The sequence below is a fragment of the Pseudophryne corroboree genome (genome assembly GCF_028390025.1).
Source record: "Pseudophryne corroboree isolate aPseCor3 chromosome 3 unlocalized genomic scaffold, aPseCor3.hap2 SUPER_3_unloc_102, whole genome shotgun sequence".
Lineage (NCBI taxonomy): Eukaryota > Metazoa > Chordata > Amphibia > Anura > Myobatrachidae > Pseudophryne > Pseudophryne corroboree.
In genome coordinates, this window is record NW_026967497.1 from 13141 (window position 1) to 85229 (window position 72089).

Consider the following 72089-nt stretch of genomic DNA (forward strand, 5'->3'; position numbering starts at 1 on the left):
CAGACGCCGGGGGCGGGGCCTATGACGCGGCGAGCGCCGATTGGCTCGCCGCGTCTCTCTACGATTGGCTGCCGCTCCGGGAGCCGCGATTGGCTCCCGGAGGGCGCCAAGATTCAAACGCCGCGGGCGGCGCTTCTGATTGGCGGCCCGAACGGCGCCAAGTTTAAAGCGCCGCCGCGCCGCTCCCCGCAGTCTCTGGACCGGTGCAGGGGAAAGGGTAATCCCTGCACCGGACACCCGCCGCCACACACTGACAGGCGCTGGGGACAGACAAGCTGTCCCCGCGCTGTCAGAGACCTTGTCCCGCAGGGGACACAGGCGCTCTGGCTGCTGCAGCTGGAATGTGTCCTGTAAAACAGGACACATTCCCACAATAACACTACATAATAATCAGATAATACGGAGATCTTAGTTGCGTATATCTGCACATATAGGGTTAAGCCCCCAGGCCGATCGGCAAGGCGTCTCTGTCACTGGGGGTCCCTAATACTAGGTATGGGTCCGGGGTGCCGGACCCCATCACGTCGGCACAGGTCGGCTACCCCAGGTCAGCACACAAGTGAATAGTACTAGGGGTTAATAAGAAACACATTAGTGCTATGTAGGTGAACTGTGATTTAAATCATACAAACATATATACAAAGTGATAGGGAAAATCATAAGTGGTAATAAAGTGTTAGGGTGTGCCAACCTGAAGCCGCCTGGCCATACCAACATAGGGGCCACCGCACCCCACACCCACCCCATGAACAATTACACATACAGTATGTCTGGGTCTAGTTGCCCGGTGTAAGGTCACATGATAACGGCTCCTGCAGCATCTGTGAGCAAGCTACCCTGGGGACACCCCTAACTTCTCTAATGGCACTCTGGAGTCAGCAGTCCCTCATAATGCTGACCCCCCCATGGGCCTCTGTCCCTAACCCCCCCATGGGCCTCTGTCACTACATCCCCCCCCATGAGCCTCTGTCACTACATCCCCCCCCCATGGGCCTCTGTCACTACATTCCCCCATGGCCCCTATCACTACATTCCGCCCATGGGCCCCGGTCACTACATTCCCCCCATGGGCCCCGGTCACTACATTCCCCCCATGGGCCCCTGTCACTACAACCCCCAACTGGCACCTATCACTACATTCCCCCCATGGGCCCCTGTCACTACATTCCCCCCAATGGCCCCTATCACTACATCCCCCATGGGCCCCTATCACTACATCCCCCCATGGGCCCCTGTCACTACAACCCCCCATGGGCCTGTCACTACATCCCCCCATGGACCCCTGTCACTACATTCCCCCCAAGGGCCCCTGTCACTACATTCCCCCCATGGGCCCCTGTCACTACATTCCCCCCATGGGCCCCGGTCACTACATTCCCCCCATGGGCCCCTGTCACTACATCCCCCCATGGGCCCCTGTCACTACATTCCCCCCATGGGCCCCTGTCACTACATTCCCCCCAATGGCCCCTATCACTACATCCCAACATGGGCCCCTGTCACTACACCCCCCCATGGGCCTGTCACTACATCCCACGATGGACCCCTGTCACTACATTCCCCCCAATGGCCCCTGTCACTACATGCCCCCATGGGCCCCTGTCACTACATGCCCCCATGGGCCCCTGTCACTACATCCCCCCATGGGCCTCTGTCACTACATCCCCCCATGGGCCTCTGTCACTACATTCCCTCTATGGTCCCCGGTCAGTACATTTTCCCCATGGGCCCCTGTCAGTACATTCCCCCCCATGAGCCCCTATCACTACATTTTCCCCATGGGCCCCTATCACTACATTTTCCCCATGGGCCCGTCACTACACCCCCCTCCCAAGGGCCACTGTCAATACATCCGCCCATGGGCCCCTGTCACTACAGTTCCACCCATGGGCCTCTATCACTACATTCCCCCCATGGGCCCCTGTCACTACATTCCTCCCCATGGGCCCCTGTCACTACATTCCCCCCATGGGCCCCTGTCACTACATTCCCCCCATGGGCCCATCACCCCCCAGTCCCACACTGGCTCTCCACCATGGCTGGCACTGTGTGTGCTGGGATATGAAGCCTAGGTGGCTGCAGCCCGGACAGTAACACAGCAGATGTGACCATACATCACTCATTATTATTATTATACACACATCACAGCATCAGGATGCAAGCGCCATGTTCCCGGCTCCCTATGGGCGCCGCCATGTTGGCTAAGTCTGAACTAGCGCTGATTATGACGTAACAGGGAGCCGGGGCTAGAGAGTAGGCGGGGCTAATGATGGCTGAGTGACGGGAGGCTGCGTGCTGTGGGCGGAGCTGGAGCTAGTTGAGTGACGGGACATTGCGGCCTATGAGAGGGGGAGAGGGCGGGGCTGAGTGTGACAATGACTGGTAGCTGAGGCCTATGAACAGGAAAGTGGGCGTGGCCGCGGCCAAAGGGCAGGAGAGTGATAGGATACGGCGGCCAATGGGCGGGATAGTGGGCGGGGCAGGCGGTTGTTGTCTGACGAGACGTTGCATCCTATGGACAGTGAGCGGGCGGGGCTGGAGGTAAATGAGTGACGGAGCCTAGCGGCCTATGAGAGGGAGAGAGGGCGGGGCTGCTCCTGGATGCTTAGTTGTCACACTCACTACCCATAATCCAGTGCGCTATACTGACGATTACGTGAAATACATTCCTCCGTCCAGGTGTAACCTCCTGCCGCCTCCTCCTCCAGGTAATGTCCCCTCATCCCACCTGTCTCCTGCCCCAACCTCTCCTAATACCCCCTCTCCTGCCCCCATCCTCTCCTAATACCCCCTCTCCTGCCCCCACCTCTCCTAATACCCCCTCTCCTGCCCCCATCCTCTCCTAATACCCCCTCTCCTGCCCCCACCTCTCCTAATACCCCCTCTCCTGCCCCCAACCTCTCCTAATACCCCCTCTCCTGCCCCAACCTCTCCTAATACCCCCTCTCCTGCCCCAACCTCTCCTAATACCCCCTCTCCTGCCCCCATCCTCTCCTAATACCCCCTCCTGCCCCCATCCTCTCCTAATACCCCCTCTCTTGCCCCCAACCTCTCCTAATACCCCCTCTCCTGCCCCCATCCTCTCCTAATACCCCCTCTCCTGCCCCAACCTCTCCTAATACCCCCTCTCCTGCCCCAACCTCTCCTAATACCCCCTCTCCTGCCCCAACCTCTCCTAATACCCCCTCTCCTGCCCCCATCCTCTCCTATTACCCCCTCTCCTGCCCCCATCCTCTCCTAATACCCCCTCTCTTGCCCTCACCTCTCCTAATACCCCCTCTCCTGCCCCAACCTCTCCTAATACCCCCTCTCCTGCCCCAACCTCTCCTAATACCCCCTCCTGCCCCCCCATTCTCTTCTAACCCCCATCCTCTCCTAATACCCTCTTCTAACCCCCATCCTCTCCTAATACCCCCTCTCCTGCCCCAACCTCTCCTAATACCCCCTCCTGCCCCCATTCTCTTCTAACCCCCATCCTCCCCTAATACCCCCTCTCCTGCCCCAACCTCTCCTAATACCCCCTCCTGCCCCAACCTCTCCTATTACCCCCTCTCCTGCCCCCATCCTCTCCTAATACCCCCTCTCCTGCCCCAACCTCTCCTCTCCTAATACCCCCTCTCCTGCCCCCATCCTCTCCTGCCCCCATCCTCTCCTAATACCCCTCTCCTGCCCCAACCTCTCCTAATACCCCCTCTCCTGCCCCAACCTCTCCTAATACCCCCTCTCCTGCCCCCATCCTCTCCTATTACCCCCTCTCCTGCCCCCATCCTCTCCTAATACCCCCTCTCTTGCCCTCACCTCTCCTAATACCCCCTCTCTTGCCCTCACCTCTCCTAATACCCCCGCTCCTGCCCCAACCTCTCCTAATACCCCCTCTCCTGCCCCAACCTCTCCTAATACCCCCTCCTGCCCCCCCATTCTCTTCTAACCCCCATCCTCTCCTAATACCCTCTCTTCTAACCCCCATCCTCTCCTAATACCCCCTCTCTTGCCCCAACCTCTCCTAATACCCCCTCTCCTGCCCCAACCTCTCCTAATACCCCCTCCTGCCCCCATTCTCTTCTAACCCCCATCCTCCCCTAATACCCCCTCTCCTGCCCCAACCTCTCCTAATACCCCCTCCTGCCCCAACCTCTCCTATTACCCCCTCCTGCCCCCCATTCTCTTCTAACCCCCATTCTCCCCTAATACTCCCTCTCCTGCCCCCAACCTCTCCTAATACCCTCCCTTCTGACCCCAACCTCTCCTAATACCCGCTCTCCTGCCCCCAAACTCTGCTAATACCCGCTCTCCTGCCCCCAAACTCTGCTAATACCCGCTCTCCTGCCCCCAACCTCTCCTAATACCCGCTCTCCTGCCCCCAACCTCTCCTAATACCCGCTCTCCTGCCCCCAACCTCTCCTAATACCCTCCCTTCTGCCCCCAACCTCTCCTAATACCCTCCCTTCTGCCCCCAACCTCTCCTAATACCCTCCCTTCTGCCCCCAACCTCTCCTAATACCCGCTCTCCTGCCCCCAACCTCTCCTAATACCCCCTCTCCTGCCCCCAACCTCTCCTAAAACCCCCTCTCCTGCCCCATCCTCTCCTAATACCCCCTCTCGTGCCCTCATCCTCTCCTAATACCCCCTCTCCTGCCCCAACATCTCCTCTAATACCCTCCCTTCTGCCCCATCCTCCCCTATTACCCCCTCTTCTGCCCCTACATTCTCCTAATACCCCCTCTCCTGCCCCTACATTCTCCTAATACCCCCTCTCCTGCCCCTACATTCTCCTAATACCCCCTCTCCTGCCCTCAACCTCTCCTAACACCCCCTCACCTGCTGCCTCTGACATTCTCCTAATGCCCCCTCACCTGCTTCCCCATACATTCTCCTAATGCCCCTCACCTGCTGCCTCTGACATTCTCCTAATGCCCCCTCACCTGCTTCCCCATACATTCTCCTAATGCCCCTCACCTGCTGCCTCTGACATTCTCCTAATGCCCCCTCACCTGCTGCCTCTGACATTCTCCTAATGCCCCCTCACCTGCTGCCTCTGACATTCTCCTAATGCCCCCTCACCTGCTGCCTCTGACATTCTCCTAATGCCCCCTCACCTGCTGCCTCTGACATTCTCCTAATGCCCCCTCACCTGCTGCCTCTGACATTCTCCTAATGCCCCCTCACCTGCTGCCTCTGACATTCTCCTAATGCCCCCTCACCTGCTGCCTCTGACATTCTCCCAATGCCCCCTCAGCTGCTGCCCCTGACATTCTCCCAATGCCCCCTCAGCTGCTGCCCCTGTCTGTAACCTACTGCCCCTACATTCTCCTAATACCCCTCACCTGCTGCCCCTACATTTTAATTCCCCCCTCACCTGCTGCCTCTGACATTCTCCTAATGCCCCCTCACCTGCTGCCTCTTACATTCTCCTAATGCCCCCTCACCTGCTGCTCTTAGTCTCCCAATGCCCCCTCAGCTGCTGCCCCTGTCTGTAACCTACTGCCCCTACATTCTCCTAATACCCCTCATCTGCTGCCCCTACATTTTAATTCCCCCTCACCTGCTGCCTCTGACATTCTCCTAATGCCCCCTCACCTGCTGCCTCTGACATTCTCCTAATGCCCCCTCACCTGCTGCCTCTGACATTCTCCTAATGCCCCCTCACCTGCTGCCTCTGACATTCTCCTAATGCCCCCTCACCTGCTGCCCCTGACATTCTCCTAATGCCCCCTCACCTGCTGCCCCTGACATTCTCCTAATGCCCCCTCACCTGCTGCCCCTGACATTCTCCTAATGCCCCCTCACCTGCTGCCCCTGACATTCTCCTAATGCCCCCTCACCTGCTGCCCCTGACATTCTCCTAATGCCCCCTCACCTGCTGCCCCTGACATTCTCCTAATGCCCCCTCACCTGCTGCCCCTGACATTCTCCTAATGCCCCCTCACCTGCTGCCCCTGACATTCTCCTAATGCCCCCTCACCTGCTGCCCCTGACATTCTCCTAATGCCCCCTCACCTGCTGCCCCTGACATTCTCCTAATGCCCCCTCACCTGCTGCCCCTGACATTCTCCTAATGCCCCCTCACCTGCTGCCCCTGACATTCTCCTAATGCCCCCTCACCTGCTGCCCCTGACATTCTCCTAATGCCCCCTCACCTGCTGCCCCTGACATTCTCCTAATGCCCCCTCACCTGCTGCCCCTGACATTCTCCTAATGCCCCCTCACCTGCTGCCCCTGACATTCTCCTAATGCCCCCTCACCTGCTGCCCCTGACATTCTCCTAATGCCCCCTCACCTGCTGCCCCTGACATTCTCCTAATGCCCCCTCACCTGCTGCCCCTGACATTCTCCTGCTGCCCCCTCACCTGCTGCCCCTGACATTCTCCTGCTGCCCCCTCACCTGCTGCCCCTGACATTCTCCTGCTGCCCCCTCACCTGCTGCCCCTGACATTCTCCTGCTGCCCCCTCACCTGCTGCCCCTGACATTCTCCTAATGCCCCCTCACCTGCTTCCCCTGACATTCTCCTAATGCCCCCTCACCTGCTTCCCCTGACATTCTCCTAATGCCCCCTCACCTGCTTCCCCTGACATTCTCCTAATGCCCCCTCACCTGCTTCCCCTGACATTCTCCTAATGCCCCCTCACCTGCTGCCCCTGACATTCTCCTAATGCCCCCTCACCTGCTGCCCCTGACATTCTCCTAATGCCCCCTCACCTGCTGCTCCTGACATTCTCCTAATGCCCCCTCACCTGCTGCTCCTGACATTCTCCTAATGCCCCCTCACCTGCTGCCCCTGTCTGTAACCTACTGCCCCTACATTCTCCTAATACGCCTCACCTGCTGTCCCTACATTTTAATACTCCCTCACCTGCTGCCCCTGACATTCTCCTAATGCCCCCTCACCTGCTGTCGGTCTGTCATCTGCTGCCTCTGACATTCTCCTAATGCCTCTGACATTCTCCTAATGCCCCCTCACCTGCTGCCCCTGACATTCTCCTAATGCCCCCTCACCTGCTGCCCCTGACATTCTCCTAATGCCCCCTCACCTGCTGCCCCTGACTTTTTCCTAATGCCCCCTCACCTGCTGCCCCTGACTTTTTCCTAATGCCCCCTCACCTGCTGCCCCTGACTTTTTCCTAATGCCCCCTCACCTGCTGCCCCTGACTTTTTCCTAATGCCCCCTCACCTGCTGCCCCTGACTTTTTCCTAATGCCCCCTCACCTGCTGCCCCTGACTTTTTCCTAATGCCCCCTCACCTGCTGCCCCTGACTTTTTCCTAATGCCCCCTCACCTGCTGCCCCTGACTTTTTCCTAATGCCCCCTCACCTGCTGCCCCTGACTTTTTCCTAATGCCCCCTCACCTGCTGCCCCTGACTTTTTCCTAATGCCCCCTCACCTGCTGCCCCTGACTTTTTCCTAATGCCCCCTCACCTGCTGCCCCTGACTTTTTCCTAATGCCCCCTCACCTGCTGCCCCTGACTTTTTCCTAATGCCCCCTCACCTGCTGCCCCTGACATTCTCTTAATGCCCCCTCACCTGCTGCTCCTGACATTCTCCTAATGCCCCTACATTCTCCTAATACGCCTCACCTGCTGTCCCTACATTTTAATACCCCCTCACCTGCTGCCCCTGACATTCTCCTAATGCCCCCTCACCTGCTGTCGGTCTGTCATCTGCTGCCTCTGACATTCTCCTAATGCCCCCTCACCTGCTGCCCCTGACATTCTCCTAATGCCCCCTCACCTGCTGCCCCTGACATTCTCCTAATGCCCCCTCACCTGCTGCCCCTGACATTCTCCTAATGCCCCCTCACCTGCTGCCCCTGACATTCTCCTAATGCCCCCTCACCTGCTGCCCCTGACATTCTCCTAATGCCCCCTCACCTGCTGCCCCTGACATTCTCCTAATGCCCCCTCACCTGCTGCCCCTGACATTCTCCTAATGCCCCCTCACCTGCTTCCCCTGACATTCTCCTAATGCCCCCTCACCTGCTTCCCCTGACATTCTCCTAATGCCCCCTCACCTGCTGCCCCTGACATTCTCCTAATGCCCCCTCACCTGCTGCCCCTGACATTCTCCTAATGCCCCCTCACCTGCTGCTCCTGACATTCTCCTAATGCCCCCTCACCTGCTGCTCCTGACATTCTCCTAATGCCCCCTCACCTGCTGCCCCTGTCTGTAACCTACTGCCCCTACATTCTCCTAATACGCCTCACCTGCTGTCCCTACATTTTAATACCCCCTCACCTGCTGCCCCTGACATTCTCCTAATGCCCCCTCACCTGCTGTCGGTCTGTCATCTGCTGCCTCTGACATTCTCCTAATGCCTCTGACATTCTCCTAATGCCCCCTCACCTGCTGCCCCTGACATTCTCCTAATGCCCCCTCACCTGCTGCCCCTGACATTCTCCTAATGCCCCCTCACCTGCTGCCCCTGACTTTTTCCTAATGCCCCCTCACCTGCTGCCCCTGACTTTTTCCTAATGCCCCCTCACCTGCTGCCCCTGACTTTTTCCTAATGCCCCCTCACCTGCTGCCCCTGACTTTTTCCTAATGCCCCCTCACCTGCTGCCCCTGACTTTTTCCTAATGCCCCCTCACCTGCTGCCCCTGACTTTTTCCTAATGCCCCCTCACCTGCTGCCCCTGACTTTTTCCTAATGCCCCCTCACCTGCTGCCCCTGACTTTTTCCTAATGCCCCCTCACCTGCTGCCCCTGACTTTTTCCTAATGCCCCCTCACCTGCTGCCCCTGACTTTTTCCTAATGCCCCCTCACCTGCTGCCCCTGACTTTTTCCTAATGCCCCCTCACCTGCTGCCCCTGACTTTTTCCTAATGCCCCCTCACCTGCTGCCCCTGACTTTTTCCTAATGCCCCCTCACCTGCTGCCCCTGACTTTTTCCTAATGCCCCCTCACCTGCTGCCCCTGACTTTTTCCTAATGCCCCCTCACCTGCTGCCCCTGACTTTTTCCTAATGCCCCCTCACCTGCTGCCCCTGACATTCTCTTAATGCCCCCTCACCTGCTGCCCCTGACATTCTCTTAATGCCCCCTCACCTGCTGCCTCTTACATTCTCCTAATGCCCCCTCACCTGCTGCCCCTGACATTCTCCTAATGCCCCCTCACCTGCTGCCCCTGACATTCTCCTAATGCCCCCTCACCTGCTGCCCCTGACATTCTCTTAATGCCCCCTCACCTGCTGCCCCTGACATTCTCTTAATGTCCCCTCACCTGCTGCCCCTGACATTCTCTTAATGCCCCCTCACCTGCTGCCTCTTACATTCTCCTAATGCCCCCTCACCTGCTGCCCCTGACATTCTCCTAATGCCCCCTCACCTGCTGCCCCTGACATTCTCCTAATGCCCCCTCACCTGCTGCCCCTGACATTCTCTTAATGCCCCCTCACCTGCTGCCCCTGACATTCTCTTAATGCCTCCTCACCTGCTGCCTCTTACATTCTCTTAATGCTCCCTCACCTGCTGCCTCTTACATTCTCCTAATGCCCCCTCACCTGCTGCCCCTGACATTCTCCTAATGCCCCCTCACCTGCTGCCCCTGACATTCTCTTAATGCCTCCTCACCTGCTGCCTCTTACATTCTCTTAATGCCTCCTCACCTGCTGCCTCTTACATTCTCCTAATGCCCCCTCACCTGCTGCCCCTGACATTCTCCTAATGCCCCCTCACCTGCTGCCCCTGACATTCTCCTAATGCCCCCTCACCTGCTGCCTCTTACATTCTCTTAATGCTCCCTCACCTGCTGTCGGTCTGTCATCTGCTGCCCCTGACATTCTCTTAAGGCCTCTGACATTCTCCTAATGCCATCTTGCCTGCTGCCTCTGACATTCTCCTAATGCCTCTGACATTCTCTTAATGCTCCCTCACCTGCTGCCCTATCTGTCCCTCACCTGCTGCCCAATGTCTGTCCCTGCTGCCCTTCTAACCTACCGCTCCCTGTCATTCTCCTGTTGCCCTTCACCTATCTCCTGCCGCACCCCAGTCTTCTGCCATCAGAGCCATTTCTAGGGTTAGGTGATCTGTGCAATCACACGGGGCGCATGCGGCCGCGGTCTCTTTGAGACAGTATTCCATGTCTGGCTTTCCGCATGGAATAATGTTGAAAGTGTCTCACCCAAAATGGCCACCGCCTCAGATGAGACACTTCAGACTGTTTCTAGAGGAGATGGCGACCATTTTTTGGAGGGACATTTATAAGACTGGCAGATGCGAACAGCATCCCCACCCTCCTCCATTTCCTGCCGCTCTCATTCTCCAGATAATGGCTGCCGTATCCCATCTCACCCTGCAACCCCCCTTACCTTTGGCCCCCTGCCACCACTTTCTGCTGCCCCTTACCTGCCCCTTCCCAGTCTCCAGCCGCTCCCCACCTGTCTCCTGTTGACCCCCTCACCTACTCCCTTCCTCACCTGCTGACCATTGTCTCCTCCCCCCCCCCCCCCACATTCAGCCCCCTGCCTGCCATTACCCGTCTCTACTGCAACCCCTCCTCACCTACCGCCTCCCCCCATCCTACCACCTAACTTGCTGCTGCCTGTCTTCTACTACCACCCTTTCCTGCTGCCCCCAGTGTGTTTCCTGACGACCCTTAACATGCCACCCCATCTGCCCCTGCTGCCACCTCACCTTCTGACAGCCTGTCTTCTGCTGCCCACCTTCTTGAGTTGAGGGGATCTGGGAGTGTCACAGTGACATCACTTATATCTATAGTAATAATACAGGGACATGACTGGGGAGGTGATGAGATCTGGGAGTGTATACAATGATATTTGGTGTCTCCCGCATTTCACAGGAAGACACAGTAGTGAAGAAGACGCCCAGCTATCCCCATGTATCAGGAGGACGTAGCAGGACCAAGAGCCCCATCCCGGTGCCTCCACCTCACTCACTGATACATGAGAGAGACAGTGACCAGAAGATCCTGGAACTCGCCAACAAGACCATTCAGCTGCTGACTGGAGAGGTGACTGCTGGGAATGGGACAGTATACAGTAACACCGGGGGATGTGTCTGGGTGATGACTGGAGAGGTGACTGCTGGGAATGGGACATTATACAGTAACACCAGGGGATGTGTCTGGATGATGACTGGAGAGGTGACTGCTGGGAATGGGACATTATACAGTAACACCGGGGGATGTGTCTGGGTGATGACTGGAGAGGTGACTGCTGGGAATGGGACATTATACAGTAACACCAGGGATGTGTCTGGGTGATGACTGGAGAGGTGACTGCCGGGAATCGGACATTATACAGTAACACCAGGGGATGTGTCTGGGTGATGACTGGAGAGGTGACTGCTGGGAATGGGGCATTATACAGTAACACCCTGGTACGTGTCTGGGTGATGACTGGAGAGGTGACTGCTGGGAATGGGACATTATACAGTAACACCAGGGGATGTGTCTGGGTGATGACTGGAGAGGAGACTGCTGGGAATGGGGCATTATACAGTAACACCGGGGGACGTGTCTGGGTGATGACTGTATAACTGTGTGTGTCAGGTGCCTATAAGGTGTCAGGATGTCACTGTCTATGTCTCAATGCAGGAGGAGGAGTATGTAGAGGGACACAGGGGTCTGTACAAGGACGTGATGATGGAGAATCACCGGCCCCTCACATCACTGGGTAAGAGGAGACTGTCATGTATTGTACAGGGGAGAGCAGGTATGGGGGCCTCTATATACACACATCATCTGATAATCACATATATACACTGTACTCAGTCACTGTGTCCCCTACAGATGGGCCCAGTAACAGAGATACCCCAGAGAGATGTCCCCGTCCTCTGTATTCCCAGGATTGTACAGAGGAGAATCACAGGATCCCACAGGAGGATCAGGTAGGTGGGATTTAGAGTCTCCCCAATATACCAAAGTGACTGTCACTATATGATCTGTAGAGGAGCTTTGTGTCTTATACACTGATATTATACTGTTTCACCTCAGTTTGATCTGACTGTATGCAAATGTCATTATAGTGTTTTTTGGGTTATTTAGGAAGAACGTCTGTCTGATATAAAGGCAGAAGATATAGAGGGAGAAGAAGAGACGTATGTGACTGATATGAAGGCAGAAGATACAGAGGGAGAAGAAGAGACGTATGTGACTGATATAAAGGCAGAAGATATAGAGGGAGAAGAAGAGACGTATGTGACTGATATGAAGGAAGAAGATACAGAGGGAGAAGAAGAGACGTATGTGAGGGGTGATCAGCAGTGTAAGGAGGAGGAGATCCCTACAGATATCAGCACAGGTGAGTAATAAACACTTATTACAGAAGTCACATATTCTCATTGCTCAGTCACTACAGCAATCTCTTATCCTACACCCTCCTCTGCCATCAGCCCTGTTCTCAGTTGGGTGTTTCAAACACAAGGCTATCCATGACAAATATCACATGTAGAGAGTTTTCTCTGACGTCCTAGTGGATGCTGGGGACTCCGTAAGGACCATGGGGAATAGCGGCTCCGCAGGAGTCTGGGCACATCTAAAGAAAGCTTTAGGACCACCTGGTGTGCACTGGCTCCTCCCCCTATGACCCTCCTCCAAGCCCCAGTTAGATCTCTGTGCCCGAACGAGAAGGGTGCACACTAGGGGCTCTCCTGAGCTGCTTAGAGTAAAAGTTTAAATTAGGTTTTTTTATTTTCAGTGAGTCCTGCTGGCAACAGGCTCACTGCATCGAGGGACTAAGGGGAGAAGAAGCGAACTCACCTGCGTGCAGAGTGGATTGGGCTTCTTGGCTACTGGACATTAGCTCCAGAGGGACGATCACAGGTCCAGCCTGGATGGGTCCCGGAGCCGCGCCGCCGGCCCCCTTACAGAGCCAGAAGAGCGAAGAGGTCCGGAAAATCGGCGGCAGAAGACTGTCCTGTCTTCAGATAAGGTAGCGCACAGCACCGCAGCTGTGCGCCATTGCTCTCAGCACACTTCACACTCCGGTCACTGAGGGTGCAGGGCGCTGGGGGGGCAGCGCCCTGAGACGCAATAAATCGATAAAAACCTTATATGGCTAAAATAAATGCATCACATATAGCTCCTGGGCTATATAGATGCATTTAACCCCTGCCAGAACATACAGAAAAACGGATGATAAGGACGCCGAGAAGGGGGCGGAGCCTATCTCCTCAGCACACTGGCGCCATTTTCCCTCACAGCTCCGTTGGAGGGAAGCTCCCTGGCTCTCCCCTGATGTCACTACACTACAGAAAGGGGTTAAAAAAGAGAGGGGGGCACTAATTAGGCGCAGTATAAATAATACAGCAGCTATAAAGGGGAAAACACTTATATAAGGTTATCCCTGTATATATATAGCGCTCTGGTGTGTGCTGGCAAACTCTCCCTCTGTCTCCCCAAAGGGCTAGTGGGGTCCTGTCCTCTATCAGAGCATTCCCTGTGTGTGTGCTGTGTGTCGGTACGTTTGTGTCGACATGTATGAGGAGAAAAATTATGTGGAGACGGAGCAGAGTGTCTGTAATAGTGATGTCACCCCCTAGGGAGTCGACCCCTGAGTGGATGAACTGTTGGAAGAATTACGTGACAGTGTCAGCTCTGTATAAAAGACAGTGGTTGACATGAGACAGCCGGCTACTCAGCTTGTGCATGTCCAGACGTCTCATGGGCCGTCAGGGGCTCTAAAGCGCCCGTTACCTCAGATGGCAGATACAGACGCCGACACGGATACTGACTCCTGTGTCGACGGTGAAGAGACAACCGTGTTTTCCAATAGGGCCACACGTTACATGATTGAGGCAAAGGAAAATGTTTACACATTTCTGATAATATGAGTACCACCAAAAGGTATTATGTTGGTGAGGAAAAACTACCTGTAGTTTTCCTGAATCTGAGAAATAAAATGAGGTGTGTGATGATGCGTGGGTTTCCCCCCGATAACAATTGATATTTTCTAAAAAGTTATTGGCAGTATACCTTTTCCCGCCAGAGGTTAGGGTGCGTTGGGAAACACCCCCTAGGGGGGATAAGGCGCTCACACGCTTGTAAGAACAAGGGCTCTACCCTCTCCTGAGATGGCCGCCCTTAAGGATCCTGCTGATAAAAGCAGGAGGGTATCCTAAAATGTATTTACACACATAATGGTGTTATACTGCGACCAGCAATCGCCTCAGCCTGGATGTGCAGTGCTGGGTTGGCGTGGTCGGATTCCCTGACTGGAAATATTGATATCCTAGATAAGGACAGTATATTATTGCCTATAGAGCATTTAAAAGATGCATTTCTATATATGCATGATGCACAGCGGAATATTTGCCGACTGGCATCAAGTATAAGTGCGTTGTCCAATTCTACCAGTAAAGTGGTCAGGTGATGCGGATTCCAAACGGCATTTGGAAGTATTGCCTTAAAAAGGGGACATTTGGGGTCGGTCTTTCAGACCTGGTGGCCACGGCAACAGCTGGGATATCCACGTTTGTACCCCAGGTTGCCTCTCAAAATAAGACGCCGTATTATCAGGCGCAGTCCTTTGTTGGCAAGCGGACAAAAGGGTTCCTCTTTTCTGCTCGTGACAGAGGGAGAGGAAAATGGCTGCAGAGATCAGCCAGTTCCCAGGAACAGAAACCCTTTTCCGCCTCTGCCAAGCCCTCAGTATGACGCTAGGGCTTTACAAGTTCAGGCACGGTGGGGGCCCGTTCTCAATGAATTTCAGTGGGCTCACTCGCAAGTAGACCCCTGGATCCTTCAGGTAATATTTCAGGGGTACAAATTGGAATTCGAGACGTATTCCCCTCGCCGTTTCCAAAAGTCTGTTTTACCGATGTCTCCCGCTGACAGGGAGGCAGTTTTGGAAGCCATTCACAAGCTGTATTCCCAGCAGGTGATAATTAAGGTACCCCTCCTGCAACAGGGAACGGGGTATTATTCCACACTATTGTGGTACCGAAGCCAGACGGCTCGGTGAGACCGATTTTAAAATCTAAAATCTTTGAACACTTACATACAGAGGTTCAAATTCAAAATTGAGTCACTCAGAGCAGTGATTGCAAACCTGGAAGAAGGGGACTACATGATGTCTCGGGACATCAAGGATGCTTACCTTCATGTCAAAATTTACCCTTCTCACCAAGGGTATCTCAGGTTATGGTACAGAACTGTCACTATCAGTTCAGACGCTGCCGTAGGGATGGTCCACGGCACCCCGGGTCTTTACTGAAGTAATGACCGAAATGATGATATTCCTTCGAAGGAAGGGAATTTTAGTTATCCTTTACTTGGACGATTCCCTGATATAGGGTAAGATCCAGGGAACAGTTGGAGGTCGGTGTAGCACTATCTCAGGTAGTGTTGCGGCAGCACGATTGGATTCTCAATATTCCAAAATCGCAGCTGGTTCCGACAACTTGTATTCTGTTCCTAGGAATGATCCTGGACACAGTCCAGAAAGAAGGTGTTTCTCCCGGAGGAGAAAGCCAGGGAGTTATCCGAGCTAGTCAGGAACCTCCTAAAACCGAACCAAGTCTCAGTGCATCAATGCACAAGGGTTCTGGGTAAAAAATGGTGGCTTCCTACGAAGCAATCCCATTCGGCAGATTCCACGCAAGACTTTCCAATGGGATCTGCTGGACAAATGGTCCGGGTCGCATCTTCAGATGCATCAGCGGATAACCCTGTCACCAGGGACAAGGGTATCCCTCCTGTGGTGGTTGCAGAGTGCTCATCTTCTAGAGGGCCGCAGATTCGGCATTCAGGACTGGGTCCTGGTGACCACGGATGCCAGCCTGCGAGGCTGGGGAGCAGTCACACAGGGAAGGAATATCCAGGGCTTATGGTCAAGCCTGGAGACATCACTTCACATAAATATCCTGAAGCTAAGGGCCATTTACAATGCTCTAAGCTTAGCAAGACCTCTGCTTCAAGGTCAGCCGGTGTTGATCCAGTCAGACAACATTACGGCAGTCACCCACGTAAACAGACAGGGTGCCACAAGAAGCAGGAGGGCAATGGCAGAAGCTGCAAGGATTCTTTGCTGGGCGAAAAACCATGTGATAGCACTGTCAGCAGTTTTCATTCCGGGAGTGGACAACTGGGAAGCAGATTTCCTCAGCACGACCTCCACCCGGGAGAGTGGGGACTTCACCCAGAAGTCTTCCACATGATTATAAACCGTTGGTAAAAACTCGACAGGTATTGCGCCAGGTCAAGGGACCCTCAGGCAATAGCTGTAGATGCTCTGGTAACACCGTGGGTGTACCAATCAGTGTATGGGTTCCCTCCTCTGCCTCTCATACCCAAGGTACTGAGATTGATAAGATGGAGAGGAGTAAGCACTATATTCGTGGCTCCGGATTGGCCAAGAAGGACTTGGTAACCGGAACTTCAAGAGATGCTCACGGAGGATCCGTGGCCTCTACCTCTCTAAGAAGGGAGCTGCTCCAGCAAGGACCTTGTCTGTTCCAAGACTTACCGCGGCTGCGTTGACGGCATGGCGGTTGAACGCCGGATCCTGAAGGGAAAAGGCATTCCGGATGAAGTCATCCCTATCCTGATCAAAGCCAGGAAGGATGTAACCGCAAAACCTTATCACCGCATTTGGCGAAAATATGTTGCGTGGTGCGAGGCCAGTAAGGCTCGACGGAGGAAATTCAACTGGGTCGATTCCTACATTTCCTGCAAACAGGAGTATCTATGGGCCTGAAATTGGGGTCCATTAAGGTTCAAATTTCGGCTCTGTCAATTTTCTTCCAAAAAAGAACTAGCTTCAGTCCCTGAGGTTCAGACGTTTGTTAAAGGGGTACTGCATATACAGCCTCCTTTTGTGCCTTCAGTGGCACTTTGGGATCTCAAGGGGGTTTTTGGGTTCCAAAAGTCACATTGGTTTGACCCACTTAAATCTGTGGAGTTAAAATATCTCACAGAAAAAGTGGTCATGCTGTTGGCTCTGGCCTGGGCCAGGCGCGTGTCAGAATTGGCGGCTTTATCCTGTAAAAGCCCTTATCTGATTTTCCATTCGGACAGGGCGGAATTGAGGACTCGTCCTCAGTTTCTCCCTAAGGTGGTTTCAGCGTTCACCTGAACCAAACCTATTGTGGTGCCTGCGGCTACTAGGGACTTGGAGGACTCCAAGTTGCTAGACGTTGTCAGGACCCGGAAAATATATGTTTCCAGGACTGCTGGAGTCAGGAAATCTGACTCGCTGTTTATCCTGTATGCACCCAACTAGCTGGGTGCTCCTGCTTCTAAGCAGACTATTGCTCGTTGGATTTGTAGTACAATTCAGCTTGCACATTCTGTGGCAGGCCTGCCACAGCCAAAAATCTGTAAATGCCCACTCCACAAGGAAGGTGGGCTCATCTTGGGCAGCTGCCCGAGGGGTCTCGGCTTTACAACTTTGCCGAGCAGTTACTTGGTCAGGAACAAATACGTTTGTAAAATTCTACAAATTTGATACCCTGGCTGAGGAGGACCGGGAGTTCTCTCATGGGGTGCTGCAGAGTCATCCGCACTCTCCCGCCCGTTTGGGAGCTTTGGTATAATCCCCATGGTCCTTACGGAGTTCCCAGCATCCACTAGGACGTCAGAGAAAATAAGAATTTACTTACCGATAATTCTATTTCTCGTAGTCCGTAGTGGATGCTGGGCGCCCATCCCAAGTGCGGATTGTCTGCAATACTGGTACATAATTATTGTTACCAAAAAAATTTGGGTTATTGCTGTAGTGAGCCATCTTTTCTAGAGGCTCCTCTATTATCATGCTGTTAACTGGGTTCAGATCACAAGTTGTACAGTGTGATTGGTGTGGCTGGTATGAGTCTTACCCGGGATTCAAAATCCTTCCTTATTGTGTACGCTCGTCCGGGCACAGTATCCTAACTGAGGCTTGGAGGAGGGTCATAGGGGGAGGAGCCAGTGCACACCAGGTGATCCTAAAGCTTTCTTTAGATGTGCCCAGACTCCTGCGGAGCCGCTATTCCCCATGGTCCTTACGGAGTTCCCAGCATCCACTACGGACTACGAGAAATAGAATTATCGGTAAGTAAATTCTTATTTTTTCAGGGCCCTGACAACGTCTAGCAACTTGGAGTCCTCCAAGTCCCTAGTAGCCGCAGGCACCACAATAGACTGGTTCAGGTGAAACGCTGACACCACCTTTGGGAGAAACTGGGGACGAGTCCTCAATTCTGCCCTATCCATATGGAAAATCAAATAAGGGCTTTTACAAGACAAAGCCGCCAATTCTGATACTCGCCTGGCAGAAGCCAAGACCAATAACATAACCACCTTCCACGTGAGATATTTCAGATCCACGGTTTTTAGTGGTTCAAACCAATGTGATTTTGAGAAACTCAACACCACGTTGAGATCCCAAGTTGCCACAGGAGGCACAAACGGGGGCTGAATATGCAGCACTCCCTTTACAAATGTCTGAACTTCAGGTACTGAAGCTAGTTCTTTCTGAAAGAAAATCGACAGAGCCGAGATCTGTACCTTAATGGAGCCCAGTTTTAGGCCCATATTCACTCCTGCTTGCAGGAAATGCAGAAATCGACCTAGTTGAAATTCCTCTGTTGGGGCCTTTTTGGCCTCACACCATGCAACATATTTCTGCCATATGCGGTGATAATGGTTTGCTGTAACCTCCTTCCTAGCTTTAATAAGCGTAGGAATGACTTCCTCCGGAATGCCCTTTTCCTTCAGGATCCAACGTTCAACCGACATGCCGTCAAACGCAGCCGCGGTAAGTCTTGGAACAGACAGGGCCCCTGCTGTAGCAGGTCTTGTCTGAGCGGCAGAGGCCACGGGTCCTCTGAGATCATCTCTTGAAGTTCCGGATACCACGCTCTTCTTGGCCAATCCGGAACCACGAGAATTGTGTTTACTCCTCGCTTTCTTATTATTCTCAATACCTTTGGTATGAGAGGTAGAGGAGGGAACACATAAACTGACCGGTACACCCACGGTGTCACTAGAGCGTCCACAGCTATCGCCTGAGGGTCTCTTGACCTGGCGCAATACCTCTCTAGTTTTTTGTTTAGGCGGGACGCCATCATGTCCACCTGTGGACGACCCTATTGATTTACAATCATTTGGAAGACTTCTGGATGAAGTCCCCACTCTCCCGGGTGGAGGTCGTGCCTGCTGAGAAAGTCTGCTTCCCAGTTGTCTACTCCCGGGATGAACACTGCTGACAGTGCTAGTACATGATTCTCCGCCCATCGGAGAATTTTTGTGGCTTCTGCCATCGCCATCCTGCTTCTTGTGCCGCCCTGTCGATTCACATGGGCGACTGCCGTGATGTTGTCTGACTGGATCAGCACCGGCTGGTGTAGGAGCAGGGATTTTGCTTGACTTAGGGCATTGTAAATGGCCCTTAGTTCCAGAATATTTATGTGAAGGGCAGTCTCCTGACTTGACCATAGTCCCTGGAAGTTTCTTCCCTTTGTGACTGCCCCCCAGCCTCGTAGGCTGGCATCCGTGGTGACCAGGACCCAGTCCTGTATGCCGAATCTGCGGCCCTCCAGAAGATGAGCACTGTGCAGCCACCACAGAAGAGACACCCTGGTTCGCGGAGACAGGGTTATTAAACGATGCATCTGAAGATGCGATCCGGACCACTTGTCCAACAGGTCCCACTGAAAAATTCTGGCATGGAACCTGCCGAATGGAATTGCTTCGTAAGAAGCTACCATCTTTCCCAGGACCCGCGTGCAGTGATGCACCGATACCTGTTTTGGTTTTAGGAGGTCTCTGACTAGAGAAGACAACTCCTTGGCTTTCTCCTCCGGGAGAAACACTCTCTTTTCTGGGCCGTGTCCAGAATCATTCCCAGGAACATTAGACGTGTCGTGGGGACCAGCTGTGACTTTGGGATATTCAGAATCCAGCCGTGCTGGCTCAGCACTTCCTGAGATAGTGCTACTCCCACTAACAACTGTTCCTTGGATCGTGCCTTTATTAGGAGATCGTCCAAGTATGGGATAATTAAAACTCCCTTTTTTCGAAGGAGTATCATCATTTCCGCCATAACCTTGGTAAATACCCTCGGTGCCGTGGAGAGTCCAAACGGCAGCGTCTGGAATTGGTAATGGCAATCCTGTACCACAAATCTGAGGTACTCCTGGTGAGAATTGTAAATGGGGACATGCAGGTAAGCATCCTTGATGTCCAGGGATACCATGTAATCCCCCTCGTCCAGGGTTGCAATAACCGCCCTGAGCGATTCCATCTTGAACTTGAATTTTTTTATGTATGTGTTCAAGGATTTCAAATTTAAAATGGGTCTCACCGAACCGTCCGGTTTCGGCACCACAAATAGTGTGGAATAGTAACCCCGGCCTTGTTGAAGTAGGGGTACCTTGATTATCACCTGCTGGGAATACAGCTTGTGAATCGCTGCTAGCACCGCCTCCCTGTCTGAGGGAGCAATCGGCAAGGCGGATTTTAGGAAACGGCGGGGTGGAGTCGCCTCGAATTCCAGCCTGTATCCCTGAGATACTATTTGAAGGATCCAGGGATCCACCTGTGAGCGAGCCCACTGATCGCTGAAATTCCTGAGGCGGGCCCCCACTGTACCTGGCTCCGCCTGTGGAGCCCCACCGTCATGCGGCGGACTTGGAAGAGGAAGCGGGGGAGGACTTTTGTTCCTGGGAACCTGCTGTTTGCTGCAGCCTTTTTCCCCTGCCTCTGCCTCTTGACAGAAAAGACCCTCCTTTTCCCCGCTTGTTTTTCTGGGACCGAAAGGACTGAACCTGATAAAATGGCGCCTTCTTAGGCTGTGAGGGGACATGGGGTAAAAATGCTGACTTCCCAGACGTTGCTGTGGAAACTAGGTCGGAGAGACCATCCCCAAATAATTCCTCCCCCTTATAAGGCAAAACTTCCATGTGCCTTTTGGAATCTGCATCTCCAGTCCACTGGCGAGTCCATAAGCATCTCCTAGCAGAAATGGATATTGCACTTACTTTAGATGCCAGCCGGCAGATTTCCCTCTGTGCATCTCTCATGTATAAGACTGAGTCTTTGATATGGTCTATGGTTAGCAGAATCGTGTCTCTGTCTAATGTGTCAATATTTTCTGACAGTTTATCTGACCACGCAGCGGCAGCACTGCACATCCATGCTGACGCAATAGCTGGTCTAAGTATAATGCCTGAGTGTGTATATACAGACTTCAGGATCGCCTCCTGCTTTCTATCAGCAGGTTCCTTAAGGGCGGCCGTATCCTGGGACGGTAGTGCCACCTTTTTAGACAAACGTGTGAGCGCTTTATCCACCCTCGGGGGTGTTTCCCAACGTAACCTATCCTCTGGCGGGAAAGGGAACGCCATTAGTAGCTTCTTAGGAATTACCAATTTCTTATCAGGGGAAGCCCACGCTTTTCTAAGACTATAACTTTCTAAGAGCTCAGGAGAGCCCCTAGTGTGCATCCAACCTCGGCCGGGCACGAAATCTAATTGAGGCTTGGAGGAGGGTCATAGTGGGAGGAGCCAGTGCACACCAGGTAGTCTAAGATCTTTCTAGAGTGCCCAGCCTCCTTCGGAGCCCGCTATTCCCCATGGTCCTTACGGAGTTCCCAGCATCCACTAGGACGTCAGAGAAATTAACATGCTGTAACTAACCTGTATATATATGTATATGTATATGTATGGTACTGTTCCATGGGCCTGTACCTCGAGCACAGACATGGTATTATTTGTGGGGGAGTGTTGTTAAAATTATATACGTATACTTCCCTCGGACCCCTCAGGGGTCACAAGAATGTTATTTTGCCTGGTTTCTTCTCCCTGCTGTCGACGATTGCTAGGTTTTCTGTCGACCATAAGGTTTCCTGTCAGATCCACAACTGGGGCATTCAGTACATGGTCATACACATTCAGAACACATTGATGTCACTAGGGACCCAATGGTTCCGGACAATCCACTTATATGTATGGTGTGTGTGTGTGTGTATGTATGTATATATATATATATATATATATATATATATATATATATATATATATATATATATATATATATATATATCTATATCATTATGTATATTCATATTATGATTTCTAATGAGTGCTGAAGTAAAAGTATTCCTTCTCATGTGCTGGTCGCTCTGTTGATAAAGCTCTAGGTCGGCCGTGACGAGTTGGTCTCAGATCCTCACAAGGAGTCCGAATGTTTATTATTTTCCCGCTGCGGATTGAATACTGTAAAAGTCAACTCCTGGTCGACACGAGCCCTGTCTCATAGGATCGTATACAGGAAGCTAAGTGATATTTTATTCTATACTTTGGAGTTATTTGCATTACATGCACATGGGGGAGTGTTTGTATTCGGAAAGGCATCCAATAGAATTACCCTATAGAGAGAGGGGGTGTGTCTTATGTTGATTCTTCTCTATAACATGGCGGCTGGCTGCCGTGCGACTGTAGGAGGTGTGGCCGGGGGAATGCTGAGGCTGACTCCGAGAGATACTGCAGTGTTTCCCTGGGACGGTGTACCGCTGTTTGGGGAGGCCTCAGTTCAGTCAATCTCGGCGGATACCACTGGTAAGTGTAACTTCGTGAGTTAGATTCCCTCACAACGGTTGGTGACGCATTCTGCTGTGGGATGCAGTCATTTTAACCGGTTCGATACCGTTCTTTTTTCCCTTTCTGTGCAGATAGTGGACGGTGAAAAAGTAAGAGTTCTGCAGCCTTGTTAGGTTCACAGAAGCGGATGTCGTTTTCTGTGTCTACCACATCCACCGCATGTCGCTGGGTCTATCTGGCTGGAGGCCACTCCGGTGGGAACTCGTCTACTACTCTTCAGTCAGTCCGGGAATGGACTTGGACCTGTGAGTTAATTATAGAATCCAAAGCGGGACATACTGGCGTTTACAGATGGTTTCCCTCACTGATTTATAAAATAGATCTTGCCGATTCCCCTCTGGAAGGGGAGGTAGTACGCGACGCCATACCAGAGTTGCTTCAAGGTCAGGGCATTGTCCTGCAGTTCCTGGTAAAAAAAAAAAAAGGGGGAAAACAGAGATTTCTCCTTACGAAGTTGAGCTACAGGATGGAATCTCTCAGGCCAGGGAGCTCCAGTACGTAAAGGTAGAAAGGGGTTAAATGCGTTTTTCTCCGCATTCAGCTTACCTGGGTTGATATCCAGGACTGTCTTTGCCATTTCACCGGAGTGATGGCAGTAGGATGGTATTCTTTCACTAGTAAGAGCCATTGTTATTCTGTACTCAGACGCTCTCCTGATTAAGGCGAGGTCAAGACACAAGTGCAGATCGTTGTTTCTCTCTGAGTGTTCTTCAACACAGGGAATGGCTGTTGTTCCCAACGACGTAGACGTCGGAGGTGGGTATCAGAGTAGATACTGAACGGTTGAGGTTCTGTGTGTTCCTGTGGAAAGAGGTCTGCGGATCCGGAGTCGGATCAGATTTGCAGTGACAATCCATCATTATGTTCCGTTGATGAAGAAGATGGGTGCGGCCTAAGAGGCCTTTTCGGTGAGCAGGTCAAATGCCAGAGTGGTTTTCATGGGGCCAGTTGGAAATGTGGTCTGAATCTCACCTGCACAGGTGCCGGAATATAATCCTAATGGCCAGGATATCGCTCCTGTGGTGTCTGCTCAGTTCTCACCTCCTAGAGGGACGAAGGTTCAGAATCCAGGATGAGATCCTGGTGTCCATGCATGCAGATCTCCGATACTGGGGAGCAGTCCTTGCAAGGGAAGTATTTCCAGAGGAAAAGGTCAAGCTGGGAAGCTTGTCTGCAATAAGCTTTCTTGAATTAAGAGCTATTTTCAGTGAACATATGCTTAGTGATCTGCACGTGTTAATTCTGTTGGGCGACTTGACAGCAGTGGTGTTAGTAAGCCGCTAGGGCGGAACAAGGAGCAAAGCAGCAATGGCAGATGCCGTAAAAGTTTTCTGCTGGGTGGAAAGACTGGTAAACGCTATATTAGCAGTCTTAGTTCCGGATGTGAGACCTCAGGTATATTGTTCCAGGTCAGAGGACAATCAAACTGTAGCAGTGGACGTCCTCGGGACACCTTGGGTTTTTTCAGTCGGTCTATGTGTCCCGTCCGTTATCACTCTTCTGAAGGTGATAAACGTAATAAGAACAAAGGTTCAGGCGATCCTCATCGTTACAGTCTAAACAAGGAGGGCTTGGTATCCAGTTCTTCAAGATTTACTCATAGAAGATCCCTGGCCTCTTCCTCTACGTGAGGAACTGTTACAGCAAGATCCGGGCGTGTATCAAGACTTACAGTGGCTGCGTTTGACGGCGTGGCGATTCAATGCCATATCCTTGCCAGAAAGGGGATTCCCAGTGACGTCATTGCCAATCTTCTTCAGGCTAGAAAAGAAGCAAAGCCTTACCACCGTGTTTGGAGAAAATATGTGTCTTGGTGTGAATCCAAGAAAGCTACTACGGAAGCTTCAGCTGGGTCGTTCTTCTCCATTCTTTGCAAGCAGGTGTGGGTGCAGGCCTAGAGTTAGGCTCCATTCAAGTGCGGCTTTGACCTTATGCATTTTCTTTCAAGAAAGAACTGGCGACCTTTCTGGAAGTTCGGACGTTCGTGGAAGGAGTACTGCACATCCAACCTCCATTTGTGCCCCCATTGGCACCGTGGGACCTTGACGTGGTGTTGCATTTTCTTGTGTCACAATGATTGGAACGTTTATGAAAGGTTGTGTTAAAATTTATTTCTTGGAGAGTGGTCATGCTTTTGGCTTTGGCGTCCGCAAGGCGGGTGTCGGAAGTAGCGGCTGGGTCTCACAAGAGCCCCTGTTTGATCTTCCAGGTGGATAGAGCAGAATTGAGAACTCTGATAATAGTTCTGCCAAAAGTGGTTTCGGTGTTTCGCAGAAACCAGCCTATTTGATGCCTGTGGTTACTTAAGCATTGGCTGATTCAAGGTCTCTCGATGTAGTCAGGGCTTTGAATATTTATGTCACCAATTTGGCTCAGATTGGGGAAACAGAGGCTCTGTTTGTCCGGTATGCTCCCAGCGTGATTGGGGCGCCTGCGTCTCTGCAGTCGGTTACACACTAGATCTGTGATCCGATTCGGCGTGCTCGTTCTATGGCTGGATTGCCGTTACCGAATTCGGTGGTGACCCATTCTACTAGGAAGGTGGGCTCTTCTTGGGCGGATGCCCGAGGAGTCTCGGCGGTTCAACTTTGCCGAGCGGATACTTGGTCGGGTTCAAACACTTTTGCTAAGCTCTATAAGTTTGATACCCTGGCTGATGGGGACCTCATGTGTGCTCAATCGGTGCTGCAGAGTCGTCCGCACTATCCCGCCCGGTCTGGAGCTTTAGTATAAACCCCATGGCCCTTACGGAGTCCCCAGCATCCTCCAGGATGTATGAGAAAATAGGATTTTAATACCTACCGGTAAATCCTTTTCTCTTAGTCCATAGAGGATGCTGGGCGCCCGTCCCAGTGCGTACTGTATCTGCAGTTATTGGTTATGGTTACACTCTTGTGGTGTTTCTTTTCTGTCAGGCTGTTGCTGACGTTGTGCATGCCATGGCATGCGGTGTCTTATTATTGGTTGTGTTGAGACACAGGTTGTGTTACATATTCTCTCAGCATGTGGCTGTGTATTTTCCATGCCGTTGGCTGGTGTTCTATTGAATGCCACGTTCTGCGGTATGTTCATGGTGTGAGCTGGTATGACACTCACCGTGTTTAAACAATAAATTATTTCCTCGAAATGTCCGTCTCCCTGGGCATAGTTTCTAACTGAGGTCTGGAGGAGGGGCATAAAGGGAGGAGCCAGTTCACACCCATTCAAAGTCTTATAGTGTACCCATGTCTCCTGCGGATCCCGTCTATACCCCATGGTCCTTACGGAGTCCCCAGCATCCTTTACGGACTAAGAGAAAAGGATTTACCGGTAGGTATTAAAATCCTATTATTATTATTATTATAATACAGAGGGAGCAGCCTGTGGTGTCCTGTTAATAATAATAATAATAACGGGACTGCTCCCTCTGTATAGTAATAACAACAACAGGACACTACAGACTGCTCCCCTTGTATAATAATAATAATAACGGGACTGCTCCCTCTGTATAGTAATAACAACAGGACACTACAGACTGCTCCCCTTGTATAATAATAATAATAATAATAATATTATACAAGGGGAGCAGCCTGTAGTGTCCTGTTGTTGTTATTACTATACAGAGGGAGCAGCCTGTGGTGTCCTGTTGTTGTTGTTGTTGTAGTAATAATAATAATACAGGGGAGCAGCCTATAGTGTCCTGTTGTTGTTGTTGTTGTTGTTGTTGTTGTTGTTGTTGTTGTTGTTGTTGTTATTATTATTATACAGGGGAGCAGTCTCTGGTGTTCTATATTATTATTATAATACAGGAGTAGCAGCCTGTGGTGTCCTGTAATTATTATTATTATTATACAGGGTGAGCAGCCTGTGGTGTCCTGATATTATTATTATTATTATTATTATTATTATTATTATACAGGAGTAGCAGCCTGTGGTGTCTTGTTGTTGTTGTTGTTGTTGTTGTTGTTGTTGTTGTTGTTGTTGTTATTATTATTATACAGGGGAGCAGTCTCTGGTGTTCTATATTATTATTATAATACAGGAGTAGCAGCCTGTGGTGTCCTGTAATTATTATTATTATTATACAGGGTGAGCAGCCTGTGGTGTCCTGATATTATTATTATTATTATTATTATTATTATTATTATTATACAGGAGTAGCAGCCTGTGGTGTCTTGTTGTTGTTGTTGTTGTTGTTGTTGTTGTTGTTGTTATTATTATTATACAGGGTGAGCAGCCTGTGGTGTCCTGTTGTTATTATTATACAGGGTGAGCAGCCTGTGGTGTCCTGTAATTATTATTATTATTATTATTATACAGGGTGAGCAGCCTGTGGTGTCCTGTTATTATTATACAGGAGTAGCAGCCTGTGGTGTCCTGTTATTATTATACAGGGAGAGCAGCCTGTGGTGTCCTGTTATTATTATACAGGGTGAGCAGCCTGTGGTGTCCTGTTATTATTATACAGGGTGAGCAGCCTGTGGTGTCCTGTTATTATTATAATACAGGAGTAGCAGCCTGTGGTGTCCTGTTGTTGTTGTTGTTGTTGTTGTTGTTGTTTATTATTATTATTATTATTATTATTATTATTATTATTATTATTATACAGGGTGAGCAGCCTGTGGTGTCCTGTAATTATTATTATTATTATTATACAGGAGTAGCAGCCTGTGGTGTCCTGTTATTATTATACAGATGGAGCAGCCTGTGGTGTCCTGTTGTTATTATTATACAGGAGTAGCAGCCTGTGGTGTCCTGTTATTATTATACAGGGAGAGCAGCCTGTGGTGTCCTGTTATTATTATACAGGGTGAGCAGCCTGTGGTGTCCTGTTATTATTATACAGGGTGAGCAGCCTGTGGTGTCCTGTTATTATTATAATACAGGAGTAGCAGCCTGTGGTGTCCTGTTGTTGTTGTTGTTGTTGTTGTTGTTGTTGTTGTTGTTGTTGTTGTTGTTATTATTGTTATTATTATTATTATTATTATTATTATTATTATTATACAGGGTGAGCAGCCTGTGGTGTCCTGTTATTATTATTATTATTATTATTATACAGGAGTAGCAGCCTGTGGTGTCCTGTTATTATTATACAGATGGAGCAGCCTGTGGTGTCCTGTTATTATTATACAGGGTGAGCAGCCTGTGGTGTCCTATTATTATTATTATTATTATTATTATTATTATTATTATTATTATTATTATACAGGATGAGCAGCCTGTGGTGTCCTGTAATTATTATTATTATTATACAGGATGAGCAGCCTGTGGTATCCTGTAATTATTATTATTATTATACAGGAGTAGCAGCCTGTGGTGTCCTGTTGTTGTTGTTGTTGTTGTTGTTGTTGTTGTTGTTGTTGTTGTTGTTGTTGTTGTTGTTGTTATTATTATTATAATTATTATTATTATTATTATTATTATTATTATTCAGGGTGAGCAGCCTGTGGTGTCCTGTAATTATTATTATTATACAGGGTGAGCAGCCTGTGGTGTCCTGTTATTATTATACAGGGTGAGCAGCCTGTGGTGTCCTGTTATTATTATACAGGGTGAGCAGCCTGTGGTGTCCTGTTATTATTATACAGGGTGAGCGGCCTGTGGTGTCCTGTTATTATTATACAGGGTGAGCAGCCTGCAGTGTCCTGTTATTATTATACAGATGGAGCAGCCTGTGGTGTCCTGTTATTATAGTGTTCCTTCTAGGCTGTCTCAGCAGGGTGCGGCCCCCTGCCCTGTCTCGGTGCACCCTGCAGGACCATAAATCGCCCCCTTGTATACAGAATGCAGCAGGCAGAGTGCAGGTTACAATGTTGTCGTCTACTCCTTGCCCACCTCTGAAATTGGAACACAATTTCTATCCTTAGTGAACTGGATGGCAGAGGAGGCACTGTAATAACACAGCACACTGATAAAGAGGAAAAGAACAGGGAAAGCAGTGAGCATGTTCTGCTTACAGTATTTCCCGAGTAGAACAGACTTATTTTTTTCCTATATATTTTAACCCATTGTTTAATTTTTCTGTTTTATAACACATAGAAGACTGGACATATACAGTATGTTTCTCAGTATAGATGTTAGGGGTCTTATATGTATGTATGTATGTATAGGTATATGATTTACTAAAGGCAAAATGTATGTACAAAAACTATAAACATATACGCTATGCTTTGTGTGCAAAGTGTCACATCAATAATGTGCCCTTCAAAACAAAAATGTGCCCTCTTCACTGCTCAGCACCCTGCCCTAAAAATATCCTAGAGTGAACACTATATTATAATACAGGGGGAGTAGCCTGTGGTGTCCTTTTACTATTATTATTATTATTATTATTATTATTATACAGGAGGAGCAACCTGTGGTGTCCTGTTAATAAAGACATGTTATTATTTTTATACTGGGGTGCAGCCTTTAGTGTCGTTATTATTATTATTATTATTATTATTATTATTATTATTAATTTTATTATATGTAATTGTGGGGATTGAAAATATTGCTCAAATTCTAGGATATATTAAAGCAAGGACCATAATATCCCTGGCATGTGTAACTGATGATAATTAGAGCAGTATGAAGCAAATGTATATCACACTCCTGGAAGTGTCACTGTGACATCACTTATCTATAGTAATAATACAGGGAGGTGAGAAGGTCTGGGATAGTCACTCTGATGTCACATATATATATATATATAAATAATACAGGGACATGACTGCGGAGGTTATGAGGTCTGGGATAGTCACTCTGACGTCACTTATATATATAGAAATAAGACAGGGACATGACTGCGGAGGTGAGGGGATCTGGGAGCGTCACTTTGACATCACTTATATCTGTAGTAATACTGGGACATGACTGGGGAGGTGAGGGGGTCTGGGAGTGTCACTTTAACATCACTTATATATATATATATATATAGTAATAATACAGGGATATGACTGGGCAGGTGAGGGAATCTGGGAGCATCACTGTGGCATCACTTATATCTATAGTAATAAAGGGACATGACTGGGAAGGTAAGGGGATCTGGGAATGTCACAGTGACATCATTAATATCTATAGTAATAATAGAGGGACATCATTGGGGAGGTGAGGGGGACCTGGGAGTGCCACAGTGACAAGAGAAAGAAAGTAGACTTCATTGTGGGCGCACTCTTGTGAAGAAATAATGAGATATTCTCAAAAAATAAAACGTAACTTTTATTACAAATGATTAAGAAATTATGCAATCTCCTGAGAACAAATAATGTCTGCCACCTTCCCCCTGGCTGTCTCCTGCCGCCTTTCCCCTGCCTGTCTCTTGCCGCCTTTGCCCTGCCTGTCTCTTGCCGCCTTTTCCCTGCCTGTCTCCTGCCACCTCCACCCTGCAGCCCACCTGCCTGTCTCCTGCAACCTTTCCCCTGCCTGTCACCTGCAACTTTTTCCCTGCCTGTCGCCTGCAACCTTTCCCTTGCCTGTCTCCTGCAGCCTTTCCCATGCCTGTCTCCTGCCACTTTTCCCCTGCCGGTCTTCTGCCACCCCCTTGCCTGTCTCCTGCCACCTCTGCTACACCATCGGCTGGATCTGTGAATTCTGAGGTTACGGAGACTGTACGCTGCAGCTCCATGAATGAGGCCATGAAATTTCCCTCAGGAGACCCTGTCCCTTCACAACCAATTCTCACCCTTACACCACTTCATGGCTGCAGCCATACTCGTCTGACAACTCAGGACACATAGAGCACATGCTCCGTATGGGTCGTGCACATGAGCGGTGTACCGAACATCAGCTCATTGTGACTCCACCCACAATAGCGCTACACTCTAGATCAGGCCCACTATGCAGTACAGCCTTATGGGGCTGGGTCACAGGAACCTCGCAGACACTGACCAGGACTCTATGGCTGTGGGGAAATAGGAGACTTAATGACCACTCTATTCCATATTTACTATGTTACATGTGCAATATGTTTTATGTATTATATTTATTCCAAGGAACTCCAGCTGTGGGGAACGGACACTTTATTACACATCACACGTTCTGTATTCTCTCTGATTCACCGAGGATGGACAAGGACAGGAGTCACAGGACTGAGAGGATAATAAATATCACCCTGGAGATCATCTACCTGCTGACTGGGGAGGTGAGTGGATCTGGGAGCATCACATTGACCTTATATCTATAGTAATAATACAGGGATATGACTGGGGAGGTGAGGGGATCTGGGAGGATCACTGTGACTACTTATATCTATAGTAATAATACAAGGACATGACTGGGGAGGTGAAGGGATATGGGAGCGTCACAGTGACCTTATATCTATAGTGATAATACAGGGACATGACTGGGAAGGTGAGGGGATCTGGGAGCATCACTGTGGCCTTATATCTATAGTAATAATACAGGGACATGACTGGGGAGGTGAGGAGATCTGGGAGCATCACTGTGACCTTATATCTATAGTAATAATACAGGAACATGACTGGGGAGGTGAGGGGATCTAGGAGTGTCACCGTGACATCACTTATATCTATAGTAATTATACAGGGACATGACTGGGGAGGTGATAGGATCTGGAAGCATCAATGTGACCTTATATCTATAGTAATATAGGGACATGACTGGGGAGGTGAGGGGATCTGAGTGCGTCACTGTGACATCTCTAATATCTATAGTCATAATACAGGGATATGACTGGGGAGGTGAGGGAATCAGAGCATCACAGTGAGGTCACATGTCTATAGTAATAATACAGGGATGTCACTGGGGAGGTGAGGGGATCTGGGAGCATCACAGTGACATCACGTATATCTATAGTAATAATACAGGGACTTGACTTGGGAGGCGATGGAATCTTGGAGCTTCATAGTGACGTCACTCATCTATAGTAATAATACAGGGACATGACTGGGGAGGTGAGAGGATTTTGAAGCGTTACTGATAAGTAACTTATATCTATAGTAAATACAGGGACTTGACAACGGAGGTGGGGGGATCTGGGAGTGGCGCAGTGATGTCACATATCTATAGCAATAACACAGGGGCATGACTGGGGAGGTAAGGGGATCTGGGATCGTCACAGTGGCATCACATATCTATAGTAAATACAGGGACATGACTGGGGAGGGAAGGGGATCTGGTAGCGACGCAGTGATGTCACATATCTATAGTAATAACACATGGACATGACAGGGGAGGTGATCTGGGAGTGTCACAGTGACATCACTTATATCTATAGTAATAATACAAGGACATGACTGGGGAGGTGAAGGGATCTGGGAGCATCACTTTGACGTCACATATATCTATAGTATTAATACAGGGACATAACTGTGGAGGTGAGGGGTTTGGGAGCGTCACAGTGATGTTACTTTTGTCTATAGTAATAAAACAGGGACATGACTGGGGAAGTGAGTGAATCTGGGAGTGTCACAGTGACATCACTTATATCTTTAGTAATAATTCAGTGACATGACTGGGGAGGTGAATTGATCTGGGATCATCACAGTGACATCACTTACATCTATAGTAATAATACAGTGATGTGACTGGGGAGGTGAGGGGGTCTTGGAGCCTCACAGTGACATCACTTATATCTAAAGTAATTATACAAGGACATGACTGGGGAGGTGAGGGAATCGGAGCGTCATAGTGAGGTCACTTATATCTATATTAATGATACAGTAATGTGACTGGGCAGGTGAGGGGGTCTTGGAGCCTCACAGTGACATCACTTATATCTATAGTAATAATACAGGGACACGACTGAGGAGGTTAAGGGATCTTGGAGCTTCATAGTGACGTCACTTATATCTATAGTAATAATACAGGGACATGACTGGGGAGGTGAGGGGATCTGGGAGTGTATATATTGATATTTGATGTCTCCACCTTTACACAGGATTACACAATCGTGAAGAAGACATCCAATGGGTGTGAGACACCCAGCAGCCATCCCCATGTATCAGGAGGACTGAGAAGAACCCAGAGCCCAATCACGGTGCCTCCACCTCACTCACTGACACATGAGAGACACAATGACAAGAAGATCCTGGAACTCACCAACAAGATCATTCAGCTGCTGACTGGAGAGGTGACTGCTGGGAATGGGGCATTATACAGTAACAACGGGGGACGTGTCTGGGTGATGACTGGAGAGGTGACTGCTGGGAAAGGGGCATTATACAGTAACACCAGGGGACGTGTCTGGGTGATGACTGGAGAGGTGACTGCTGGGAATGTAACATTATACAGTAACATCGGGGGATGTGTCTGGGTGATGCCTGGAGAGGTAACTGCTTGGAATGGGGCATTATACAGTAACACCAGTGGATGTGTATGGGTGATGACTGGAGAGGTGACTGCTGGGAATGGGACATTATACAGTAACACCAGGGGACGTGTCTGGGTGATGACTGGAGAGGTGACTGCTGGGAATGGGGCATTATACAGTAACACCCTGGTATGTGTCTGGGTGATGACTGGAGAGGTGCCTGCTGGGAATGGGACATTATACAGTAACACCAGGGGATGTGTCTGGGTGATGACTGGAGAGGTGACTGCTGGGAATGGGGCATTATACAGTAACACCAGGGGACGTGTATGGATGATGACTGGAGAGGTGACTTCTGGGAATGGGGCATTATACAGTAACACCAGGTGATGTGTCTGGGTGATGACTGGAGAGATGACTGCTGGGAATGGGACATTATACAGTAACACCAGGGGATGTGTCTGGGTGGTGATTGGAGAGGTGACTGGTGGGAATGGGGTATTATACAGTAACACCAGGGGATGTGTCTGGGTGATGACTGGAGAGGTGACTGCTTGGAATGGGACTTTATACAGTAACACAAGGGGACGTGTCTGGGTGATGACTGGAGAGGTGACTGCTGGGAATGGGACATTATACAATAACACCAGGGGATGTGTCTGGGTGATGACTGGAGAGGTGACTGCTGGGAATGGGGCATTATACAATAACACCAGGGAATGTGTCTGGGTAATGACTGGAGAGGTGACTGCTGGGAATGGGACATTATACAGTAACACCAGGGGATGTGTCTGGGTGATGACTGGAGAGGTGACTGCTGGGAATGGGACATTATACAGTAACACCAGGGGACGTGTCTGGGTGATGACTGGAGAGGTAACTGCTGGGAATGGGGCATTATACAGTAACACCAGGGGATGTGTCTGGGTGATGACTGGAGAGGTGACTGCTGGGAATGGGACATTATACAGTAACACCGGGGGACGTGTCTGGGTGATGACTGTATCACTGTGTGTGTCAGGTTCCTATAAGGTATCAGGATGTCACTGTCTGTCTCCATGCAGGAGGGGGAGTATATAGAGGAACACAGGGGTCTGTACAAGGACGTGATGATGGAGAATCACCGGCCCCTCACATCACTGGGTAAGAGGAGACTGTCATCTATTGTACAGGGGAGAGCAGGTATGGGGGCCCCTATATACACACATCATCTGATAATCACTTATATACACTGTACTCAGTCACTGTGTGTCTCCTACAGATGGGCCCAGTAACAGAGATACCCCAGAGAGATGTCCCCGTCCTCTGTATTCCCAGGATTGTACAGAGGAGAATCACAGGACCCCACAGGAGGATCAGGTAGGTGGGATTTAGGGTCTCCCCAATATACCAAAGTGACTGTCACTATATGATCTGTAGAGGAGCTGTGTGTCTTATACACTGACATTATACTGATTCACCTCAGTCTAATCTGACTGTATGCAAATGTCATTGTATTTCTCTTTCATCCACTAGGGGACACTGGAGTCTTATACAGTAGGGGTCTAAAGCTTGCAACCGGAGGTGTGGCACAATGTAAAATTAGCATTGTCTGCACAGCCGGCTCCTCCCCCTTCACATCCCGCCTCCCTCAGTTTGAAAAATTGTGCCTAGGAGGTAACATTACAGAAAACTCAGGCTGCGTCAACCTAATGAAAAGGGGGACAAAAGCCTTTGAATTAGAGAGACAATGATCCCATATAAAGGGATCTGCATCTCTCTATGGAAAATCCGGAGCACAGAGTCAGCATTTCCATGGGCAGTGAGTACTGGTGGGTAATATGGGCCTTAGATAGAAAGGCAGAGGCTATTAGCAGACTCCTTCCAATTCCCACAACTTAAGGTTTAAAAAATGATTATTATTATTATCTGGCCAGTGTGCACGCTGCTGCCTCCAGGCTTCCTGTAACTTAAGTCCTGGCAGACTAGCAGCGCAGCTCCCCCGCCGCCCGACTTCTTTTATACACACAGCGAATGCTCAAACACTCCCTGGCTGGCTTCTACTCCCGCTGCATGTCAGCTCCCACGCCGCCCCCTCTACATCGGAGGGAGACGCATCGCGGCTGTCAGCGGCGGCATCCTCACATACAGCGGGGACGCGCACTGACCTCCCGCCACACGCTGAAATGGTCTCTCGCCCTCTCCCACCGCCAGCGGAGGGAGACACAGCGCGCCTGTCAGTAGCAGCATCACACACACTACGGGCGCTTGGGAAGTGCGTCCACCGCCCGGTTAGATGATCTCTCGTCCCTTCCCGCCGCCAGCGGAGGGCTGAGTGTGACGACAAAGGGGGAAATTAATAGAAACTGATCCTCTTGCTAGTAAGTCCGGCCTGGGGCAGCCGTTAAGGGGGTAGAGTGACCCTAGGAAGGACCCAGAGAGCCTTAGTAATAAATATTTATTAAATAAATGGCGGCCATTTTTAAATGAATAGAGGCGCCAAAAGGACTCTCTCAGGCGTTATTACCTTTAGAATAGACGGGCTTCCTGGCCGGTCAGAGCAGAGGGACGGGTTATTATAATAGAGCAACTGCTCCCTCTACTGGACATTTGTATTTAGGACTCTCTCAGGCGTTATTACCTTTAGAATAGACGGGCTCCCTGGGCGGTCAGAGCAGAGGGACGGGTTATTATAATAGAGCAACTGCTCCCTCTACTGGACATTTGTATTTAGGACTCTCTCAGGCGTTATTACCTTTAGAATAGACGGGCTTCCTGGCCGGTCAGAGCAGAGGGACGGGTTATTATAATAGAGCAACTGCTCCCTCTACTGGACATTTGTATTTAGGACTCTGCTGCAATGGATTTTCAATGGATTCTGACAGGCATTTTTATGCTTTAGATTTTCAAGGGACTTCTAAACAAAAGATCCCTATGAAATGATGGGAACGACTGGATCACAACCCCGACCTCAGAACTGAAATACAGTTGGGTGTGTGAGGGTTGCAACGAGGCTGGTGATATTATTATTATAAATTGTTATTTTTTGTTTTGTGTGTAGTGTTTAGAAAGATCCAGCTAGGGGGATCCAGTGTACCTTTACTCCCAGCACCCGTTACCGTCTTTCTGTTCCTATTATAAAGGGGGGAAGCACTGAGGAGCGCTCTATGGGGTACGGCTTCAAATGTCAAAAGCACTTACCACCAACACTAAGACTTATTATGTTTCCACAAAATGTAGTAAGATGAGCAAGGGTGAGCGGCTCCTGGGTATGCGTTGCCTGTCTAGTTAAGGGCGTCCAGCACGGGGGAAGGCTCCGCCAAGGTCATGGGAGCAAGCCCTAACAGGTATTTCAAAGGAAATGTCAGAATCCCGCAAACAGCAGTCGGAAAGGACTGAGGGATTCTCAAAGACTATGGAGGAATTTCTGATTTAAATTAATCCCTCCTGCGCAAGCATAAAGAAATGCGAACAAGTCGATTAAGAGAACCATCCTCATCTTACACGAAGGAGGAAGAAGGTCTTATTATAGATAAAGAGGCAAGATACTGAAGTCTGCCTTAGATCAGGAGTTTAGATTCCCTTATAGAAGCGGTTATAGAGACCCTTGCAGCAGGCAAGAATTTGGAATTTATAATAATTTGGATTATAGGATTCTCATAACAAATGCCAGTCTCAGAGGTTGGGGAAGCTGTCCTAGAGTCCCACCACTTTCAGGGCAAATGGACTTTACTGGAGAGAGGGTTACCAATAACCATTCTCGAACTGAGAAGCAGTTTACAATTCGCTTCTCTTAGCCGAAGATATAGTCAATGGTCAACAGTGAACCGGAAAGCAGATTATCACAGTCGCCAGGACTGCATCCAGGCGAGCGGTGCTTACACAGATCTTCGACATGATGGTGAGTAGATGGTGTCTACCTCAGGTGGACCTGATGGCATCTCGACAAAATCATTAGCTGCCCAGGTATGTGTCCAGAAGAAGAGATCCAGCAGCAGAGGAAGTGGACACGCTGACACTTCCTTGGTGTTACAGAAGGGTTTACATTTTTCCGCCTTTCACACTCATACCCCGAATTCTCCAAAAAGGGGTAATACGAGAGCGAGTATGGGCAATTCTCATAGCACCAAGTTGGCCCCGTAGAGGTTGGTACTCGGACTTACGGGGGATACTAGCGGAGGACCCTTGGCAGTTACCTCGAAGGGAGGACCGGCTATATCAGGGGCCGTTCCTCCACTCAGACCTGAACAGGCTACGTTTAATGGCGTGGCTGTTGAGACCCGGATCTTAAGAGTGAGAGGTATACCAAGAATGGCTATTCCTAAAGATGATCGCTGCTCAAAAGCCGGTGACACCCATGTACGACTGCAGACATTAGAAGAAGTACATGGACTGGTGTTAGGAACATGGGTAGAATTAGACGAACGTCCACTTACCCAGACTTCTACTTTTCACTCCAGCTGGTCTAGATGAAGGACTAAGACTAGGTTCCTTGAAGGTTCAAGTTTCGGCTCTCTCCATCCTATTTCAACAGCGGTTAGCGTCCTTACAAGAGGTTCAAACCTTTTTACAGGGGGTTCTGAGGATACAACCTCCTTTCCGTCCTCCCACTGCGCAGTGGGACTTAGATTTGTAGTTGGAATTTTTGAGATCACCATCTTTTGAGCCGTTGGAAAGAACAGACCTGCAATATCTCTCTTGGAAGGTCACGTTATTACTTGCCTTGGCTTCGGCTGGAAGGGTTTCGGTGTAAGGAGCCCTATCAGGTTAGAGTCCTTTGTTAATTTTCCAGAAGGATAAGGCCAAACTCCGTACATGAGCGGATTTCCTTCCTAAGGTTGTTTCGGGGTTTCAGGTAAACCAACCGATTGTGGTCCCATCCTTTCAGGGATTCGCAGAAGGGGACGTGTCTTTGGATGTTGTCCGAGCTTACGAATATACTACAAGTTACGTCGTCCTTTAGAAGGTCGGACCATTTTGTTTGGTCCAAAGAATGGTTGGCCAGCATCTAGGCAGTCTTTGTTTAGATGGAATAGCTTTGCCAATCGGCAAGCTAATATTTCCTGTGGTAAGCAGTTTCCGGTTCAGACTGGTGCTCATAATACCAGATCAGTGGGTGCCTCATGGGCGGCTATTCGAGGTGCTTCCACTACTCAATTTTGCAGAGCGAGAACGTGGTCTTAGCCCACACATTCGCAAACTTTTACAGGTTTGATACCTTGGCGTCCGGAAATTCTAAGTTCGGACGTTTAGTTTTGCAGGCCATCGACAGCACTCCCTCCCTTGGGGATAACTTTGGGACGTCCCCTACTGTATAAGACTCCAGTGTCCCCTAGTGGATGAAAGATAAAAGATGATTTTGGTACTTACCGATAAATCCATTTCTCTGAATCCTCTAGGGGACACTGGATGCCCGCCTCAGTGCTGTCAACCTGCTGTGTTCAAAGTTCTTGTTCAAACAGTTCGTGCAAACAGCGTTGGTTTTTCTGTTAAGAGTTTCTTGGATGCTGTTGCTTTGTTGTACGGTTCGGTTCCTCGCCAAGTGCTATAGTATCATGTCCTATTCTCTCAGTCACGTTTTCCAAACTGAGGGAGGAGGGATGTGAAGGGGGAGGAGCCGGCTGTGCAGACAATGCTAATTTTAGATTGTGCCACACCTCCGGTTGCAAGCTTCACACACCTACTGTATAAGACTCCAGTGTCCCCTAGAGGATTCAGAGAAATGGATTTATCGGTAAGTACCAAAATCATCTTTTTTTGGGTTATTTAGGTAGAACGTCTTTCTTGTATAAAGGCAGAAGATATAAGGAGAGAAGAAGAGACATATGTGACTGATATAAAGGCAGAAGATATAGAGGAAGAAGAAGAGACATATGTGACTGATATAAAGGCAAAAGATATAGAGGGAGAAGAAGAGATGTATGTGACTGATATAAAGGCAGGAGATATAGAGGGAGAAGAGGAGACATATGCGACTGATATGAAGGCAGAAGATATAGAGGGAGAAGAAGAGACGTATGTGACTGATATAAAGGCAGAAGATATAGAGGAAGAAGAAGACACGTATGTGACTGATATAAAGGAAGAAGATATAGAGGGAGAAGAAGAGAAGTATGTGACTGATATAAAGGCAAAAGATACAGAGGAAGAAGAAGAGACGTATGTGACTGATATAAAGGCAGAAGATACAGAGGGAGAAGAAGAGACGTATGCGACTGATATGATGACAGAAGATACAGAGGGAGAAGAAGAAACGTATGTGAGGGGTGATCAGCAGTGTAAGGAGGAGGAGATCCCTACAGATATCAGCACAGGTGAGTAATAAACACTTATTACAGAAGTAACATATTCTCATTGCTCAGTCACTACAGCAATCTCTTATTCTACACCATCCTCTGCCATCATCCCAGTTCTCAGTTGGGTGTTTATAACACAAGGTTATCCATGACAAACATCAGATGAATAGAGTTATTACACACAACACTATAATGTTATTAAAAGTAACAAGCAGAAGTTTTTAGGGATCATATATAAGTAGTAGTGTGTAATTTGTATGGGATCTAAATTTCTCAGTTTAGCAACCATTTATTAAATAACCTTCATTTTGTTAGATGATGCAGGTATTAAATAACTCCTTGTATATAGTAGACCTATTTGGCCATTTGTGGTCATGTTTACTATATCTTTTCATTTAGTGAGGTGTAGTCGTGGTGTAAAGGACAGTTTGTGATTCCTGATTAGTTAAAAAAACAAATACCAAATACTGAACAACATCACCAAACAGGTAATTTCAACTTTAAACTTGTCATTTATTTTGTACTGTCTGGACATGGCTACTAATAACAGATGCACAGACATAATTCTTAAAGCTATGTGTGCAAATGCTAGGAGATTAGGAGACAAAATTCCAGAGCTAATTGTGATAATGACCAGGGATAACCTGGATATTGTGGCAATTACAGAGTCATAGTGCAATGAGAATCATGACTGGGACATAGCTATACCAGGATACAATTTATTTAGGAAGGATAGAATGGTCAGTGTAGGAGGAAGCGTAGCAATGTATGTGGGAAAAAAGCATAAATGCTACTTCAATTAATACAAAATATTGAAGACAAATCTGAGGCCCCTTTGGTCACCACAGAAACCGGGAAAAAGGACATTATTCATATTGGGGTGATCTCTAGACCACGTGGCCTGGGGCAGGATTTGGACAGGAATCTATTGTTGGACATCACTAAAATGGCTTTAAAGGGAGAAGTCATAATCATAGGAGACATTAATTTACCTGATGCAAGGGGTGGGGTCTTTTGCAATTTCAGCTGCAAGTGGTAAATTCCTTACAGGGAGCATCTCTCAATAAACAGCAGATATTTCCCTTCTGCATAGAAGAGCGGTCCGGAAAGAAAGAAGTAAACTTCCTTTTTGGGAGCACTCTTGTTAACTTAATTGCAATTAAAATATAACCTTTAATAACTATTCACTAAAAATTCATATATATGGATCTTACTTACTTAAAAGAAAGATTACTATTGACTGAATTGTCTTACTATCAGTATTATATCAATCAGGGTGAAAAATATTTTATTTAGAAGAAATATATTCATATGTGTAATACTTAACCATCTAGAACACTGCCAGACAGCCGTGGGCTCTCCCTATTGTTTCCTGTAAATAGAATCAGTTACATGTGCATGGTATCCACACATACACCTTATTCATTATCATTTTCAGAAGGGAGAGGCTGAGGCTTATATATACTGTCTATGTATGGTAGGTCTCCCTTCCATACCTACCATACATAGACAGGAAAACTATGTATATAGGAAACTATAGGTCTGTAAGACAATACAGAAGGAAACTATAGGTCAGTAAGACAATACAGAAGAAACTATAGGTCAGTAAGACATTACAGAAGAAACTATAGGTCAGCAAGACAATAAATAAGGAAACTATAGACCAGTAAGACTACAGTAAGCCATGATACGTCAGTAAGACCATACAGTAAAAAACTATAGGTCAGTAAGACAATACAGTAGGAAACTATAGGTCAGTAAGACAATACAGTCAGAAACTATAGGTCAGTAAGACAATACAGTCAGAAACTATAGGTCAGTAAAGGGCCCTACACACTTAAAGATTATCTGTCCAATCTGGCTGATTGGAAAGAAAATCTGGCGATGTCTGGGAGCAAATGACAATCAACCATTTGCTCCCAAAATCAAGAAAATGGACAAACACAGTTCAGATAAATTGGTTTAATGAAACAAATGTAACCAATTTGTCTGAAAGTCCATTTTTGTCTGTTTTCCAATCTTTGAGAGCAAATAGTAAATTGCCATTTGCTCCCAGACATTGCCAGATTGGACAGATAATCTTTTAGTGTGTAGGGCCCTAAGACAATACAGTAAGAAACTATAGGTCAGTAAGACAATACAGAAGAAACAATAGGTCAGTAAGACAATACAGTAGGAAACTATAGGTCAGTAAGACAATACAGAAGAAACTTTAGGTCAGTAAGACAATACAGTAGGAAACTATAGGTCAGTAAGACAGGAAACTATAGGTCAGTAAGACAATGTAGAAGGCAACGAGATGAGTAAGACAATACAGAAGAAACTATAGGTCAGTAAGAATAGAGAAGGAAACTATAGGTCAGTAAAACAATGCAGAAGGAAACTATAGGTCAGTAAGACAATACAGAAGGAAGCTATAGGTCAGTAAGACAATACAGTAGGAAACTATAGGTCAGTAAGACAATACAGAAGCAACTATAGGTCAGTAAGACAATACAGAAGGAAACTATAGGTCAGTAAAACAATACAGTAGGAAACTATAGGTCAGTAAGACAATACAGAAGCAACTATAGGTCAGTAAGACAATACAGAAGGAAACTATAGGTCAGTAAGACAATACAGTAGGAAACTGTAGGTCAGTAAGACAATACAGTAGAAAACTATAGGTCAGGAAGACAATACAGTAGGAAACTATAGGTTAGTAAGACAATACAAAAGGAAACTGTAGGTCAGTAAGACAATACAGTGGGAAACTAGGTCAGTAAAACAATACAGTAAGAAACTATAGGTCAGTAAGACAATACAGTAGGAAACTATAGGTCAGTAAGACAATACAGTAGGAAACTATAGGTCAGGAAGACAATACAGTAGGAAACTATAGGTTAGTAAGACAATACAGTAGGAAACTATAGGTCAGTAAGACAATACAGAAGCAACTATAGGTCAGTAAAACAATACAGTAAGAAACTATAGGTCAGTAAGACAATACAGTAGGAAACTGTAGGTCAGTAAGACAATACAGTAGGAAACTATAGGTCAGGAAGACAATACAGTAGGAAACTATAGGTTAGTAAGACAATACAAAAGGAAACTGTAGGTCAGTAAGACAATACAGTGGGAAACTAGGTCAGTAAAACAATACAGTAAGAAACTATAGGTCAGTAAGACAATACAGTAGGAAACTATAGGTCAATAAGACAATACAGTAAGAAACTATAGGTCAGTAAGACAATACAGTAGGAAACTATAGGTCAGTAAGACAATACAGTAGGAAACTATAGGTCAGTAAGACAATACAGTAGTAAACATCTACAAAGCCTTTTTCTCTTACATCCTAGAAGATGCTGGGGACTCCGTAAGGACCATGGGTTATAGACGGGCTCCGCAGGAGATAGGGCACCTAAAAAGAACTTTTCCTAAGGGTGTGCACTGGCTCCTCCCTCTATGCCCCTCCTCCAGTTAGATTCTGTGCCCAGAGGAGAAGGGTGCACTGCAGAGAGCTCTCCTGAGTTTTCTGTAGAAAAAGAATTTTGTTAGGTTTTTTATTTTCAGGGAGCACTGCTGGCAGCAGGCTCCCTGCATCGTGGGACTGGGGGGAGAGAAGCAGACCTACTTAACTGATAGGCTCTGCTTCTTAGGCTACTGGACACCATTAGGTCCAGATGGAGTCGGAACACAGGTCTCGCCCTGGGGTTCGTCCCGAAGCCGCGCAGCCGTCCTCCTCACAGATGCTGGAAGATGGAAGCCGGGCGAGTATGAGAAGGGGATCCGGACTGAAAGTCGACAGTAACTAGGTCGACAATGTCTAGGTCGACCACTATTGGTCGACAGTAACTAGGTCGACAGGGTCAAAAGGTCGACATGTTCTAGGTCGACAGGTCAAAAGGTCGACATGAGTTTTTCACAATTTTTTTCTTTTTTTGAACCTTTTCATACTTAACGATCCACGTGGACTACGATTGGAACGGTAATCTGTGCCGAGCGAAGCGGTAGCGGAGCGAAGGCACCATGCCCGAAGCATGGCGAGCGAAGCGAGCCATGCGAGGGGACGCGGTGCACTAATTGGGGTTCCCGGTCACTCTACGAAGAAAATGACACCAAAATAACATTAAAAATTCATGTCGACCTTTTGACCTGTCGACCTAGAACATGTCGACCTTTTGACCCTGTCGACCTTTTGACCCTGTCGACCTAGTTACTGTCGACCAATAGTGGTCGACCTAGACATTGTCGACCTAGTTACTGTCGACTTTCAATACCACACCCCCTGAGAAGATAGAAGACATCTCAGGTGGCAGAAGACTTCAGATCTTCTTGAGGTACCGCTGCGCGCCATTGCTCCCAGACACAACACACAGAGGCAGCACTGATGGGGGGAGGGGGGAGGGGGGGCGGGGGGGCGCCCTGGGCAGCAATAATACTCAAAGTTTGATGCACAAAGAGTATGATTAGGCTGCGGAGGCAGTAAATCACAGATCCCCCGCCATTTTATTACAATTGCACTGGGACCGAAGCCCGCCGTCGGGTGGGCGGAGCTTGATCCTCACCACTAACCAGCGCCATTTTCTCCACAGAAGCTGCATGAGGACGCTGGCTCCCCGGTCTCTCTCCCTGCTGAACACTTTCACAGGCTGGAAAAAGAGGAGGGGGGCACATTGGTAACGCAGTGAGTGGGAATTGTATGTATGTATGTATGTATGTATGTATATATATATATATATATATATATATATATATATATATATATATATATATATATATATATATATATATATATACACAAACAAACACGAGGAACCACTGCACTCGCCATTCCCAGGGGTTGGGGTGCGGTGGGCTGTGACCACCAAACTCAAATATACCAAACAAAAAACCCAGCACTCTCCTAAGGTGAATGAAGCTGCTTAGGAGAGTGCTGGGTTTTTTGTTGACATGTCTGAGGCGGAATGATTCTCCAAGGAGGAGGTGGAGCAAATGAGTGGTGTGTCCCCGTCGGTAGTGCCGACTCAGGAATGGATGGACATGTGGCATATGTTGAATGCAAGTGTGGCATCTTTACATAAGAGGCTTGATAAGGCTGAATCCAGGGAGGCATCAAGAGGTCAATCCTCGGATTGGACCGACTCACAGGGCCCGTCGGGGTCTCAAAAACGTCCCTTAGCACAAATTGTGGACATTACTACCGACACGGACTTTGATTCCAGTGTCGACTATGATGAAGTGAAATTGCAACCTAAGGTGACAAAAAGCATTCAGTGTATGATTGTGGCAATAAGGGATGTGTTGCATATTGAGGATGAACCCTCGGTCCCCGACACAAGGGTACACATGTTTAAGGGTAAGAAACAGATTATTTATTTTCCCACATCTCATTAACTAAATAAGTTCTTTGGAAAAGCTTGGGAGTTCCGGAGAAGAGACCGCAGATCCCAAAAATTATTTATATGGCATACCCCTTCCCTAAACAGGACAGGGTACGTTGGGAATCACCTCCCACTGTGGACAAGGCCTTAACGCGCCTGTCCAAGAAAGTGGCGCTACCGTCTCCAGACACAGCGGCCCTCAAGGATCCTGCGGATCGCAGGCAGGAGACTACTTTAAAGTCTATTTATTCGCATACTGGAGCTGTGCTAAGACCGACTATTGCGTCGGCATGGGTATGTAGCGCAATTTCAGCATGGACAGATGATCTGACGGCTGAATTTGATACCATGGATAGAGATACTGTATTGTTAATTCTAGCCCATATTAAAGGTGCAGTCTTATTTATGAGAGCTGCTCAAAGGGATATTGGATTGCTGGCTTCTAGGGCCAATGCCATGTCTATCTCGGCGAGACGATTCTTATGGACTCGCCAATGGACGGGTGATGCGGATTCCAAAAAACATATGGAAGTCCTACCCTATAAGGGAGACGTATTGTTTGGGGATGGGCTGACGGACCTGGTTTCCACAGCTACCGCAGGTAAATCAAATTTTCTCTAACGTCCTAGTGGATGCTGGGGACTCCGTAAAGACCATGGGGAAGAGATGGGCTCCGCAGGAGACTGGGCACTCTAAGAAAGAATTAGTACTACTGGTGTGCACTGGCTCCTCCCTCTATGCCCCTCCTCCAGACCTCATTTAGAATCTGTGCCCGGCCAGAGATGGGTGCATTTTAGTGAACTCTCCTGAGCTTGCTAATAAGAAAGTATTTTAGTTAGGTTTTTTATTTTCAGAGAGCTTCTGCTGACATCAGACTCTCTGCTACGAGGGACTGAGGGAAGAGAAGCAAACCTACTCACTGAAGCTAGGTTGCGCTTCTTAGGCTACTGGACACCATTAGCTCCAGAGGGATCGAACACAGGTACGTTGGTCGTACGTTCCCGGAGCCGCGCCGCCGTCCCCCTCGCAAAGTCAGAAGCCGGCAGACGCAAGAAGACATCGAAATCGGTGGCAGAAGACTCCTGTCTTCACATGAGGTAGCGCCCACACTACCCACACACTCTGGTCACTGTAGGGTGCAGGGCGCAGGGGGGGGGGGGCCCTGGGCAGCAATTAGGATACCTCTTGGCAAAAAGACACATATATACAGCCGGGCACTGTATATATGTACGAGCCCCCGCCATTTTATTTACACAGACCCGGGACAGAAGCCCGTTGCTGAGGGGGCGGGGCCTTCTTCCTCAGCACTCACCAGCGCCATTTTCTCTCCACAGCTCCGCTGAGAGGAAGCTCCCCAGGCTCTCCCCTGCAGTATCCAGGTAGAAAAAGCGTAAAAAGAGAGGTGGGGGCACATAAATTTAGGCGCAAATTGTCATAAACAGCAGCTACTGGGTAAACAATTCCTGTGTAATCCCTGGGGTTATATAGCGCTGGGGTGTGTGCTGGCATACTCTGTGTCCCCAAAAGGCCTTTGTGGGGGTCCTGTCCTAAAGTGAGCATTCCCTGGTTGTGTGCAGTGTGTCGGTACGTTTGTGTCGACATGTTTGACGAGGAAGGATACGTGGAGGCTGAACAAGTGATGATATGTGGGGTCGCCGCCGACACCTGATTGGATGGATATGTGGAAGGTGTTAAATGATAACGTAAGCTCCTTGCATAAGAGGTTGTATAAAGCTGAAGCCTTGGGACAGTCAGGGTCTCAGCCCATGCCTGATCCTACAGCGCAGAGACCGTCAGGGTCTCAAAAACGCCCACTATCCCAGATTGTTGACACAGATATCGACACGGATTCTGACTCCAGTGTCGATGACGATGATGCTAAGTTGCAGCCTAAATTGACTAAAGCCATCCGCTACATGATTATAGCAATGAAGGATGTGTTGCACATATCAGAGGAAAACCCTGTCCCTGACAAGAGGGTTTATATGTATGGGGAGAAAAAGCAAGAAGTGACTTTTCCCCCTTCACATGAATTAAATGAATTATGTGAAAAAGCGTGGTATTCCCCTGATAGGAAAGTAGTAATTTCCAAAAGATTGCTTATGGCGTACCCTTTCCCGCCAACCGACAGGTTACGCTGGGAATCCTCCCCTAGGGTAGATAAGGCGTTGACACGCTTATCTAAGAAGGTGGCCCTGCCGTCACAGGCCGCCCTAAAGGATCCTGCGGATAGAAAGCAGGAAGGTATCCTGAAGTCTGTTTATACACATTCTGGTACTCTACTGAGGCCAGCAACTGCTTCGGCCTGGATGTGTAGTGCTGTAGCAGCATGGACAGATACTCTGTCTGAGGGGATAGATACCCTGGACAGGGAGACTATTTTACTGACCCTGGGACATATCAAAGACACTGTCTTATATATGAGGGATGCCCAGAGGGAAATTTGCCTACTGGGCTCTAGAGTAAACGCAATGTCGATTTCTGCCAGAAGGGTCCTGTGGACTCGGCAGTGGACTGGTGATGCCGACTCTAAAAAACACATGGAGGTTTTACCTTACAGGGGTGAGGAATTGTTTGGGAACGGTCTCTCTGACCTGGTTTCCACAGCAACGGCTGGGAAGTCGAATTTTTTGCCATATGTTCCCTCACAGCCAAAGCACCGTATTACCAAATGCAGTTCTTTCATTCAAAAAAAGCCTCCACTAAATCCACCGCGTGACGCTGTCAGGAGCGGTGGGGGCACGTCTCCTAAATTTCAGCCACCAGTGGGTTCGCTCACGGGTGGATCCTTGGGCTATACAAATTGTGTCTCAGGGATACAAGCTGGAATTCGAAGTGACGCCCCCTCACCGTTACCTAAAATCGTCCCTGCCGGCTTCTCCCATGGAAAGGGAGGTAGTGTTGGCGGCAATTCACAAGTTATATCTCCAGCAGGTGGTGGTGAAGGTTCCCCTTCTTCAAAAGGGATGGGGCTACTATTCCACAATGTTTGTGGTGTCGAAACCGGACGGTCCGGTCAGACCCATTTTGAATTTAAAATCCCTGACCATTTATCTGAAGAAATTCAAGTTCAAAATGGAATCGCACAGAGCGGTCATTGCAAGCCTGGAAGAGGGGGATTTTATGGTGTCGCTGGACATCAAGGATGCTTACTTGCATGTCCCCATTTATCCACCTCATCAGGAGTACCTCAGTTTGTGGTACAGGACTGTCATTACCAATTCCAGACGTTGTCGTTTGGCCTGTCCACAGCACCGAGAATATTTACCAAGGTAATGGCGGAGATGATGGTACTCCTTCGAAAGCAAGGAGTTACAATTATCCCATACTTGGACAATCTCCTCATAAAGGCGAGGTCCAGGGAGCAGTTGCTGATCGGCCTAGCACACTCTCAGGAAGTGTTGCAACAACACGGGTGGATCCTGAATATTCCAAAGTCGCAGCTGATCCCTACGACGCGTCTGCCCTTCATGGGCATGATTCTGGACACAGACCAGAAGAAGGTGTTTCTCCCGGCGGAGAAGGCTCAGGAGCTCGTGACTCTGGTCAGAGACCTCCTAAAACCGAAACAGGTATCGGTGCATAACTGCACGCGAGTCCTGGGAAAGATGGTGGCGTCATACGAAGCCATTCCCTTCGGCAGGTTCCATGCGAGGATCTTTCAGTGGGATCTGTTGGAAAAGTGGTCTGGATCGCATCTTCAGATGCATCGGCTGATCACCCTGTCCCCCAGGGCCAGGGTGTCTCTTCTGTGGTGGCTGCAAAGTGCTCACCTCCTCGAAGGCCGCAGGTTCGGCATACAGGACTGGGGCCTGGTGACCACGGATGCAAGCCTCCGAGGATGGGGGGCAGTCACTCAGGGAAGAAACTTCCAAGGGCTGTGGTCAAGTCGGGAGTCTTGTCTGCACATCAATATCCTGGAACTAAGGGCCATATACAACGCCCTGAGTCAAGCGGAGCCTCTGCTTTGAAACCAACCAGTGCTGATTCAGTCAGACAACATCACCGCAGTGGCCCATGTTAACCGCCAGGGCAGCACAAGAAGCAGGGTGCAATGGCGGAAGCCACCAGGATTCTTCGTTAGGCGGAGAATCACGTGCAAGCACTGTCAGCAGTGTTCATTCCGGGAGTGGACAACTGGGAAGCAGACTTCCTCAGCAGACACGACCTCCACCCGGGAGAGTGGGGACTTCATCAAGAAGTCTTCACGCAGATTGTAAATCGATGGGAACTGCCACAGGTGGACATGATGGCGTCCCGCCTCAACAAAAAGCTAAAAGGGTATTGCGCCAGGTCAAGGGACCCTCAGGCGATAGCTGTGGACGCACTAGTAACACCATGGGTGTTCCAGTCGGTCTATGCGTTTCCTCCTCTTCCTCTCATACCAAAGGTGCTGAGAATTGTAAGAAAGAGGAGTGAGAACAATACTCATTGTTCCGGATTGACCAAGAAGGACTTGGTACCCGGAACTGCAAGAAATGCTCACAGAGGACCCATGGCCTCTGCCTCTCAGACAGGACCTGTTGCAACAGGGGCCCTGTCTGTTCCAAGACTTACCGCAGCTGCGTTTGACGGCATGGCGGTTGAACACCGGATCCTAGCGGAAAAAGGCATTCTGGAGAAGTTATTCCTACGCTGATAAAGGCTAGGAAGGACGTGACAGCAATGCATTATCACCGTAATGGCGAAAATATGTTACTTGGTGTGAGGCCAGGAAGGCCCCTACAGAGGAATTCCAGCTCGGCCGGTTCCTGCACTTCCTACAGTCAGGAGTGTCTATGGGCCAAAAATTTGGGTCCATAAAGGTCCAGATTTTGGCCCTATCCATTATCTTTCAAAAAGAACTGGCTTCACTGCCTGAGGTTCAGACGTTTGTTAAGGGAGTGCTGCATATTCAGCCTCCTTTTGTGCCACCGGTGGCACCTTGGGATCTTAACGTGGTGTTGGGTTTCCTGAAATCCCACTGGTTTGAGCCACTTAAAACCGTGGAGCTAAGGTATCTCATGTGGAAAGTGGTCATGCTGTTGGCCTTAGCTTCGGCTAGGCGTGTGTCAGAATTGGCGGCTTTGTCATGTAAAAGCCCCTATCTGGTTTTCCATATGGACAGGGCAGAATTGCTGACTCGTCCGCAATTTCAGCCAAAGGTGGTGTCATCTTTTCATTTGAACCAACCTATTGTGGTGCCTGCGGCTACTCGTGACTTGGAGGATTCCAAGTTACTTGACATAGTCCGGGCTTTGAAGATTTATGTAACCAGAACGGCTGGAGTCAGAAAGATTGACTCGCTGTTTATCCTGTATGCATCCAACAAGCTGGGTGCTCCTGCTTCAAAGCAAACTATTGCTCGCTGGATCTGTAACATGATTCAGCAGGCTTATTCTGCGACTGGATTGCCGCATCCAAAATCAGTGAAAGCCCACTCCACAAGGAAGGTGGGCTCTTCTTGGGCGGCTGCACCAATAACTTTTTGCGGCTAATTGGTTAGGGAGTTTTTGCGATGAACTGAATCCCCCCCCATAAAATGTTTATACATACAGTATGATGTTACATTGAGATTACCGCTGGAGGAAACTCTGCCACAATATTATTAAATGTGGAATTTATCCCATCCTCGTATGGGTGTAATATATTAATATATTCTTACTGAACAGGATTACCAGCACTGAATCAATTATCGCCCAATATAATATACATGCCGATGTTTAACAACAAATACAATTGTCTTTTGATTACTTTATGCACCTTTATACATTTACCTTTGTGTTTTATATATCACTGATTTATCTTACATACTTTACTGTACTTAATAAAGGTTATATATTATTTATTAGTGCGCAAACAGGACAGCACTTTCTCTTCTTTGCTGTTTTATTATTGCAAAGCCCATGTCACCTCTAGTAATCCCACATGAGTGCCCATGTCACCTCTAGTAATCCCACATGAGTGTCCATGTCACCTATAGTAATCCCACATGAGCGTCCATGTCACCTCCAGTAATCCCACGTGAGCGTCCATGTCACCTTTTGTAATCCCACATGAGTGTCCGTGTCACCTCTAGTAATCCCACATGTGCGTCCGTGTCACCTCTACTAATCCCACATGAGCGTCCATGTCACCTCTACTAATCCCACATGAGCGTCCATGTCACCCCTAGTAATCCCACATGAGCGTCCATGTCACCTCTACTAATCCCACATGAGTGGCCATGTCACCTCTAGTAATCCCACATGAATGCCCATGTCACCTCTAGTAATCCCACGTTAGCGTCCATGTCAACTCTAGTAACCCCACATGAGCGTCCATGTCACCTCTAGTAACCCCACATGAGCGTCCATGTCACCTCTAGTGATCCCACATGAGCGTCCGTGTCACCTCTAGTGATCCCACATGAGCGTCCGTGTCACCTCTAGTGATCCCACGTGAGCGTCCGTGTCACCTCTAGTAATCCTACGTGAGCGTCCATGTCTCCTCTAGTAATCCCACGTCAGCATCCACGTCACCTCTAGTAATTCCACGGGAGCGCCCGTGTCACCTCTAGTAATTCCACGGGAGCGCCCGTGTCACCTCTAGTAATTCCACGGGAGCGCCCGTGTCACCTCTAGTAATTCCACGGGAGCGCCCGTGTCACCTCTAGTAATTCCACGGGAGCGCCCGTGTCACCTCTAGTAATTCCACGGGAGCGCCCGTGTCACCTCTAGTAATTCCACGGGAGCGCCCACGTCACCTCTAGTAATTCCACGGGAGCGTCCGTGTCACCTCTAGTAATCCCACGTGAGCGTCCTTGTCACCTCTAGTAATCCCACGTGAGCGTCCCTGTCACCTCTAGTAATCCCACGTGAGCGTCCCTGTCACCTCTAGTAATCCCACGTGAGCGTCCCTGTCTCCTCTAGTAATCCCACGTGAGCGTCCCTGTCTCCTCTAGTAATCCCACGTGAGCGTCCCTGTCTCCTCTAGTAATCCCACGTGAGCGTCCGTGTCACCTCTAGTAATCCCACGTGAGCGTCCGTGTAACCTCTAGTAATTCCACGTGAGCGTCCACGTCACCTCTAGTGATCCCACAGGAGCGTCCACGTCCCCTCTAGTAATCCCACATGAGCATTCAGTGTTGATCAAGCTCCAGTCTAAGCATCCTAGCTTTTTTTGTTTTTTAATAAACATAAAAGCAATGATTACAGGTAAAAATGTCAGTTATAGAATTATATATTGTATCCTGTAACACCCTGAGTCTTGTCTACTCATTTTATATATTAATGTATTTTATTTCCAGGAGATGGACACACAAGCAGGAATATCTCAGAAGGACATCTAATGTTATCCCCGGATTGTGACATAAAAGATAATGACAGTAGACAGGATTCTCCAGGAGATAACCCCATTACCCCAATTATACATCCAGCTCTATCAGCTGATCCCTCTGATCCTGGGAAATGTTCTCCTGATCACTCTGATATTGGTGCATCTGTTACAGCTCTGAGAGTAGATTCAGTGTTTCCTTGTTCTATAGATGCACCATGTTTTACACAGAACACAAACCGTATTACTCATCAGCCAGCTAAGGCAGGTGAGAGGCCATTTCCATGTTCTGAGTGTGGGAAATGTTTTACATATAAATCATATCTTGTTACACATCAGAGAAGTCACACAGGTGAGAAGCCGTATTCCTGTTCTGAGTGTGGGAAATGTTTTTCATTGAAATCACATCTTGTTAGTCATCAGAGAAGTCACACAGGGGAGAAGCCATATTCCTGTTCTGAGTGTGGGAAATGTTTTGCACAGAAATCAGCTCTTGTTACACATCAGAGAAGTCACACAGGTGAGAAGCCATTTTCATGTTCTGAGTGTGGGAAATGTTTCGCATATAAATCAGATCTTGTTACACATCAGAGAAGTCACACAGGTGAGAAGCCGTATTCCTGTTCTGAGTGTGGGAAATGTTTTGCACAGACATCAGCTCTTGTTACACATCAGAGAAGTCACACAGGTGAGAAGCCATATTCCTGTTCTGAGTGTGGGAAATGTTTTTCATTGAAATCACATCTTGTTAGTCATCAGAGAAGTCACACAGGGGAGAAGCCATATTCCTGTTCTGAGTGTAGGAAATGTTTTGCACGGAAACCAGCTCTTGTTATACATCAGAGAAGTCACACAGGTGAGAAGCCGTATTCCTGTTCTGAGTGTGGGAAATGTTATTCATCGAAACCAGATCTTGTTATACATCAGAGAAGTCACACAGGTGAGAAGCCATTTTCCTGTTCTGAGTGTGGGAAATGTTTTTCATCGACATCAGTTCTTGTTAAACATCAGCGATTTCACAGATGAGAAGCCATTTTCATGCTGTGAGAGAAATAAATCTGCTCTTGTTGAACATATTAGACATTACCCAAGTACGGAACCATTTACATCTTCTGGAGTATAATTATCACTGCCGTCCAATGTTCCTCAAGGGTGAATCCTATCTCCTATGCTTTATGCAATATAAATGCTACCACTGGGTGATATAATCAGACGTCTTGGCCTGGTCTACCACTGCTATGCAGATGACCTGCTTTTTGCTCCATGTACTGAGAACCTAATACCAATCCTAAATGGTTGTCTAGCTGAGCGCCAGGGGTGGATGATACCAGTTGGCTGTGACTCAGTCTTTGTGAAACATAATAGAAGCTCCCGAACAAAGGACAAGACTACAGCTTTACCAACCATCTGGATTTATGCTTTGGTGTTCAGAATTGCAAAATACTAAACATGTGCTGAATCTTTGTGTTGTCCTGGTATGTGGCTGACACAGACATCAGGTATCTGCCACATACTAATCCTCATTCTTCCATCTGTGGACCATAGCCAGAATCAAGCACTTGATTCCCTCAGAAGTTCATAGACTACTGCAATGCCATCTACCTGGGTCACCCAGCAAAAGAATTACAGAGCTTGCAGCTAGTACAGAATGCAGCAGCCAAGCTGTTACCTAACCAGCCCGTTCCTGCCTCCTAACACCCATTCTCTATTCCCTTCACCGGCTGCCTCTAAGATGACAAATCTATTTCATAATTGGCTAACTGACCTTCCCAGCCCAACATTACATGGTCCAAGGAACTAGAAGCAGCTTCTGCCTCCTTACTGCCCTGCTTGCTTGCTTCTACAGATGGACTGTTACCAGCAGTACCAAGAATCTCCTGTCATTCATTTATGGGTTGAACGTTTAGCTTTGACCATGGAACTCACTGCCTTGCACAGTCCAAGAGGCCTCCACTCTAGAGACCTTCACAAGCAGACTGATGACTGTTACTCACGCTTTTCATTAATGTACCTCTATTTACTTCCTAAATAATACATCCCAAATGCTTAGGTCTTTTTTCTGCTGTTTATTTTGTATCTTGTGCTTTGTGTAAATGTGAATGTCTAATACCAGTTTCCACAATCTGTATTGCTGCACGACAATATGGCGGCAATTGGAACGTGTTTTCACTTCTTCTAGTTTGCCTAACTTGTTGCAGACACTCATCTTGATCAGGAGTGTCGAGTGTTTTCTTATACAAGATCCTGTCCATATATACCCTGTACATTATCATGTGCATTAGAGTCACCCGGGTTCCATCTGCGGTGGTTTGTTGTATGTTACATCTATATGGTGCGGATACTCCCCTGTATTTCATAATAAAAGCTTTTGTTTGCATCTAATTATTACATTAAAGCTTTTATTTTTTATTCTGTTTTATATTCCCGTCTGAGTAATTACGCCATAATGTCTAATCTCGGAGTGGACCCCAGAAGATGTAAAGAAACCGTGTAAGTGTTCCATCATTCTGTTTCGTGTAAGCATACAGGTAAGTGATGGCACGGTGGTCACTGACCGTCACATTCAGGTGGTATCATGGAAGTGGGACTGTCTGGGCTTATTCTAGTCTACTGCAGAAATAAAAAACTCAGCCTTTATCCTGCTTATAAAAATTACAACGCCCGTAAATCAAGCTTGGCCGGACAAGACAGAATCCACATTAATGGTGGCACATCATATAGGCTGAGGACCCAATGCTATAAACATAAATGGAATAGCAGCGCTAGTGAAATGGTTTGTGAATGATTAAAAATAATAATAATGGTATTGAAGATTTGAGTGAAAATTAATAACAATTTAATATTCCATATGGTTAAAAACATTTAAAAATAACATATTCCAGGCCATTCATAAAATATTACTCAATGAAACTACTGCCTATCTGGTGTAGTCCGTTCCTAATATAGAGGACTGGTGTAAATTTGGTGACACAAGGATGGAAATAAACCAAAGGTGAAGTCCCACAGGGGTTGTTACCACAAAATGCCGCTGGAGGTGTAGTCCCTTGAAGTAATCCTTTAATTGGATTCAACCCAAGCAAGGGTTTTTTGGGGGGGTTCCTCACTGCAATGCGGTATCCTCCTGCTGTGGAGGGCGTAGATAGTGGTCACGATGGTTTTTATCACCTCAGGTTCTTTGTAAAAGGTCACTCTCCAGTCCTGGTTCGGACACACCAAGGCAGTCCAAAGTTCCAAAGGATGAGGGCCTGGTTTGCCTCCTGAGGACCCAATGCTTCTGGTATATATGGCATAACTCCCTCTTCACCCACAAAAACCTTCCCTTAACCATTCACAATGTCCACCATTGCCCCTTCAGAAGGGTCACAACTTTCCTTTGCTTTTTCCACCTACTCCACAGAGCCCAGGACCATCTCCATGACCATTTCATGTTTATCTGGAGGCCTGGCACCTGGGAGGTTCATGGCCTGAGATGACCACAGAACTGCCAGGTAGTGGGCAAAAAGGATCCACAGCCCCCTGAGGAACTGGAGAGTCCAAAGATCGACCCTGCATGAGGTAAAGAAGGGTCAAACACAGGGCCTGTCTTACCTATTTCCTTCCTAAAAGCTGCTCTTTACCCACTTTGGTACCTGTGGGATCCCACTCCAATCTTCCTTGAGAGTCCTTACCCTCACTAATCCCTTCTACACCTACCAGTTCCTTCCCCTTCCAACCACTCCTTTTTAAGCTTTTCACCACCTGCTGTGTGAGTCCCATCCAACTACTCCATTTCTTGACTCATTGGTGTAGCAACCCCCTTCTCCCCACCACACTGCTACACTGCAGTACTCACTAAGCATACACACTCACATCATGATTACACAGCTGTGCCATGTCACAACTGAGGGCCTGAGCTGACGGGAGGAAGCCTCAGTTGTAGGGGCTGAGATGTAGTGGAACCTGGGAGGTTGAATCAGACCCCTGGACATGTAAGTTACACGCAGGAAGATTGCCCGAAGGCGTGACCACGACAACCAAAGTAAAAGTCAATAATCATTTATTAAACAAGCTCCATGTGTCACAGCAGTGGTAAAATAAATACTATAATCAACAGTAAGTATATCACAGTTCCTGGGTACTACGGGTTGGCAATGGCCACAGGGCTCTGGTAGAATTAGGTACAGTTCTTATTGTCCTTGAGATGGAAAGTCCTTACCAGGCCCGACTGTAGTAGTGAGAATAGCCCAGGAACACACCAGCTGATGTTCCTTGGAAAGCTGGTCCGCTGTTGATGAAGTAGCTGCTGTGGGTACTAGTTGGAACCAGTCAGGTGTTAACACGGAGTGGATGCTGGATGGTACCAGCCAAATGATCGTATGAAGCTTGGGAGCGATGAAATACTGGTACCGGTGGTTTGTGGAAATCTGCAGGAAAAGCACCGGCACTTTAAGAGAAGCTGATCTCTGCTGGAAGCAGATGGATCTGTAGCTGGAAACTGGAGTAGTCACGGAGGACTGCAGAGTCAGGCTGCACCGCAGGTGGTAGGCTGGTGCGGGTCTCTTAGTGGAGGCTGGAGACAGGAGCTGGAAACCTGGAAAAACAACCACAGGAGAGAGAGACTGGAAACAAGGTTTGACAACCAAAGCACTGACGATCTCCTGGTTCAGGCACAGGATATTTATACCTGCAGCAAGGCAGGCATTGGCTGAACAATTATGCAGATTCCAGTAGAGCAGCGGATTGGTGGAAACTGAGGCATATGATAGAAACCAACATGGCTGCGCCCATGTTAGCACTTGGAGGGAAAGCTAGTTTGAGAAACCATGTGGAGATTCAGCAGTAATGGCGGCGCGAGGCCGAGGAGGGCAGGAGACGCCACACCGACAACTTGCATACTGGAACCACATGGATGACAGCGGAGGCCGCGGCAGGCATGAGACGCCACACTGATGAATCTGTATACTGGAAACACAGGAACGGCGGCAGAGGCCACGGAGGGCTGGAGACGCCATTCTAAGACTTAACATGAAGCCGCTTGTGACATCGCTTTAGAGTGACAGGAGGGAGATGTACAGTATGGACATCAGCAACGCAGGCGAGATCCGGCCCTGGAACGCTGAGCCAGCCTCAGGAGACATCTGAATGGTAAGTAATGGCGTCCAGATACCCGGATTGTAACATGCCAGAGACACTGTCTCACTGACAACCAGGATGAGACACTCCCAGAAAGGCATGTATGTATGAGTACGGAGAGAGTGGGCGCAGTGTGGCTGCATGACTGACAGCTGAGCCTGTCACGTCAGTGAGGTGGATGGGGCATCCCATTCCCAGCTGGAACAGCACACTATATGTAAGAGCCGGAGCGGTGCAGGGCTACTGGCTGACAGCCTATCATCTCGGTGCAGCGGCAGAAGTCTGTAAATGATGGGAAATAACATCTGGCCCATGGCTACTGTGAGGAAATGAGAGGTCTGTGACAATATAGCTATGCCTCATTTCTCATGTCAAATATGTACTTTTTATCCCCATATCCCTATACATTAAATTCATCTGTTTCCTCATTCTCCATAACATGTCCATTACTGCTCACCCAATATTGTGTTTAAATCAACCTTAATATTAATATATGCAATTGTGTTACGTTATCTGTTACAACTTTAGATAATGTATTCATGTTAGACCTGGTTTTCTATTGTTTACTACCACCACCACAGTGGACACTTAAACGGTGAGTCATATAAGGTACCATTGTCCCTTTTTGTTTACTCCCTATTGTCCAACAGTGAGCTGACCAGACATGGTTGCTCTCTGGCTGATGTAATCACCTTGATTAGAATATGTATTGTATTCCAATGCTGTAAGATCCTTAGACAAATATGTCACACACACCCCTGCTATATGAAGCTACTGGTAGAGCTAACCAGAGAGTTGAAAGGAGAGATTCTTTGCTCTCTGATTAAGAAGTGATGTTCTGTCAGGAGTTTGTGGTGGGAATTGTCATGTGGAATTGGATTACAGAGGTGTGCTGAGCTGTTTATAGCCCATTCTGTTCAATAAACCACCGTTGTTTTTTTATCTACCACTGTGCCTGAGTGATTTGGAACTCTGTATCGTCACAGCTACTATCAATGGCGGGTAACTTCCTGGCTCTCTCTGCCTTTGATGGTAAAACTAGGTATCATCAGGTAGACCATCAATGATTCCTGATCATCAATGGTTGATGGCCAATCCTAGACCGGACCCTGAGAGACCACAGCCACCACCGGATCCACAATGTGTACCTGGAAGCTGCCACATCTGGCACTTTGTCACCTACCATCAGATCTACCTTCTCCTAGAGAGCCACCTCTCCACAGCTTTCCACATCTAGGCTGGAACTCTGCAGGTTTCCTTCACCACCTGCTTGGATCTCCTTTTGCATCAGCATCCCGGCCAGCCTCACACAGGTCAATGGAAGCAGCATTATGATAACTTTTGACTCTATTTGCTGCAGCTGCTGTATAGTTCCTGTGATTTCCTCCAGCTTATTAACCAGCTGCACCAGCTCCTCATTTTATGTAACTCTATCCCAGCTGCTGCAAGTTTTTTCTCCTGCAGGGTCCACAGGTTATCCACAGGATAACATTGGGATATGATGACGCGACAGTGGATTTGCACCAAACGGTCAAAGCTTTTGGCCTCCCAGCATGCAGTGGGCCCGTCCATATGTCCCCACCTCCTGGCTCAGGCAAATCAGTTTTTTGTTTGGTGTAGCAGGAGCCAGACCATGGTCAGGGAGCTGCTGGTTTTTAGCAGCTATAAGCTTTCTTATTTTATTTCTATAGTCTATTTTTCTTGAGTGATCTTTCTAAAAAGCATCTTACACCTACCTTAGAAAGAGTCGCTCCAACAATTCCTCGCCGGGTCGTGACCACGCTTACCCATGAGTACAGTGCTGTTTTGGCGGGAGTCTGCATCGGATATACTAGCAAGTCCAGCAGAATTTACCTGGCTGTAGCCGGAGCATGGGGAGAAGGTAAGGCATCGGTTCTGCTTAGAGGGGGAACACGGACACAGCCGCACTGTTTTGGAGGAGACTACCAAACAGTCACTGATGCTGCTGCCACCTAGGGTGCACCAGCGCTAGGCCTTCAGGATCATAGGCTCCAGAGGTAGTATGGGATTGATGTCACCAGTGGGGAGTCAGATGCTCCCCTGTTCACCCCTCCCCCCGGTTCATGACCAGTTTCATCCGAGTCTCCCGCCATGAACCATTTTCCCGCTTTCGCCTGAGACGCTGTGTATCTAAAAAGACCCAGTCGTAACATAGGCGTCTGTGTTCACTGTAGGTTCACGGGGTGAGTGTGTACACTATTAGCGTCTGGATCCACTCAGCGTTTGCTAATGTATTGTTCAGTCCTGGAAGCGAGGTGAGTCTCCCTGTATCACATTCTACTGAGCACGGGTAACACAGTACTAAGTCTCTATCTACCTTTTTCATGTAGTCCGTAGAGGATTCTGGGCGCCCGTCCAAAGTGCGGACTACTTCTGCGAGACTTGTATATAGTTTTGCTTACATAAGGGTTATGTTATGGTTTCATCGGTTTTGTGCCGATGCTATGTTGTTTCATACTGTTGACTGGTTCTTGTGTTCCTAGTTATACGGTGTGTTTGGTGTGTGCTGGTATGAATCTTGCACTTGGATTGCTAAAATCCTTTCCTCGTACTGTCCATCTTCTCTGGGCACAGTTTCTCTAACTGAGGTCTGGAGAAGGGGCATAGAGGGAGGAGCCAGTGCACACCCATAGTCTAAAGTCTTTCTTAGTGCCCATGTTTCCTGCGGAGCCCGTCTATCCCCTTGGTCCTTACGGAGTCCCCAGCATCCTCTACGGACTACGTGAAAAAGATTTACCGGTAGGTTTAAAATCTTTAATTATTCCTAGAAGGATACGTTTATCGTATCCCTTCCCTGAAGAGGACAGGAACAGATGGGAATCACCCCCCATGGTAGACACTTCAATTTCTAGGCTGTTTAAGAAAATTATTTTACCTGCCCCAGGGTCAGCTTCGTTAAAAGAACCTGCTGACCGTAAATTAGAAACAGCGTTAAAGTCCCTTTATATGACTACCAGAACGTTACTTAGACCCACGATTGCTTGTGCATGGGTCGGTAACACTGTGGAAAAATGGTCAGACAACGTGCTTGCAAATATAGACACAGTTGATAAAGATGAAATGGTCTTAACTCTAGGTCACATAAAAGATTCTGCAGGTTACTTGGTGGAAGCTGTAACGGACGCAGCCCCAGCTGGCTCATGAGGAGTACTTTTTGCCAGACTGTTTCTGGATTCAGTGCGTTAGTGTAAAGAGACAGGACAGAACTTGGTTATCACCTATACAGCATGCTGCCTGGATTCACAATAGAACTGTATAAATGGACATCACATATTATTGTGAAACATCATCCCTCTGTTATATGTGTTTGTGTTTATCAGGGAATAATATGTCTAGCCTGATGTTATGTACAGAATTCATATGAAGATGTATATATATGAATGTATTGGTTATTGTGTTATAGTTTGTAAAATAATGTCCCCGTCCCCGTCCCATGTGACTGCTATGATAACCTGTTTGTTTGGTGTTGGAGATACAGCCAGTCTCAGATGTCAGTCCATACACCCCCCTCATTCTTCCCCACACAATGGATTCCAGGCTACACAATCAGATTAAGTAAGGTTCATTTAGTTAACATCTATTGTGTGCTAGAGGACATGCCTGGACATGTGAAAGTAGGTCTATCTGAAAGTGTTCTGTAGTCAGCCCCTTTAATGTAACCCACCCAATACAGAGCCAGAAGGTGTCACCTTATGGTAGGACAGACAAAGGTTTGAGGATAACAGAGGCTATGGAAACAGGGAGTGCACGGAAGTTCCTGGCCTGAGAGGAGTGATGTGTTTGGCTTCTGAAAGCTACTGGTAAGAGAGTGCTGCCAGTGTGCTGAAGCCTAGAAGCATTGATAGAATCTGCTGGATTCAAGAGGCTACTGGACGTGCACTGAGGGAGAGATCTACACAGAAGGTCAGAGAGAGTGGATGTACCTCTGGAGTGGAGACACTGACTAGACATTGCGGTGCTGTCAGTGGCAAAGGGCACTGTGTGAGCTGGTATCCCAGACCAGGGGACGCAGAACTACTGCTGGCATGTGACATCAGGAGACTGTAATTCTAAACTACTGTGGGGACTTAGTAAGTAGGATACCATCCTGGCATGTAATAGTTACTGTTTTGTGTACTGTGTGTGTATATTTACAACAAAGGGCATTTGCCACTTTACTAAACTGTTTACCTGAGTGATCTGAAAATCCGTATCTTCACAATTGGTGGCAAGCAGTGGGGTCAACTCAGTCTTAGTTTACCCTGGGTAAGGCTGCGAGAGGTATCAGCGGAGGGCACCTAAGAGCCTTGTAAACAGTTTGGCACACAGTAGCCAGGTGTCTTGCTGAAAAGTTGTTGCGAGAAATGTCACAGTACGTTTGTAAAGTCAGCAGTATGGAGGCAGAAACAGAGGTGTACAAAAACCTCAACAAGAGATTCCTGCATATGGTCTGTCGAGCACGCGGTATTAAGGTGACCGCAACAGATGTAAAGGAATCATTAATTGTGAAATTGCTGAAATGGGATCAAGAACACCCTTGTGATGAGGAGGAGGACTCTGAGGAGTCAGACAATGAGGAACAAGTGACGGAATGGTAGAGACCTACAGCCGGGACATTCGATGCCAGTAACCGCAGGAAGAGCGGAGGATCGGAGGTGGGATCCCGAGGGTTAGTACAACCCCGTCTGAAAGCCCTTGGAGAAGGGAAGGTTGGAGAAACTTTTGAAAGGACACCGGAGGTATTACAGGCCCGTCTAGAAGCGCTGGGAGATGGCGCGACACCCGAGGATCGGATGCGGGTAATAAAGGAGGTCCTGGGATTACTAGACAACAGTCCTACAATGTCCAATACTCTACAGACTCCCCTGTCTAATCAGGATGTGCTCCAGGAAATGGGCCAGCAACGCAACCTGGTGTCTGAAGTTTTGCATGGAGGAGATTTGCCAAGCCAGCGACTGGGTCAGAGGAAGGAGAGCTCGAGCAGTCGGCTGATGGAATCCACTCTAAGGTGGAGTGAACAGACCAGGGAGCAAAGTGTGTTGGATCACTTCAGGAGGCAGTTATCCCCAGAAAGGCGTACATGGAGTCTGGACCATACAGTGTGGGTAAGTGCAGTGAATGCTACCCTGTGCTACCCTATGCAAGGAATATATCAGGAACAGCTGAGTTACAGCATTCCTTTACAAAGGACTAACCAGTCAGCTAAGGTACATGTGGTGGGAGGGCTCAATGTACCACACACAGAGGACAAGACCCAGAGTCATGATCTGCTTGATACAGCAATAGACCTGGGAAAAGTGCAGCTTCCAAGCTTTCCATTTCCAGAGATGGAAGATCAGGAACTGGTGAACGAATGCCAGTACCAAGAAGATGTTGGTGTCAAGGGTACCAAGGAGCTGATAAGGGCCAAGGATTCACTGCTGCAGGTGAGGTCTAGTCTGCCAGTGACACCTGAACCAGCTGTCCAGTTTGCTATGCTAGGGGAGGTACAGAAACTAAGGGCGATCCGGCACCGGATTTTTATTAGGTAAGGATGATAGTAGAATTAGTAAAGAGAGACCAAAATTGGACAGTATGTTACCCTTAACAGATAAGGGAGAAAAAAGCGGCAAAATTAGTCCTTTTTGGTAAAAGGTATATAAAAATATATACGTATATATGTTATGCTGTCCTAGTTGGTGGTGCACCCAGAGCCAGAAAGTATGCAAACTTTAAAAAAATGGGAAGAAAAAAGAAGGCTCTTGTGTGGGCGCACTCTTATGTAAGAAGTAGATTAGATATAATAATTGAAATGGAATATTTAAAACATAACTTTTAATTCACATTTTTATGATGCAGGGTTCTTCCCTGAAATCTGTCCAATAAATTGCCAGTTAGAACGTGTCTTTATAAATAAAATGTTCTGGTCTCTTATCGGTAAAGAGTGTATGGAAGGGTTGTAGACATGAGATGGTCATACCCCCATTCCCCTTTGACCAGTACAGGATTACTGTATTGATGGAACCACGGGGTGGTCAAGACACAATGGTATATAGGGCTATGCTCTTTGGCTATGATTGATTAGGGTAATGATCATATGTCAAACCTCTCAAAGTGATACCAAGAATTAGCATACATATATCAAGATTCTAGAAAATGGAAAAAATACATATCATGAAAACAGTGCCAATGACCATTATATTTTAAACACCGAGATGAGAAAAATAGTATTAAGAGATTTATTGAATAGAAGAAATTGGTGATACTGCTGTTGGTGTTGATATCGCATAAGCTAGGAAAATCCTACTCTACAACACCAGGTATTCACAGGTGGTCACCCTTCCTGATACTGACCTGGCCCTTATGCTAGGGGAGGCCCAGAAATTATCAATTGAGGGCGTAGAAGACATTTCAGACCCAAGGGAGGGGGTAGAGGATTTTGAGGGGGGAGCACGTGGAGAAGAATTACAGATACTCGCTGCTCCCCTGCAGCCAAATTCATCCCAGTGGTTAAGTGCAGAAGAAGGGCCCCAGCCACTGACTATCCCTGCCAGGTTTCCTGATGCAAGCCTGGTGATGCAGATTGTGCTACCCTGTGATATCTCATAAGTAGAGGGAGTAATGTCACTCAAAATGGGGGAGGGAGAGGCAAACCACTGTCCAGATGCACCAGAGGTGATGGAGGTGGAGTTCCCAGGGAATATAGTGTTGGGGATGGAGAGTGAGGACCCCAGAGACCAGATTTTGTTGATGCAGCTCACTCTCCTCGCTGATGCACCAAATATAAAGGGAGTGTTGTCACCTAAAAAGGAGGGTGGTGAGGGACGCACCTCTGATGATAGGGGTTACCCACCACCAATCAGGCTGTTTAAACACAGTGCCTGGGATACTGGAGGGGGTCTTAAAAACTGTGAACTGCTGAGCCCAGACCCTCCACCGCCAGATGGAAACGTAAGCCCACACTTGTTTGACCCAGGCGGTCCAGATGTGATGTCTGCCCATCCCAAATGGGTTACTCTTGTCACTGAATCGCAGCAGCTGGAAAAAGTAGGGGAGGTCTGTAACGGACACAGCCCCAGCTGGCTCATGAGGAGTACTTTTTGCCAGCCTGTTTCTGGATTCAGTGCGTTAGTGTAAAGAGACAGGACAGAACTTGGTTATCACCAATACAGCATGCTGCCTGGATTCCCAATAGAACTGGACATCACATATTATTGTGAAACATTATCCCTGTTATATGTGTTTGTGTTTATCAGGGAATAATATGTCTAGCCTGATGTTTTGTACAGAATGCATATGAAGATGTATATATATGAATGGACTGGTTATTGTATTATAGTTTGTAAAATAATGTGTGTCCCCCCCATGTGACTGCTTTGATAACCTGTTTGTTTGGTGTTGGAGATACAGCCAGTCTCAGATGTCAGTCCATACACCCCCCTCATTCTTCCCCACACAATGGATTCCAGGCCACACAATCAGATTAATTAAGGTTAATTTTGTCAACATCTATTGTGTGCTAGAGGACATGCCTGGACATGTGAAAGTAGGTCTATCTGAAAGTGTTCTGTAGTCAGCCCCTTTAATGTAACCCACCCAATACAGAGCCAGAAGGTGTCGCCTTATGGTAGGACAGACAAAGGTTTGAGGAGAACAGAGGCTATTGAAACAGGGAGTGCACGGAAGTTCCTGGCCTGAGAGGAGTGATGTGTTTGGCTTCTGAAAACTACTGGGAAGATAGTGCTGCCAGTGTGCTGAGGCCTAGAAGCATTGTTGGGATCTGCTGGTTTCAAGAGGCTACTGGACGTGCACTGAGGGAGAGATCTACACAGAAGGTCAGAGAGAGTGGATGTACCTCTTGAGTGGAAACACTGACTAGGCATTGCGGTGCCATCAATGGCAAAGGGCACTGTGTGAGCTGGTATCCCAGACCAGGGGACACAGAACTACTGCTGGCATGTGACATCAGGAGACTGTAATTCTAAACTACTGTGGGGACTTAGTAAGTAGGATACCATCCTGGCATGTAATAGTAACTGTTTTGTGTACTGTGTGTGTATATTTACAATAAAGGGCATTTGCCACTTTACTAAACTGTTTACCTGAGGGATCTGAGAATCCGTATCTTCACAGAAGCTATGAAGGATATTGGTTTGCTGGGTTCCAAATCCTCAGCTATGGCAATTTTGGCTCGTAGAGCACTGTGGATTCGCCAATGGAATGCAGATACGGAATCAAAGAGAAATATTGAGGCGCTCCCCTACAATGGTTAGGTCCTCTTTGGCGACAAGCTGGATGCCATGATTTCAACAACTACCTCAGGCAAATCAGCATTTCTCCCTTCTGCAGCAGCAACCGCTAAGAAAGCGTATCATTCTCATACGATGCAGTCCTTTCGGCCCAACAGATACAAAAAGGCCAAAAATGCCCGCTTCTCCGCAGGAAGAGGGCGGGGAAGAGGTAGGAAGCCTACCACACCATCAGGCTTGCAGGAGCAGAAATCAACCGCTGCTTCTGCAAAAATCACAGCATGATGCTGGGACTCCCCTGCGGGACTACGATCAGGTGGGGGCGCATCTAAAGATCTTCAATCAGGTCTGGGTGCACTCAGATCTGGATCCTTGGATAATACAAATATTATCTCAAGGTTACAAGTAAGAGTTTCAAGAGCTCCCCCATGCCAATTTTTCAAATCAGCCTTACCAGTTTCTGTTCAAGACAGAGGAAAGGTCCTGGACGCATTACACAAATTATGTCATGATAAAGTCATTTCCTTGGTTCCTGTACTACACCAGGAACAGGGATTTTATTCAAGCCTGTTTGTGGTACCAAAGCCGGACGGCTCGGTCAGACCGATTCTAAACCTAAAATCTCTCAACCTTTTATTTAAGAAGATTCAAATTCAAGATGGAATCCCTGAGAGCGGTGGTCTCCAGTTTGGAGGAGAAGGAATTTATGGTGTCAGTGGACATCAAGGATGCTTATTTGCATGTTCCAATTTACCCTCCACACCAAGCATACCTGAGGTTTGCGGTTCAGGACTGCCACTACCAGTTCCAGATGTTACCTTTCAGGCTCTCCACGGCGCTGAGAATATTTCCGATCTTCAGGAGTTACTGGTAGAAGATCCTTGGCCTCTTCCTCTTCGAGAGGACCTGCTTCAGCAAGGGCCATTGGTTTATCAAGACTTACCGTGGCTGCGTTTGATGGCATGGCTGTTGAGTGCAAAGATCCTAGCCCAAAAGGGTATTCCCAATAAAGTAATTCCCACACTTATTCAGGCCAGGAAAGGAGTAATGTCTAGACATTATCGCATTTGAAGAAAATGTCTCCTGGTGTGAATCCAATGAGTTTCAATTAGGGCGTCTTCTCCTATTTCTACAAGCTGGTGTGGATGCAGGTTTAAGATTGAGATCTATCAAGGTCCAAATTTCGGCCCTGTCCATTTTCTTTCAGAGGCAATTGGCTTCACTTCCTGAGGTTCAGACGTTCATAAAGGGGGTTCTGTTCATCCAACTACCATTTGTGTCTCCTGCGGCACCATGGGATCTTAACATGGTGTTGCAGTTCCTTAAATCTGATTGGTTTGAGCCTCTACAGGAGGTGGAGTTAAAGTTTCTCACTTGGAAAATGGTCATGCTGTTGGCCTGGGCATCAGGCAGAAGGGTGTCTGCGTTAGCGGCTTTGTCTCACAAGAGCCCTTATTTGATGTTTTGTGAAGATAGGGCTGAACTGCGGACGCGTCAGCAATTTCATCCTAAGGTTGTATCTTCCTTCTATGTGAACCAATCTATTGTGGAGCCAGTGGCTTCTGACACCTCAGCTGTTTCTAAGTCCTTGGATGCCGTCAAAGCTCTGAGGACTTATGTCACGAGAACAGCTCGTGTAAGGAAAACAGAAGCATTGTTTATCCTCTATGATCCCCACAAGATTGGGTGTCCTGCTTCTAAGCAGACTATTCCACACTGGATCAGAAGTACGATTCAGCATGCTCAGTCCACGGCAGGTTTGTGGTTACCGAGTGCCCAGGGGGTCTCGGCTTTACAGATTTGCCGAGCAGCTACTTGATCAGGGGCAAACACGTTTGCTAAGTTTTACAAGTTTGACACCTTGGCTGCTGACGACCTTTAATTTGTCAGTCAGTTCTGCAATAACTAACGCACCTTCCCACCCATCTGGGAGCTTTGGAACATCCCCATGGTACTAAAATGGACCCCAGCATCCTCTAGGACGTAAGAGAAAATAGGATTTTAATATACCTACCAGTAAATCCTTTTCTCGTAGTCCGTAGAGGATGCTGGGCGCCCGCCCAGTGCTCCTTTTTCTTGCATTATGTTAACATGTGTTGAGTTGTTCTTCAGCAGTTGCTGTTATGTTATTCATGCTCGCTGGCATGTTTTCTGTTGTATGCCATGTTGTGCGGCATGGCTGAACGGTGTGAGCTGGTGTTAATCTCGCCACTCACTTAAATATATCCTTCTCTCGAAGTTGTCCGTCTCCTCGGGCACAGTTCCTATACTGAGGTCTGGAGGAGGGGCAAAGAGGGAGGTGCCAGTTCACACTGTTAAAAAGTCTTAAAGTGCCGAAGGCTCCTACGGACCCGTCTATACCCCATGGTACTAAAATGTACCCCAGCATCCTCTATGGACTACGAGAAAAGGATTTTCCGGTAGGTATATTAAAATCCTGTTTTAACTTAGCAAGCCTTTCCTTGTACTCGTGTCTCTAGCCCTTTAATCAATTTAGTAGCCCGCCTTTGAACCCTTTCTAGTTCTCCTATATCTGTTTTATAATATGGTGCCCAGAACTGAACACAATATTCCAGGTGCGGACACACCAATGATTTGTACAGTGGCAGGATTACATCCTCGTCCCTTGTCTCAATGCCCCGTTTTATGCATGAGAGCACTTTACTTGCCTTTTTTGCAGCATTTTGACATTGTGTACTGATAAGCCTATTATCCATGAGCACCCCAAATCTTTTTCCACCACAGTTACCCCTATAATTTCCCCATTTTGAGTGTACGATACTTGTGTGTTTTTTGTCCCAAAATGCATAATTTTGCATTTTTCTATATTGAACCTCATTCCCCATTTAGATGCCCAGCTTCTAGTTTAAAAAAGTCATTTTGTAGAGACTCCACATCGCTATCTGAATTACCTTACGCAGCTTAGTATCATCCACAAAGATTGACACTGTGCTTTCCAGGCCTATTCCTAGATCGTTGATAAATGTATTGAACAGTAGCGCGCCAAGTACGGACCATTGTGGTATTCCACTGACTACTGGTGCCCAGCTGGAGAACATCCCGTTGACCACTACTCGTTGTACTCTGTTATCCAGCCAATTACCTATCCATGTACAAATAGTATATCCTAGACCAAGTAATTCCTCCATTTTACCCGATAGGCTTCTTGCGTTCACAAGCATACATCTTAGCTTAGCCTCTCCATTGCCCGTTTGTTTTAGTGGTATCTTATCTATATTTACAAGAGCCTTTCTATACTTACCATTACTGACTGTTATTCTCCTCCCTCCCTTTCCACCCCATCATGCTTAATACAGCTTTCCTCACTACTATCTCTATCTGACCTATAAGACTTTCTATACCCCCCTCCCTGATGTTAGTATCCTCCCTTATGCTATGCACATTATTTTCTATATACCGTATTGCTGAGCCATATTCGTCATTAGGTAATACATTGGGAATATCTTGGGCAATACCTGTGTCAGTATTTCCGGTGTCAATACCCATGCAAATACCCATGCCATCTGCTTTTACGTTCCCCCCTTCTCCATCCCCAATTGTTCACTACCCCCATCCTTACTCCTCTCCCTAATTAACTTGCAGCTTCTAGCTAAACCCTGCCTCCATGCTCCTAGTTTAAAAACTCCTCCAACCTTCTAACCATCCTACTCCCCAGCACCGCAGCCCCCTCTTCATTCAGGTGCAATCCATTGCAACAAAAAGATGGCGTCTGACTGAGAAGCCCACCTAGTGTTCCAGGAACACAAACCTTTCCTTCCTACACCAGTCTCTAAGCCACACATTTACCTCCCTAATCTCCCTGGACTAGCGCGTGGCACTTGTAATATTTCAGAGAATATTACCCTAGATGTCCTTGCCTTAAGTTTCTTGCCTAAGTCCCTATAGTCTTTCTTATGGACATCCCACCTACCACTAACTTTGTCATTGGAGCCAACATGCACCAAGACCACCGGGTCTTTATCAGCCCCGCCCAACAATCTATCTACCCTGTCCGCTATGTGCCGTACCTGAGCACCCGGAAGACAACAGACTACGGCGATCATGGTCCCGGTAGCAGATTGCCCTGTCTTCCTGATAATAGAATGCCCTACCACCACAATCTGACTAGTTACCTTACTATCTTTTTTCCCATCTGCATCGGAGGGACCGCTCCTCTGGTTGCCAGAGGAAATGGTCTCCTTTGGTTCCATTATTTCCACGCTGTAATCCTCAGGATCTTCGTCCAATCGGGCGAATTTATTGGGGTTTGGCAGATCTGAGGTGTCCTGTCTTCCCCTCCCCCTCTTCTTCTTCCTTCTAACCATGACCCAGCTGTCTACCTGATCTTCCTCATCTACCAGTGATCCCCCTGCAACTCCTCCAGTTTGATCCCCCTGCAAAGCTCCACTTTGCTTGAGATTGTGAATGCTCCTTAGTCGCGTAACCGTCCGCTCTAGATCAGTTACCTGGGCTTCCAGGGCGGCCGTACGCTCACATCTCGCACAGATGTACCCGCACTCGGACTGTTGTGTCAGGTGCTCATACATCATGCACGACATGCATTGCGTGAGATTACCAATCTCGGCCACACCCATTTTTTAATTAGTGCTAACTCCCTGTTACCTTCAGAAAATCAAAAAGAGGGGACAATCAATATATAAGGAACAATAAATAAATAAAATAAAGGAATAAGGGACAATAAATAAATAAAAATATATATAAATAAATGGATAGGATAAGGATAAATTTAGTACAAAGACAGGGACTCAACAATAAAATACAGTAATGGACAAAGGAAGACAATCAGTTATACAACACAGTGGGGAAAGCTAATAGGGAAAGTTAATACTTATCTGCTCCCTGCTCCACTGATCTGTGCACAGAAGTTGTTCTCCCCGGCTGCAGACTCCTTTCCCCACCGGCTGCTGGCTCCCTCCGACCGCTGCTTCCTCCTGGCTGCTGGCTTCCCCCTTGCTGCCGGCTTCTGGCTCCCTCAGGCCGCTGCTTCCTCCTGGCTGCTGGCTCTTCCTGGCTGCTGGCTTCCCCCTTGCTGCCGGCTTCTGGCTCCCTCAGGCCGCTGCTTCCTCCTGGCTGCTGGCTCTTCCTGGCTGCTGGCTTCCCCCTTGCTGCCGGCTTCTGGCTCCCCTGGCTTGCGGCTCTAGCACCTTGCCGCTCCATCCTCATGTGCACGCACCCAGCGTCACTTCCGGTTCCGGTCGCTCGATGCTCTATCTCAGTAATAGGTTTCTCATACATACTTGAAATGTATTTGTAGTTGATCATGTGCTCATATTGCTGATTATACTAATGTATAACCTGTGACTGCTGCATTTACTATAATTCTGTCAGTTTTTTCTGTCTATTCCGATCTTTAATGCTTGTACAAAGCAGGGTAGGGTCGGATTTTATGTCACTTTGACAACATTTAAAGTGATTACAGCACAATTTGTGTAGTACACTGTGCAAGTGTGTGATTATTTATCATGTCTAAGAGCAGCAAGGGTGAGGAAAATACACTCACAGCAGCACCAACACATATCATGTCTGTCATGCAAAACTGGGTTGAACTCTGAGGATCTAGTTCAGAATAGTTTGTGTGTAAATTTTTTAGCTTTCACCTAAGTATCTTGAAAAATCCAAGGAGGACACAGGTGCAGGTTGAATCACCATGGGCTACCTTTGTACAGGCATTATCCAGTATAGCTGAGTGGATAATTCCAACTCCTGTACCAGGGATAGGTTACACTATTAACCCTTACATGCAGCATTCCACCTGGGGTTTATCACATCCAGCAGGGGAAGCAGCAGCTTCTCAACAAAAACAGGCTGAAAGGACAGTGGTAAGTAAAAGACATAGACATGAAACAACATCTTCACAGTCTACACATGTTTCAGATGAGGATTTGTTGGAGAATGAAGACTCATTACACTCCGGTTCTGCATATGAAGATGAGGAAGGAGGTCTCAGCTAAGTGGACATATCTGAGTTAATTTGTGATGAAAGCCATTCTATCCTTAGAAGAATCAGCAGAGCCTGTGTTAAAATCCAAGACATCTGTGTTTAAATGTCTCAAAACAGAACTGTGTTTTCTGGGTCAGAACAGCTGAAGGAAATTATAGAAGTGGCTTGGGCTACTCCCAGTAAGAAATGTAGAATTCCAGCAAAATGGAATTCCAATTATCCTCTTCAAGCTGAGGACTGTTTAAAGAGGGAGGTGTCTCCTAAAGTAGATACGCATGTCATTCTATTAGTGGGAATATCTATATTACCTCTGCCTTCAACATCATTAAATGTCATGGATAGGAGAGTTGATGGTTTTCTAAAAAAACATTTTTTCCCTGTCTGGGGCAATCATAAGACCAGTTATGGCTTCAGCCTGGCTGTCAAAAGCAGTGGCTGCCTGGGCTGATGCATTGGAAGGGGATCTTTCAATTGCATCTAGAGAGCAAAACTCTCATGTAGCACATATTAAACAGGCGGCTATGTTTTTGGAAGAAGCAGCCTTGAATATGGTCACAATTGCCTCTCAGGCATCAGCTTCAGCAGTAGCCGCTCGCAGAGTGGTTTGGCTACGTACATGGAAACCTGATTCAGAATCCAAAAAAGGTTTTGGAGTCTTTACCTTTTACTGGAGATATTCTTTTTGGTAAAGAATGAATCAGTATCTTGGAGTCAGAAGCAGACTCCAAAAAAGTGAAGTTTCCTTCCAAATACAATTCAAGCCTAAAGTTCTGGATTTTCAGCCCTTTCCATCTCAAGCAAAAACAAAAGGAAAAGGAGATGGAAACAGTCCCAATACAACAAGTCTGGTGTAAAAGCCTAATTATAATAAATAATAATAATAGAGTTCTCCATTGTGATGATATTCAGCATATGGAATTTATTATCAAAGAGGGAACCGCTCCCAATATTCTGTGCAGAGGAGCCTGGACCAAGACAGAATTCATCAATGAGCCTGTGTCTTTAGAACACTGACTTTACATTATTTATACCATAACATTATACAATTGTTCAGAACTTATTTACAAACAAGGCGTACATATAGATTAAATCA

At 47.8% G+C, this 72089-nt stretch overlaps 1 protein-coding gene and 1 long non-coding RNA gene across 2 annotated transcripts; both read left to right on the forward strand.

Annotated features, from left to right (window-relative positions):
* The first annotated feature begins 29459 nt into the window (after positions 1 to 29459).
* LOC134983251 (uncharacterized) lies at positions 29460 to 33936 on the forward strand. The gene is made up of 3 exons (XR_010191615.1): positions 29460 to 30633; positions 32392 to 32583; positions 33828 to 33936. It is a non-coding gene; the product is annotated as an uncharacterized LOC134983251 (long non-coding RNA).
* Positions 33937 to 34029: 93 nt separating this feature from the next.
* On the forward strand, positions 34030 to 54076 carry LOC134983253 (oocyte zinc finger protein XlCOF22-like). The gene is made up of 3 exons (XM_063948980.1): positions 34030 to 34122; positions 38513 to 39056; positions 51669 to 54076. Exons 2-3 carry the CDS (start codon positions 38660 to 38662, stop codon positions 52718 to 52720), a joined length of 1449 nt encoding a protein of 482 aa, XP_063805050.1. The 5' UTR covers positions 34030 to 34122; positions 38513 to 38659; the 3' UTR covers positions 52721 to 54076.
* Positions 54077 to 72089: the final 18013 nt, after the last annotated feature.

Bases quoted from the DNA above. Each gene is read 5' to 3' on its own strand.
- LOC134983253 (XM_063948980.1), top strand. From the start codon at position 38,660: ATGTATGTGACTGATATAAAGGCAGGAGATATAGAGGGAGAAGAGGAG. The intron at 39,057-51,668 runs GTGAGTAATAAA...TTTTATTTCCAG, and splicing joins CCCTACAGATATCAGCACAG to GAGATGGACACACAAGCAGG.